Source organism: Megalops cyprinoides, chromosome 3 (assembly GCF_013368585.1).
Source record: "Megalops cyprinoides isolate fMegCyp1 chromosome 3, fMegCyp1.pri, whole genome shotgun sequence".
In the NCBI taxonomy this organism is placed as follows: domain Eukaryota; kingdom Metazoa; phylum Chordata; class Actinopteri; order Elopiformes; family Megalopidae; genus Megalops; species Megalops cyprinoides.
Window position 1 is genome coordinate 42,144,709 of NC_050585.1, and position 72,089 is coordinate 42,216,797.

General features: G+C 44.7%; 2 protein-coding genes across 2 annotated transcripts; both read left to right on the plus strand.

Annotated features, from left to right (window-relative positions):
• The first annotated feature begins 27,147 nt into the window (after positions 1 to 27,147).
• Positions 27,148 to 54,496, plus strand: LOC118775305 (ubiquitin domain-containing protein 2-like). Its single transcript, XM_036525164.1, has 3 exons — positions 27,148 to 27,370; positions 39,478 to 39,714; positions 54,075 to 54,496. Exons 1-3 carry the CDS (start codon positions 27,301 to 27,303, stop codon positions 54,494 to 54,496), a joined length of 729 nt encoding a protein of 242 aa, XP_036381057.1. The 5' UTR covers positions 27,148 to 27,300.
• A 10,233-nt stretch (positions 54,497 to 64,729) lies between these two features.
• On the plus strand, positions 64,730 to 70,129 carry LOC118774542 (interleukin-12 subunit beta-like). The gene is made up of 7 exons (XM_036523891.1): positions 64,730 to 64,807; positions 65,826 to 65,913; positions 66,122 to 66,391; positions 67,494 to 67,596; positions 67,976 to 68,154; positions 69,697 to 69,860; positions 70,010 to 70,129. Exons 2-7 carry the CDS (start codon positions 65,826 to 65,828, stop codon positions 70,127 to 70,129), a joined length of 924 nt encoding a protein of 307 aa, XP_036379784.1. The 5' UTR covers positions 64,730 to 64,807.
• Positions 70,130 to 72,089: the final 1,960 nt, after the last annotated feature.

The window sequence follows — 72,089 nt, forward strand, 5'->3', positions numbered from 1 at the left end:
CAGCCGACGTTTCCTCTTTACCCTGTGCATGAACTGCTCAAATCCACTTACCCTGGGAATACGCCGATCGATTAGGCCAGGTACTTAATACTCAAACGAGATTACATGCAGGGAGTCTGAAAGTTTTTTAATCAGCCTCATCAGGGCTGGGCGACGTGACTGCAGGCAAATACAGGGAGGCGAACTGGGGGTTTAGGATGGAAAGGTCTCTACTGACTCAGAGGAGGGGATGGGGTGGCTGACCTGGACTGGCACAAAACTCCACAAACATTTACAGTACAAAACAACAGGAGACCCCCACCCCCGCCCCCTTCCAATGAAGATAACATTAGGGGTAATGGTCCTGTTGAGAATTGACTTGTCACAAATGCAGCCACATGCAGCTGTTTCAGACGAGGACACAACGTCGCACAGGGAGAGTCTGAGGTGATGACAGCTACAGCCCAGCTTCTGGCTGTGGGAGCCTTTAAGCACGGAAAAATTGCTTGGAGCTGATGACGGCTGAAAAAAAAAAAAAAAAAAACAGATGATCCATACATTCAGACAAGGCCACTGGCTCATAACAAGGACCGGCCTTGAGGGAGGCGGAGAGCTTACGTGCTTATGCGCACGGGTGTTGATTTTGATGGACAGGTAGGCCCGGATCCAGGCCCTCCAGAGGGTAAAGCAAGTAACGCATTCTCTGGCGTGTTCTTGGCGTGACTGCAGTTGTCCATGTCACTCCTGCATTGAAGATCTAAGAGAGTCAAAAGTGCTACCTCCACTCTACAGCCCTTTGAAACTTTTGAAAGGCACTATATCATCATTATCATGACCATCACTGTCATCATCGTTATCATCATTGTCATCGCTATACGTCTGATCAGTAATTGTGTACATCATCTTCATGTACTTAATCACCATCATTTTTGTACATCATCATCATCATCATCATCGCCATCATCATCATCATCATCATCATCATCATCAGTAATAATGCACTACATGCAGGTACCTCGTAGAATGTTTTACCACATTTTCTTGCATGATGGATGCATTCCTTCTTGTGCTTCTGTCAGGATGTTTCAGCACGCTTGCATCCCTGATCCAGATACATATCTGGCATGACAGTGTACCCATCACAGAACCCGGTGGAACAGGGGAAGCGTTAGGTGAAAACTAATGAGTAGAGGTATCTGTCAAAACCACTCTGAGATTAGAAATCGTAAAGCCATGAATTGAAGTGCAATGAATTGTAATGAAACATGGCCACTGAATGATAATGAAATATTGGCATTGGTTCCAGTTTTATATGGTTTTTGTTAAAAGAATTATATATACTTTGAGTAATAATAAATTTCACTCCCAAGAGAGCAGATCATTACTTTTACCATCATGCTGTGATCAAATTATGCCTACAAGGTGATTGCACAACAGCACAATTTAAACTGTAAGAGGTATTCAGAGGTTTTCTGAGGCATAGTTAGAGTGGTGCTGTGGGCTCCACTTGGGCTTCTTGGGGATTGGGGAAGAACAGTACGTGTTTGTGTGTGTGTGCGTGTGTGTGTGTGTGTGGGGGGGGGGGGGGGGATTATTGATAATGCAGGTGATCTACGTTCACATTCCTCCGGTCTCCCCCCCTACTCCAGGGTTATGGAGAAGTTACAGTTGATACATCACCCCTACCTGTCATCTATCTCAACACTGACATTTGTAATGTCGTTCAGGAATCTGACCTCCGACCCCTGGGATGTGCTTTCATTATGGGAGCCTTACTAGCCAGGTGTCCTGTCCAAGGCTATACACCATAAACCATCAGGCAAAGAGCTCCAGAACATGATTTAATTATATGGTATCTTTGGATGGGAGGGAATTATACAGAGTAGGACACTTTGTGATGTTATGGAATGGATTTATTTAGTACTTAATGTCCCACGGTTCCTGTAGGAGACATTACATGAATGCCACCACTGGGCTGAATACAGCCTATAATTTGCAATGAGTCTTTCTATATTCGATGTTATGGCACTTCATTAAAATTTCAGCCGTGTAACAACTCATGAAGGAGGAAATAAGGAACTATGCATAAATGTCACCTTCTCTCATTGGACAGTATAGAGCTGACCCCAGCCAAAAGATCCATGATGATTTTAAAGATCCGTGGTAATTTATGAACCCTGTCTGAAGTTGCTTACCTATACACGATGCCTTATTATATATAAGGTGTTCTGCTGGGACATCTCTCTGCCTTAGATAAAGCGTGCTTTGATCACATCTCATTGCCTGTACTGGTATCACTGGATGTGCTTTCTTTTCTGTAGCCAAAACATAATTTTTCTTCATTTCAGCAATATCCCCTTTGGCTGACATTGTTTCCCCGGAATGAGCTACTGTTTAACGTTAGAAGGACTGGCAATGAAAGAAAAAAAAATCACTAGAGCAGAACTTCATTTGGAACCTTAAGACTCACTGAACACTGGCTTCTGCCCTGATCAAGGCAGCCGCCCAGATTCAGTCCAAAGGTCCTAAACCCGAGACTTGCCTGTTCAGTCAGCTGCAGTTTGGCTGAACACAGTTACACAGCTTTGCAGTCTCTGCCCACAGCAGACCAGGCCAGTTCTCACAACTCGGACAGGCTGCTGTAACACAGCAATGCAGTAAAGAACATGTAAAAACCCCTGGAATCTCATGTAAGTGAGCCAGCCTGGCTCCAGCTGTACAGTGGATAAAGATACCAACAGCACCATGTCTGCTGTGATCTTAGAGTGTTAATGGTCCACTAAAGCCCATTTAGCAAATTTTCTCAAAACTGTACAAATGTTCATCTAAACAAGAAAACTACAATCATGTAACACTTTGAACCGAGAACAAAAAAACTGAGAGTTTGCGTACCCATTATTTGGCTTTATCTTCAATTTATTTAATTAATTCTTTTTTTGGGCCATCAATCCAACCCAGAACACTTATCTGTCTTGATCATGTAAACTGATATCAAGATTTCTAACCCCATGGCTACTAGTATTTATTTTCTTTTATTTCTTATTTATTTTTTTGAGAAAATATTTTCTGGAAAGGTTTTAGCCCCTGACTGACTCGATCCCGTGAACTTCTGAGAAAGCAAACTTTGCTCTTTCTTTATGAGCAAATAAACCACCAGTACTGTTTCTTTCACGTACTATGATCAAATCATATTTACTTGCATCCCATGAGGCATTGCTGATGGGTAACCAGTCTCTTGACAGGGAATTAGGAAAATAACCAATGCCCTTTCTTGACTGTCATGCAAGAGTCAAGCTCATTTGCTTGTCCGGGTAATTTATGACCAATCTGGCTTATCTCAAACGTTCAAAGATTGATATTTCTAATAAAAATCATGGAAGGTTAATGTGGTCATTACTGTATGTGACAAAATAGCATGAAAGAACTGACCTCATATATTTCTTTCAAATTATAACTCTCAAAACAGCACATAATGCATTTAGCACATAATGCAGATATTTTTCATGTGTTGACGGGAATCGCAAATGGAGAACCAAAACAAAACATGCAGCTTTAATGCATGGAATCACTCAAACGTATAAAGCGTTTGGACGCATGTGCGCAATTTATTTCTTATTGGCGTGACAGGCCATGGTTTATTTATCTGTATATTTTCAAAAAGCAATTTTAAAGGTAACTGAAATATATCCATTTGTGGCTTATGTAAGGAATAAGGTCGCATGATTTCATGGGTATAGTTAGGGTCCCAGACAAACATGCAGTGGAAGAAATTGCAGTGCGGAACATTGGGACAAGGGCTTGGGGATGAAAAGAAAGTAACATAAATTGTTTGTCTCTCTCTTTCTCTCTCTCTCTCTCTCACACACACACACACACACATACACACGCACACACACAGGAAAAAAATATGAATAAGTAGTCTTCCATGCAATCTCAGAAGCAATTGTAAAAGTAAAATGAGTTGTGAAATTAAACATATTCTGCAGGACAATAACCACAATTTGAGAAATGATGGGAAAATTAATCTTAATCTTTTGCCTGATTACTGCAGAATAGGCGCCCTTTTTTGGAACTGACAAATCACCCTGAAACCTATTAAGCACTTTCCCTATGCAAAGACAAGCCAGCAATGACAGCAAGCCATTCCTTTTTGCACACAGTACGTGCAAGCTCTTTTGAGTCAGCTCCTTTGGAACAGAAGCTGGTCCCAACAAAGGAGTGGTCTTTAACTCTGAAATCACATAATGGATATGATTTGTAATATTTTACAATTGAATTGAGTTTTTTCTCTGTACTTTGGGGGCAATTTTATAACATTAAAATTCTTTATTTTTGCATATAGTGACATTGACATATGTTCCCATTTCATACTATTACATTCTATTATGTTAGCTTAGCAATCACTCCATAAGGAATCAAGCATCTTACAGTTTGTATGTTATCCATTAATAAATCTGGACATTTGCTCCCATACCCATCTGATTTGCTCTCATAAATAAATAGTTCACACAACTCTTCAAAAAGTGGGAAGGACACTGCTGTACCCTTGGACAAAGTACTTAACCCACAATTGGCTCAGTAAATGTCCAGCTTTGTAAATAGATAACGTAGAACTGTAACCCATGTAAGTTGCTCTGGATAAGATTGTATATTATATGCCAATAATGTAATCTGTTTGTAAAGCCCATTCATGGTGTAGCAAATCTTCCAGTTGTGTTTTGCTGGGGGAAAAAACACTCTCAAAAAGTAAATGCAGACTTTTTAACATTCCCGCAGTTTCTGATTAACCATAAACCATTTATTAAGCAGAAGTACTGAATGCTTAAAGTCTTTAATATTCCACAAATTTGACCATGCCGTCTATTCATTCAATTATAACTCTTTTTTTAAATAAAGCCATAGAGCACAACATGAGTGTCTCATTACAAACTTTGTCAGGAAGGCTTAACAGACACTAATGTTATGATGCATTTGTCTTTTATTTTTGATGAATCCATTGGCATGCAACAGTCCTTATTAGCCACACATTAATTATTCATGGAGTGCAAAAAATAAACCTGTATCTGTCTGCTTCCAGCTTTCTTCTGTATGACTTTGAGAAGGGAGTGTGTGAATCAGTGCCACATGGACACCATTGGGCCCTGAAACACTGATAAAATGGCCATATCTGTACCAGCACCACAGTCTACTGGGGTCTCAGATACTGTATATACCAAACAGAGAAGTTCACTCATATTTATAGTTAGCCAGACACTTTTGTCAGGCATTTAACTGCTGTTTCCCAGGATCTCTGCACTCTGCATTTGTCCTGCTCCTAGTTGCAATTTTGGGTATTCAATATTCAATGTCTGTAGTTGCAACTCATTCATGCGGGTTCAATGCAGAAGTGGCAAAATCCAGAGCAGCCATGCATCACCACCTCTGTACAACATAGGCATATCTACAGATCCATTCCAGACCAGCTCCAAGAAAGACAGTAGCTACATGACCTAGGGAGATCTGTCCTACACACTGGTTTGATAATGAATACCTACCATAGAGTAACCTGTCAGACCAAGGCCTTCAGACACTCCCGTAGAAACTGAATATATTTAGACCACCACAGTGCTTGGTGAGACGTCAATCCGTTCGGTCAGGAGAGGATTAGGAGTATACTGCAGGTGCAGGGAGAGAGGTATCATTCAGGTGACCCATCCTGGCTGCAATTTACATTACATTTTTGGCATTTAACAACATTCTTATCTACAGCAACTTACATAGGATACAATTTTTACATGTTATCCATTTATGCAACTGGATATTTACTGACGCAATTCTGAGTTAAGTACACTTCCCAAGGGTACAGCAGCAGTGCCCCAGCAAGGAATCAAACCATGGTTACAAGCCATGCTACTTACCCCTATGCAACATTTGATACACTTAATAATGCTAATATAGTATGGATGGATGGATGTCGCAGTAAGTGTTTATAGATGGCCCCTTGAATATGCAATACTACCAAGACATGTTTCACCTAAGTACAAAATTATACCTTCACTTTTACCCATGACCACACATTGCTCCAGGATCCTCGGGACTGGTGCATTCATACACCTCAATGTTTTACCTCCTTTAGTGCAGTAATGGCTTTCCGAGTGTGAGACGTGTCCTGGTATTAAGTGCAGTCCTTTCCTTTCTCTTCTGCCAAATAACTTTCTGATTTATGAAGGAGTGGAAAAGCCCATTACACAGTATGTTGTTTTCTAAAACTTGCTGCCACGCGCAGCAGTTGCATTTTGCCTTTCAGTAGCCAAAAAAGGTCACTTATCATCAAAACGAATCTGACAAACAAGTCCGTACTCGAATGGAGGAGAGATGGCTCTATCAATCAAGTGTTGATTTTTCTGAAAAAAAGTGAAAAGTTCTGAATTCTGAGTAAGTCTACTTTTATCTCTAGTGATAGTTCCTCTTTCTTATTAAAATTCATCATCTTATCTTGCAGCTGAGTTTGGAGGATGGGTTTTTTTTTTGGTGTCTGGAACGGGTTAGATAAGGTAACATGGCGATCCTAAAAAAAGATGAGTTTTGGGTGTCTGTCTGCACAGGTACTCCTCACATGAAGCAGTCTGGTTTTGACTTCATTCTGGGATTAGATATCCTGTTCCAAATACCATGGTTTGGCCAACAAACATCCAAACGATTTATCCTCCAAAAAACATTCCATGTCAATTTCATAGAAAAAAAAAAAGAAAAAAAGCAAACCAACAGCCTGGAAATCCAGTCAAAAGGGGCAGCAATGTGCTGTGTTTAGTAAAAACACTGTGTTTAGTAACTTGAAATGCTTGAAAATTCAGCTCCTGGATGGTGCATTGCTGTTGTACCCTTGGGCAAGATGCGTAATCTAAATTGCCCCTTTAAATATACAGCAGTAAAAGTGAATAATACATAAAAATTCTTAGCTATGCAATTTTCTCTGGATAAAAGAGTCTGCTAAGCAAATGAAAAGTTAAGAATGTCTATAATGACAGCAAATAGGATTCTCCTGTGGGCCTTAAATAAAGAGCTTTTTTGGTATAGACTATATTTCAAAGCATCCATTTTGGGTGTGATTTCTGGTCTCTTTATTTGGGAGGAAATAAATGAAAGTGGAAAAAGCTTTCAATGATGGCAGCGAGAGCAGATGCCCATTTTCCCCTTGATAAACTCCAAAGTTTTATGGGAGATTGTAAAAAAGCTTGGCTAATTAGACACACACGTTAAGGAGCTTCATCAATCTCATCTGAGAAACAACATGGGGGGAAAAAGGTAGCTGGAGTAGCCTCAGATGTGCTGGAGAACATCCAAGATAAAGACAAAGGTGGTGGTGAACCGTAATGTCGTGCTCGGAAAGGATCCAAGATTTAGCTCAAAGAAAGCGGAATCTTATAATTAGATTCAGTGTGCCCGACATGAGTATTCCAGTATGTAAATGTAATCTTGTAAAACGTAAGCCCTCCAGGTGTCAACCCTTTGCCAATGCCTCGTGGGTGCCAACCATGCAATCAACACCATGCAACACCAGCACCTCCGGGTAGATTTTAAAATTAATATCTCTGACTAAATAAGCAGCCCCATGTCCATCATTTACGGCTCTAATCAATCTAATGAGTGGAAAACATGCTCTACCCTGGAAGATTAATGGTTCCATGAATATTTTCTGAGGTCTGTCGTACACTTTGTTAAGCTGAGAACATTGCATCATTTTTGCTCTGCTGAGTTGTGGGGAAAGTCTGATTGCCCCAGCTAAGTGTTTTGTTAAAGACTTGCTTGGCAAACCTCTCGTTCCTTTGCTCCTCTGATGAAGGTAAACACACGGCTCAAGTGAAGACCAATCCCAAATAAAAATCAGCCTCAAAATGTTTTCTCAACATACGAACATCAGGCATAACATTAAAGGCTGACATTTTTCTTGACGTCCAGCTGGTGCAACCATATGTTTACCCGACTTAAGAAACGGGATTGCGTTCAAATCAGGCCGAGAAGCTGGGCAGTCTGTGCACCCGGGTACACTGTCGTACAACAGTCCAAATTTAGAAGCTTTTCACCTCTCTTATCAGCATCCGAGGCTTACAAACAAGCCAATAAACAAACCCCATCTGTCTGGATAGTGAAATGAAAGGGAACAAGCCCTTTGTCTGCCGTGGTTCTGAATGGCGCTGGGGGTATTTCTTTGATGTAGAATAATGGGAGTGTGAATTCAGTGCTGATTACCGCCGTTGATGTTTTTCTCACAGGTCACACACAGATGCGAGGCGCTCATTTCTACCCATCAGATGTCAGAATTCTCCCCTACACAACGTAACAAGACGGTGCTGTCTGCATTTTCAGAGACTCTCAGAGCGGTGACCTCCAGCTTTTCTCTTTTTCCAAAAAATGATGCTCACTGAAAAGCGCATTCTTGCAACAATAATGGTGAAGAGTGTAGATGCTGGTTGGCTGTATTTTTTTTTTCCTCTAGAGTCTCTCAGGCTTTTATGTGAACCAGTAAAATTTAAGATTTAAACGAGACATATTCAGTTTCCCCTGTTTTACGATAGTATGGGATCCTGCCCACAGGCGCATGAGATAATTTTAGTTTGTAATTTATTATGATTTTTATGTTTAATCTAGTGAAAGAAAAAATACCTTGGCAGGAAGCTGCTGCTCTGAAACATTAGGGAATTCCCTCCCCAGCTGTTCTTTGATATTGAGACAGTCTTCCCAATGGTATGAACAATTACGTTTGATAAGGACTCAATAAGGACAATAATGCATAACCATTTTTTTCCCTTTCCAGAGACATTACAGTAATGTAATAAAATGACAGAGAGGCACCTGTGGGAGAAGACCTGTGCATTAAAGATAGCTGTAACCTGCTCTAGAGCACAGGTCCAGGCAGTTCAGTCAAGGTTTAATCACTGGGACAGGGGGGTGACAGGCCAGTGTAGATGACAGACTGGGGGGCACTTGAGTACCCATGAGCAAAGTACTTAACCTGAATCACTTCAGTAACAACTGAGTTGTTTTAATAGTCACTGTGGACATCTATAAGTTTTGTAAGTTGCTGACAATGAGGGCATCAGCTCAGCAAATGAATAATAATATGAGAAGTTCATAAATAAAATTAATTCATGTATATTCTCCTGAGAAAACCACTGTCTAAGATAGCTGTTCGAGCTGACGCACACTATGTCTTCCTGGGGTATAACATAAAAGCGGCAAGCATGACTGGTCTGGGGGCCATGTTGTAGACCTCCTTTCAAAGGTGGCCAGAAATTTCTCAGGCTTTTGTGAAGGCAACTGATAGATCTCTGACCCCAAGGTGCAGCTCTGACGTGCTGCTGCCAGCCCTGGGCAATAGCAATTTCTGTCAGGTAACAAAGCGTTAAGAAACAAACAAACAAATTGATAAAGTGCTAGATGCCCTTTCGAAATTTTCCAGGCTCTCTGACTGCCTCCCACACATTCCCCAACCCCCTGGCTGCCATCAAACCCCCTCTGTTACAGCACACAGCGTTCGCAGTGAGGTCTCTCTCCTTCTGCTGCCCAGCACAGGCTGCAGCATTCTGCCCGGGAGCCCTTAAATACAGAGCTTAAATATTTAGTGTTCTCCTCGCGCGTCTCCCTCCCACGCGGCAGGAAGTGACTAAATGGGGAAGTGATCGGCCTGCACAGATATGTAGGTTTGGTTTATTGTCATGAGAACCGCAGATGAATACATCAACATGGTCTCTTAGGCTTCCTGGCTCAGCGGATACGCTCTTGTCCTTCAGATGTTTAGGGCTGGGCGCATTTTGTAGATTTCTGTCAACTGGCTGACCGTTTGAACACAGAGGCTCTGCATTGTCCTCTATAAAATCCTGAAGTTTCAATTCAAGCTCTCTGTTATACTGTAAAGAACAGAGGGTGTGGCATTAATGCACATGCTCTCATTGCGTACTTATTTTTGAATTATTACTTTGGCAGACAGGATTGCCCAGAGCAGGATACAAGGTTAATATGCAATCACAGCAACAAGAACAATGACACATTAAGTTCACAACGCCAACAATGACCGTATATAGGCATCGAGCCAAAAGGCAAAGTTGAAATGAAAACATGTAACGGTGAAGACAAAGTGCATGACAGCTTTTACATCGGGGATTCCTCAGCGGCTCAGTCAGCAAATGGTCAAGGGCAAGTTTGGTCAAGGGCAAGTTTGAGCCGTTGCACAGGGGAGGAGGCTTGTCATCAGTGACCCCCATTGGTCAGCGCCTGCAGTCAGCCTGCAAAAAGCTGTGCATGAAGTGTTCTCCCCCAGCTCATGTCTGTGCATGCTTGGCACGGATACTGCAGTGTGTAAAGAAGCGGTGGCTGACGTCACATGTTTTGGAGGAAGGTACGTGTTCGCCTCACCTCCACTGCTTGTCGGCGTGGGTTACACTGTCACAGCTGGCTACTCCAACATTGGGAGAAATTGGAGAAAAAAAGCATTGGACATTCCAACTTTTTTTTGGGAAAACAACAACATAGAGCATTCTAAAGGGAACGCAGAGCATAAAAATAATCTGTAAAAGCAGCACTCCCTGCATTACCCAAATCATATGGTGCCATACTGCCGGGCATGACCAATAATGATCTGAAAGTGCTGCGTTATTCTGAGTATCAGATACAGGCATAAGCCCAATAGGCAGTCGCCGGGGGCACTGCTCATCATAAGGGGTGCCACATGTCATTACATTACATTACACTACATTACATTACATTATTGTCATTTAGCAGACACTCTTATCTAGAGCGACTTAAAAAGTGCATTTAACAAAGTTGCACAAACAGGACACCACTAATAGCACATGAACAAGCATCAGTGCTAAACATAGAATGGAGACCACAAATGTGTCCCTAGATTAAAAGTGCAAAAGCGATATTATTTCTAATTATATCATTATTTCTATTTATGGCTTTTATTTCTTTTTGGCAAGGCAGCTGAGTAGTTGTGCAAGTGAGAAACAAAAAAAAATGACACACAGAGCCTTGGGCATTGCGAGCCTTGGGTGAAGTTACGCCTAACCACTGAACCAGGATAGTTTTTATTTTCATTTTATAATGATTCAGGTTATGATTGGGGTTGGGAAATCTTATTCTTGGAGGCTAAAAGGTGAGGGCACTTACCAGTAAAATCTTGCCTGAGTCACCAAAAATGCTCATCCTGCATCAGATTTCACTCAAGGAAGAAGTGATCAGATTCTGAAGAACTGGGGTGAAGCCTCAACAGGAGCATGTTTTGTGTGGGTCAGATAACGGTGAGACATTCCGCAGGCGATTTGCTCCACCGCTGCCATCTTCGGCTTTGGCAATAATGCATGCATGATTAGTTTGCACAGGGCCCAGCTCACTTTGATTACATTTCACAAATAGGAGGCTGAGTAAACAGTGACCGAGATTGTGAGTAAATACATCCTCTCCCTCTCTCTGCTGTCATTACTGTGCCCTTGTCAAATACACTGTAGTATCCCTGCATCTGGTAAATCACTGCAGTCCACAGTAAACTATGGGCCATTGAGTGCTGGTTATTCAAGTGAAATTGTAACATTTGCAACCTGCTCAGCTGATGTAATAAAGCAGGGCTCTTCCGTCACTTTTTCATGGATCCTGGTGGGCAGTATTTCCTACCTACTAATAAAATAATGCAGAAAAGACTGTATATGTATGTGTGTGTAAAGATTGCAGATGTCTTCTTAAAATGAGCATAGCTAGCATTGCCTACTGTTACTGTGAATATTTACCGTACAATTACCTCATCGTTACTGTACCTCCTGTTTGTTTCTCATGGTAGTGTATGATCAATTTGCAACAGATATAAAACTAATAAAACAATATTGATTAAAAAATCCAGATATTTCAGCCTCACAGTGATAAACAGCGAGAAAAAAACATCATAACAGGAACACTGTATCTTACAAGATACCTGGGCAAGTTACAAGGAATTACAAACAGACATAGCTTTGATGCATATTAATAACTTGTTTTTTTGTTCTCAGGGATCAGGATAAACAGGAAGTAAGGAAGGACTTCCTTGGTAAACAGGAAGTCCACGGTCAGCTGCATTTGGTTGTTGGGTGCCTGGTAGAGTAACCCTGCAGTGATGTGCTGGGTGAAGGTACGTGGTTGCAGGTTGGAGAAGCGACAGCTGAGGTTAAGAAAATTGTGGATGGTTTGAGGTGACTGGGCAAATATTCCAAGAAGCCCACTGAGGACAGGAAACCCCTCAGGGTGAACACCAGGGCTGAGTTACTTCTCTTCTTCAACTGAAAGGAAGATCAGGAAAACAGATTTGCCTTCATTCACTGCAGAGCCTTCCCATGTAGTGTAACCTGGGATGTTTACATAAAAACAACTATTGCATTACATTTTGGTATCAAATCAGTGTGGAATAAATCTGGAATCTAAATTCAATCAACCTCTGATTTCAATCCCCCAAATTCAATCAACATCCTAAGCATTGACTTGGCATTTAAATGAAAACAGAAATGTAAACAATGATAAAAATAATAACAATGATTCATTTGACACATTTTACATCTGTACATCTCCTGATGTGAAAAAGCTGAGCAGGGGAGCAGACAAAGAAACAAAAGAAAGAAAAGGAAGCCACAAATTGTAGATTGTATTGTATTAATAGCCAGACATGCGTGAATATGATTAATATGCACTACAGAGACAATGGTGAGCAGCACTCAGGCCTCGGAGTCTGTCACCTCCCTCTCTTTCATACTGTATAAAGCAGTCAAACGTGTACAATACATGTAGTTCAGAGGCAGACGAAGACACACAGAGAGCGCAGCTCGGCTCCCAAATCACAGCGGGTGCAAACGGTTCTGTTTGGTTTTAGAAAGCCTTTTGTGGGGCTGTCCATCATCACTGAAACCCTGCCATCTATTAAGATAGGGAGGACAACACAAGTGATGAATCTGCCACTATTTCCTTTGAATTACATTACATTACGTTCATTAAGCAGATGCTCTCATCCAGAGCAACTTCCAGCACAATAGAAAATAAGCGTCTCAGTGTGACTCATCCGGCATGTGTGTATTGGGGGGGGGGGGGGGGGGGTCACGCAGCTATTCCTGCTTTGATTGGTAATCATTCAGGTAATTGATCAATTAAAAATACATTAAAACAGAAACATTTCTGCAAGCTTGACTGCAATTAAGAATATGCACATATGTGTAATTGCTTGAACATATTACATACATTAAGATGAAGATACCAGTATGTATCTATGTATGAAGTTAATGAGGTGTAAACCGTGGTTTTCTGTGGGCAATTATGTTGATACATACTTGCATTGTTCATGTAGAGGAATTTCATGTAAATGTATCCCTTCTTGTCCTTTAATTTGTATTTCAGGACTGTTATAAATGCATTAAATACATACAAACACAAGTGCCCTTGTGAACTTTATTTAAAGAGAGTGTGTGTGTGTGTTTTAACAAAGAAGTTTGTTATTTGACAGATGTAGCAGAACTAAAGGCTATATAACCGAGTGAAGATATTACCCAATGCACGTCATGTCTTGGCATCGGCTCATGCATTATGGGTCAAACAGCCCATCCTGTGTTTGAATCATTGTCCCTTTCTCCACTTGGATGTACTCTATTAATTATATTTTAATTTTAGTGCAATTTATGAAATGGATGCTGAATCACTGAAGCAAAGCAACGTGAACTTTGAGGGGACTGGGTAAAAATATTTCACGTGGCTTTATCAAATATTTTTTTAATGGAAAATACAGACTTTCAGCTTATGTGTTTTGGCCTGAGCAGACACACACGGTTGCTATGATATAAAACCCGTCAGCGCTCCTAGCTGCAGACACTCAAAGCCATGCCGTCATTAGCATCCCAATCAGGAATGACTTGTTCTGTTTGTAGTATCAAAACATGAAAGTCATCATCATTAACATCTCATTGGGGCACAGACTGTCCCGTTCCCCAAATGGCAAGATGTTCCAATCCTCGGCATTGCCAGAAAAGGTCCGCATTTACATTGAGACGCACAAAAACTAAAAAAGGTGTTGTGCCAGCAGGTGCAGAGGAAAGGTGGGGGGGTTGAATGGGGGGGGGGGGGGGGCGCCGTAGCTTGGTACTGAATGTTTTTGTAAGTCGCATTGTTTCAGTTTAACACCGCTGTCACCCACCCACCACTGTGCTTCAGTTTATCTGTGATTCCTGTAATCTCTTTCCTCGGTAAGCCTCCAATCTTCCACACCTATGGCCGATTTTACATTATAGTCATTAGCAGATGCTCTTATGCAGAGTGACTTCCAGCACAAAAGAACAGAAGCATATCCATTCAAGTTGAGCAGCAGTGTCAGACCAGACTAACAATGCTCCCAGACCAGTGAGTGTGAGCATAAGTCTATTCAAGCCCTACCACAAGTTAACTTGTGCCAACCTGACTAGACAGCCTAGAAACTAAGGGAAGCCAAGTGCACACACTACCATACATCACAGTCACAGAATCCAAAACACATTGCGATACGACACATACAAATTAACAGCACGTAATGCAAGTAATAGAAGTATCAGGTGTGAGGGGGTGGGGATTAAGGTGGAACCGAGATGTCATCTGGAGAGGTGGGTGTTCGGTCTGCATTCAAAGATGGCCAGTGATTCTGCTGTCCTGACCCCCGTGGGAAGTTCTTTCCATCACTAAGGGACCAGTACATTCAGGCATATACAAGCACTCAACTGTCTGTTAGTAACTGGCAGTTAAGAGTCCATTAGCAAAATCACTTGCATGCAAGCATATCATACAGAATATTATGGAAATGCATGCAAGCACATTATACAGAACAAGTTTCATACAAGTCCCATGCATGTACTCCATAAGCAGATATTAAGCAGATATTTTGGTTTGGAAATTAATGTGTAATTCTAATACATTTTAGATGGGAAAAGTACTAAGTTCTAGAAGTTGAGCAAGAGCGACACAAATTACGCAGCAGTCTGGGAAACAGGAAAGATGTGCCCTTTGGTGCTGGTATGGGGTGGAGGGAGGCTGAGAAACTGGATTTGATTAACATAGAAAATTGCACCTCCCCAGCTGAAAAGAGGAGATCATTCTCAGAGAATGGAGACACACACAGGAAGAGGAGGCCCCGTCTGACAGCGTTGCAGGCATGGTGGGAAACCGCAAGCACATGTGTGCTGCGTGAGCCAAGCTGCGAGGGTGAAGCCTAGAGGTGAAGATGATGAGGCCGACCTGATCTAACGCCCCACACACGCAAAGACTTAAGAGACACATTCACAGAAAAACAGCCTGCCCTGCCCTGCTTTGGAGAAAAAAACAAGTCTGACCAAGCAGCAACGCTCCGAATCTGCATGTGGAGCCTCATGGCGCGAAAACACGCCCTACTCATTCCTGCTGCACCCCTCCTCAGAAGCCCGTGCTGCATCCCAGCAACCTTTGTACTGTTGTGACGCTGCTTAGTGTTTATGTCTGCTACTGTTTCCTTGTCATGTTTGTATTTCCTGCGTGCGTATTCTGTGCATATGGATGGTTTTGTGTTAGTCCTCCCATCACCCGTGTCCACTGTGCCAGAACAATAACGCTCTGACGTGTGTGCTGAGCACTCTGCTGTCTGATGCTGTCAGCCCTCCGATTGCTGTTCTCCTGCCACTGGTAGCCCTAAATGTCTGACCTTGCAGCGTGAGCAGCGCGACAGAAATTCTGCAAAGGGACTGACAGCAATGTATGCATTTTGCTTTTTATCTGTAAATTTATGTTACCTGCAATGAATGTACAGTATAGTCTCCAAAAAAGGAGAATGTGGGTGAATTTATTGAGTGCACAATGTCCACCAAAGAGCAAAGGTTTCCATTCTGCTTGACAGTCCACTGACCTGCTCAAGAAACCTCATGGCAAGAAATTTTTCAGTATCCATACATCAACATAATAGTGTTTCTGTTCAGTGCCGAGATTTGAGCAATGTAGCAGCATTTTGCTTAGTAAGAACACTCTTGTTGCAAACCACAATCTCAGATGTTTATTTCCTCTTGTATCATGTTGTTCCCACATTACTTTCCTCTGCATGAGGGCCAAGTCACATGATCTACAGTTTGGCGATACACTGATTTTCTTCATCCATTTTTGTCTTCCCCAGGCAAGAGCAGCTGTTAATTTGGCTGTGCAGCTCTGTCACAGTGAAACAGTAAGATCACAGCTCTGAGAGAGTGAGCTTGACACTTCCTCATATCGAGGGCTTTGGAAAATTTTATCCAAGTCAAACAAACAGGTTGAACAAAAACTTGTAACTAAAGGTGTGTACTTCCATTTTCAAATTACAAAAGACAGTTGATCCATGTAGTGCTAACCTATCTTTGCAATTGTCATACCATGTTTGTACAGTCAGGCATTTGACAAATGTACCTTAGGCACAATGATTACAGTGAAACGGTTTTGCACAGGGTAACTTTCTCTGTGACTGTCATTAATCGGGGCTCGAGAGGCTCTAATGGGTAAATTGATATGGTCTGGAAAGAAAGGAGAGGACAGCTGAGGTGTTAACTCACCAAATGAGGCGCTGAAGACATGCGTTGCGTTTCCACCTCTCAGGCTGGGGGCTTATACCGGGGGGTGTCTATGTGACGAATTCGCCAAAGACTAATGACACTCTTCTCTAGAGGCAATGCCATTATTTCTGATCTCTCCTCCCGCCGGTCACTAATCCTGGTGTAGAGTGTTGTCTCCTTGCGATTAAACCACAATAAAACCCCAATCAATGGGACTTGTGCATGTGCTACATTCGAACCAGTAAGTGACTGCTAATCGGTCACCAGTGCCTTTTCTCTCAATTAAACGGCTTGCGTTACACCGGCTATGAAATTACTCAAGCAGAGAACATATTCCATTGCTCCACTCCTCACGTCTGCCATGGCCGTGAGCAGGCTCACGTTTGTCAGTGTTTTTTGTTTTTTTTTTTTCTGAGCCAGCGGCCGCTTTGAAGATGCCGTTGCCTTCTAATCAGGGTGCTGTTCTTCACTTCCATTACGGTATGTGCACCTAAGCAGTGGCATTATTTTTAATGGTACCCAACGTTTTTCCATTAGCTTAGCATTAAGTGTTCCCTTCCTGCAATTAATTCACTATAAAAAGCAAGTGACAGAGACTTGCACATGTAGCGGCTGAATAAATAAATGAATACTAATAAGAATTAACATTGGGGTTGGCGGGGGGGAAAAAGTCTATGCATACGTGCATGTAATGTAAACAACAAAAAGTGATTTATAGGCATTTTGAATTTGTGGGCATGTATGCGTTTGCGCATAGGAACAATATCTTTGTTAGAAAATCATGAATACGCCTACGAGAAAAAAAGTGAGTCAATTCTTTGATTACACATACCTATGGTGATATTTTAGCATTTTCATCTTTCTTCATCTACATACAGAAGTGTTGAACAAATGTCATATCATGAATATAAAATTGTATATTTTGAAATAGTAAACGAGCACTGTGATGCACAGCAAAAAGATTTGCAGGATGTTTAACAGGAACCGTACTTAGTGAGATCAACCAGTGAGATCGTTTTGAAGACTTGTCCAAAATAAGGGCTCTTTCTGGAGAGGGCATTGTTCACAAAAGAAACCAACCTCTCCCTCTCTCACATCTTGGGGGGGTAAATTGTCTCTTTTTATAAAATGACTTTAGCTTTTATCTAGCAATTGTGCTGGTATGACTACACACGGGACAGACAGGACATTAATGGTCTGGTCATTGATCTGAGAGTCTAATGCCCATTGATTTGATCTGATTGGCTCTTTTTGTTCAATTGCTGCTCCTCCTGAGAGTACAGATGCTTCAGGCTGGTGTGTGCAAGAGTGGGCAGACCTTCCGTGACACACCGAGAGGATTAAGCTGGGAATACATTTGCTTAACTAATTGCGTTATCTGGAATTCTGCTCCAGAGAAAATCACATTTATACGGATGCATTTATGCAACAGATGTTCCACTCTTTTACACAATGTATATAGTCTGAACTGATTTGATCTCACAACTGAATCCCTTGTTTGTTAATTGCACAGCTTACATAACTCTGGCGTTCTATTGCTCTCTTGGGGTTGTGCGGTCATAAGTAGGGCAAGTGTTTTTTGGGGTTTGATGATAACTACTGAACTCCTTCCTTTTGACCAAGTTGGCAATGTGGCATAGTGGTAAGGAGAAGGGCTAGTAACCAAAATGTTGCTGGTTTATTTCTCTGCTGGGGCTCTACTGCTGTAATCTTGGGCAAGGTACTTGCAGTAGATATCCAGCTGTATAAATAGGCAACGTAAAATTGCAACCTATACACGTCGCTCAGATAAGAGTGTCTGCTAAGTAACAATGATGTCATTTAAAGCAACAAATGGACCAAAAGTCCCAGTTTCTGTGCTCTGTTGCTGTTTAAATGGACAAAGCATCAAGCAAGTTAACAGCATAACATTTACTTTTGAGCTCTCATTTGTAAGTGATGACCACGTTTCGCCCAAAGCCATCGTCATTCTGATATACACTCGTCCTTTCACAGAAAGAGCTGTTTAAGCTATTGGAAAATACCCAAGCCTTTTTCTCTTTGCTGTGTTTGTTGAAAATCTTGGGCCACTTGGGGAAGCAAAGCCCAAAACTCTCATAGGTTTGAGCTCTCTTTTTTCCACCCCCTGAAACCTCCCTGCTCGCCGTTCGATTTATCATGCCCCCAGCGGAGACCCGGCGCTGCTCATGGCCATCTCCTAACATTTACCGTACCGTCAGGGTTATATCAGGCATATCTCTGGACAGCTCCCCTTGTGGAGGTGCTAATCGTTTCCCTCAGAGGACCGCCCCTTTCCGTCTGAGGGATGAAATTCTGCGCTTGAAGGCTGGTCCCCCGTGCCTGGGTAAATGAGTCCCAGGGAGGCTTTGGCTCGATCAGACAGCTTGGCAGATTCAGATCACAGACCAGCAGCAGCAGCAGCACATACAGATGGCTCAAAGAGCTCCTACTCTGACAATGCTGACAGAACCTCCTACTGGGACAATGCTGACAGAACCCTCCTCTGCTTGAATGGCTCCAAAAGCTATTGATGGATCTTTTCAGCCAAGGTTAACTGTGTCATATCATATATCACATATTTGTTTTTTCTTTGCCAATTCTTAGGTAGCAGCTTATCAGCCATCGCTATTAATTCTAATCCATGTAATATAGTGGAGCCACTTTGTATATGGTGGGTTGTTGAAATTAAAGGCATCTCACCTCAAGAGGTTAATTGAACATTTTAAATGTTCCGATTAACACAATCTATAGCACTTGCAGGTGAATATGATTCATGATGCAAACTATAAAGGTGAAATGTTAAGGAAGCCACCTGGTTCCATCTTAAGTGGTATATCGATTTATTACAATTCTACAGTATTTCCCCTAAAAACATGCTGCTTGCCTGCTGGCTTTCTGTCAGTCTGTCCTTTTTTCTGCTTGGGGCATTAAAAAAAAATGATATCCTCTACTGTTCTCATCCAAAACCAGCGCTGACATCCAATGGTCTGTAATAATGTGTTTCATATCCTCTTTGCCCAGTGAAACACTGGATTGAATACATTCAGCAGCAGCAGCCAATCAGCAACCAAGGAGCAGGCATCACCCTGTCCTCCCCTTTTCTGAAATAGATCTGGCGCTAGCACTATTGATCCCTGCGTTAGTGTCTTGATGTAATCGCTACAATTGAATAAGAACTACGACTCTGATGTGGGCGATGAGAATTAGCCATGCAAGAGTCCAGTGGGAAACAATAATAAAGATTCAAGTCAACCTTGTTATGTACACAATTAATCAATAGTCTCCCATTGGATTAGGCCTGAACTGAAGATCAATAGTGGTTTTGTGTAATACACCTACCTCCGTCTCTCTTTCCTATCTTTCTCTCTCTCTGGAGATAGAATGAAGACGAGCAGATGGGTCTGTTGGACTGCTGCCAGCAGGAGTCTTTATTATACTTATGGATGAAGACATTTTGTCCTCAATTTTGTATCAATATGACAGTAAAACGCACAGACCATGATGCATGTGCAGTACGCTTCAATAAAAGCGTGTCAGTTGTTGGCTGTCAAACTGTGACAAATCGGACAGTCCTAGTCCTTCTAGTGACTGCTGAACGCTAACGACTGAAAGATAACAACAGTCTAAATTCACACCACTGACAGCAGCCTCCTCACAAACCACACGCCTGAAGGCGCAGACTCCAGATGCTCTGCAAAAGCTGTACCACCGCATATGACAAGGCACCTGCCCAAACAGCTGTGATGTAATGTAAAGAAAATGCTGATGTCACATCTGCACAAAAGGAGCCATTCACAGCCAGTTCCGCCCGGGATCAAAATGCAATAACCTCGTCCTGTACTCCACTGTCTTACACAAACAGTCCGGGGAAGCTCTGGGAAATCACGAGGAGAGTTATGTTTCGCCTCTCCGTTACACAGGGAACGGACAGCTGTACACGGCCCAATCTGATTGGATCTTTCTGGAACTTGGACGTTGCCCCGGCCAGCTCTTCTCCTCCTCCTTCCCTGGTCTGGTTTGGGACAGGAGACAGGTGCTGCAGATTGGAGTGCACTGAGTTCAGTCACTTAGAGGCTCTATCTCGCTATCCTTCTCTCTCTCTTACTCATGCACACACACACACACACACACACACTCACAAACACACAGTGCTGGGACCACTGTGCTTCTTTAATTGCACCCATTCCCTGGGGCGTCTCCAGCTGGGAAACCGTTCAGTGGGTCTAGATCTTCATCGTGGTGCTTTTCTCCTCTCTTAACATGTGAAACTCAAGTGGAAGGAATGCATTGGTGAGAGACCAAACTGGCTCAAACCAGATAAAGTGAAAATAAGTCATTCCACTGATATATGTGTTTCTGAAGCATGTTCTCTGTGATGTCCCGCTCAAATCAAGCCCTTGGCTCGCTTCAGAAAGTGAACTAAAAGTTGTGAATAAAGGGAAGATATTTCATATTGAATTATTTACTCTGGGAAAGGAAAAAAACACTTGTCTAAACCATGACACAAAAATAATTATAGATCGATGGTTTCACTACAGTCAGTGCAAACACTTCTAACTTGAACGGCTTCACTGGGAACAGCACGTATTTTTCTTAGGGCCAAGAACGTGCTTCTTTTACATCCGTCTGAGGCATTCAAAGCAAACTCTATAATAGCAGCACCCTCTTGTGACTATTTGCAGTAGTGCATGAGACGCGTGCGCGCACCTGAGCGTTTTCTTTTACGTCATACTTGATTCATTTGCATTTGTTCAGTTCCTTCCCCTGTTTTTGCCTGCATGTTATTTACCAGACAGACAGTCTTTTAAAGGATAACACCGCACTGACGAAGGCGTGTTTGCAGAAATACGTTTGCTTTAAAATTACAACATGAGCAACAGAAGGACACGAGCACGCATACCGAAATAAGCGTAAAGCATTGTCTTTTTGCTGAAGAGAAACAGCCTTATTTTGGATGTTTATGTTGTGTGTCCCGCTAATATTTCTAGAGTCGTGGGACTGTGATTGAGCATTTCCTTCCTTTTGAATTGTGCTGGAGCAGAGCGGTTTTGCCCAGCGCCTGAACTCTCGTCCCTCTCACGCTTAAAAACACTCGGTTTAATTAGCGCTGCAGGTCCCAGGGCCGGATGACTGCAGTGCCCATGGGAGGGGAACTATAATTAGCTGTCAAAGGGAGTAAGACAATGAGTTTTAGCGATTTAGTGAATAATTTTCCTAATTCTAAGCAGAATCACATGTTAAATCAGCTTTTGAGAATGAAAGTGTCATTATTATTTCACCTGCTGTTTGTTCCTCTTTGCGTGTGTGTGCGCGTGCATGTGTGCATGTTTGTGTGTGTGTGTGTGTGTGCACGTTTGTGTGTGTGTGGTGTTTTTGTGTCTGTGTACATGAATTTCTATCCTCAGTAGACCCACACATTAAAAGTGCCGAGAGCCCAGCATCAGCTCAGTCTCCATATGTCCTACACTGTGAGGGACACCCTGTGACCCCTGACCCCTTCACACCACACCTAACTTCCTCCACCTTGGCTCTACCCTAACCTGGTGGCCATTCTACAACCTAAGGCGCGCCCTTCAGCCATTGTGTTATTTTAACAACTGTTTACCACTACGAATGATCATGACTTATATTGGAGTTACCTTGTGGCATTTGTGTTTGCATTGGATAGGATCTTGCCTTGCTTGGGATTGTACTGTACCTTCTGATTTCTAGCATCTAGATCCTAGCATGTGAGGGTATCCACTTGCTATGGGAATCACGTATAATAAAAAGTAATGATCATAGCAAGTAAAAGGACCACTTACATCTCAACAGGACGACAATAAGTCTCCTCATCAATACACCAATACTGCCTGAGGACAAGATGTGACAGAACGCCAGAGCAGAGCATTTACAACTTCAAACTAGGCAGCAACAGTGAAGAGGCAATTACAAAATGTCACTCACTGCCAAGGACTTCGCACAATGTTTGCTGCCACGAGTAAGGCATTGTGAAAAATCAAATGATTGTTTGATGATTAATGCACACAAAGTTCTCCAGAATGTTCCACACAATACAAAGTACAAACAGTTTTAGAATCCTTTACCTTTCCCAAAAAAAGGGCATTGTGAAAATGCATGACTAATTGCGTGCTAAAGCATTTTTAAATGCCAGTGTGCGCCATGCGTAGCCAGGGTATGTGATTTACAAAATGTCACCTCACAGAAAACACTTCACACAACGGAAATGCATCACTGAAAGAGAGCGGAAGCATGGCATTGGTAAAATTGCAAAACGTTATTATTTTGACAGTATACTCACCCATCCAGTGGACAGAGCTATGCTGTCACCTGTAGAGATAATACTAACACTACACATAGCTTACCACCCTCATGTGAACATGGATGACACCATGGGAACGCAAGAAACTGATTAATACTAGATATTTATGTTTTCTGTTTTACGTTTTTTGGTGGCAAACCACACCGCCAACTTCACTACAGTCAGCCCAATGAACCTAATCATTCACTTGATGATTTATTAATGTGTTCCTTCGTTTTTCTCCTGTTCACGTTGTGCATTTATCTCCACAAGAGGGCGCTGCATACCACCAGTAAACAGCCTCAGTTCGTGGTTCATTCATCAGCTGGCTTTGCCGGGGGAGGCTGGCAGTCGGCTGGATTGGCAATGCAGATGGATGGAGATGGCTCCCCTGAGTAACTGCAGATATGGAGCTCTGAATCTACACGCTGTGAAGTGCACTTGTTTAATCCTGGAGAGGGTATCTTGCAAGCAACGGGGAAAATGCCAGTCCTATTCAGAGCAGAAGAAGGCCTCATTATACCCTGTTGAGGTTTTTTTTGTTGTTGTTGCCGCTGTTGCGATAGCAGAATAAATAATACGTACATAAGCGAACAACCATCAAAACACACACACGCACATACACATGCACATACAACACAAACACACACACTTCTCTCATGTACACCCACACATGCAATCAAACATACGTGCACATGCAAACATGTGCAAACACAAATACACTCACACACACATACTCACATAAAAATACATGTACCACATCTCACACATGTACCAAACACACACACACACACACAAATGAACTAAGAACCTCTCACTGTTGCATGGAGAATTTGCTCTGTGGAGCATCTTGCTACAAAAACACAACCACTAAACATGTGGATCAATGTGTTTGCATTTGGTCTGAGGGGACGCTGTTGGCTTTGTATCATAGTCTGGGTGTTTTCATTAGGACATGCTGTATTAAAATCACTCATACAGCCTGTGATCTTTGGGGTTTAGATGGGAAGGACATTCACACCTGTTGCATTGTGGCTCACCCTAAGCACGGCTGCAGCAGTGACCTATGGGACTTCCTGCTACACTTACAAACTCCTCAGGAACAGGATATTCTTTCATATTGGTGAGTGTGCAGTTTGAGGAGCCCGTCTAAACCGAGCCCAGGTTTGTAACGGCCTGACAGGCCATGTCAGTTCTGGAGCCTTTGCTGGATTCCGGATTCCAAATTCCAAAATCCGAATCCCCCGAGAGAGCTCCACAGAATCTATTGACTGAAGTTACCATGGTGAGGAATCAGGTGACCAGGGTCCTGAGGGTTGCCTGCATTCCTTTGTTGTGGCGACGTTCCTTGTGGAAGTTGTGAGGGACGGTATTTATATTCTCCATTTTCCCCCTCTCTCCTGGGCTCCTGCAGTCCTCTGGTATTGTGGAAGTCCGGTGGCATTTCTGTTAATAGCACTTTGTTCATCATTCACTGCAGTTTTTTTATTGCAATGAGAAAAAAAGCTTCTTAAATTTATTCCAGAATACTCCATATAAACTGTACGGAGAGTCGATAACAATATTAAAGTGACCTCTCTTTCATGCAAATCAAGATGGTTGAGAGCTGGTCCAAAAAAGAATCTATCAGAGAGGTGTCTGGCAATTTCTCTGATTAGATTGTATATACATTTACATATTTTCTCTTAAAAGGATCAGCTACAGAGGGAGATGGACCCTTGGTGTATCTGAAAATATATGTAGTGATAAAATCCAACAGACACATGGGTAGCAGTGTGGCATAATAGAGGTAGGGGTTGCCTGTTTAAATCCCGAGGGATATTGACACTGTACCATTTTAGCAAGGTACTGAGCCTGAACCGATTCAGTAAATATCCAATATTATTATAAAGGGATATTATAAAAATATAAGATACATAAATCATCATGCATACATAATGAACAATATGAAATACACCTTGAGGGGTGTTCTGACATTTCATCAGACTTGTCATTTCTTCCAAAACGTCTGCAAAGTCACTGCATGCTAAGCCAGGTTCACCCCAAAACTTGAGAATTGTGCTGTAAAGGCAGTTATGTTATTTTGGTATTTTCTGATCACTGGCTAGTTCTGAACATCTGCCACTACTATCTTTGAAACCACTCTAATCCCCTAACCCAAGAAAATCAATAGTCAAATCCACTTAAACCACTTGGTGTCATTTTTTTCCAACAGCAGTTTTAACACTCCAAACAGTACATACACAGGGTTGGGGAGGCATACTCACATCTATACATCACTGAGAGTTGAGCATTTTTTGAGATCTCCTCTGGATAAATATTTTATTGAAGTGGTTGCGCAGATCAGTCACCCCAGGGTCCAACATCTAAAGCTATGGATCAGAGCAATGGAGCAGGCCATCTACAACTTTTATAAACTCAAACAGTCAAAAAGTCAGTGTCCGTGACAAGCATTGTATTACGCTGTGGCGGGGATTGGGCTCTTTCCACCTGAAGATCTGTGTTCTTGTGGGCTGACCACAACTGCAGATCAAGGGGGCCACACTGAGGATATAAAACAAGGACCTACCTCATCACTGTAATGTTTTACAATTAATGCCCGAATTTGTCAGCAGCCACACCACCCTGTAACCTTCTCATGCCAACCAGCTGAAGATAGCTGAGATTAGGCTGGGTTAGCATCTGAATGGGAGGCCTCTGGGGAAGACCAGGTTTCTGCTGAAAGTGATATGGTGTAGGTGGCCATGGAAAATCCAACATCTCTGGGCAGCGATGGGGACACTGTACTGTAAAATGTGCTGTCCTTTGGACAAGACCTCGCTTTTGGCTTACTGGGGGTCATTGAAACATCCCATTGCACTGATTGAAGGAGTAGGGGTGTTAACCTCGATGCCCTAGTTCAGTTCCCCTAAACCGGCTCCATACATCTGGTCACCTAATCTTCCCCCTACAGCTGATTGGCAAAGACAAATCCCTAGCATTTCCCTACCCCCCTGAACTCCACAAGTCTTCACTGTGAATGAGAAATAACTTCTCGGCTAAATTTCCTGGAAAACAAAAGATACAATACATCAGGTATGTTTGTCACCATTCTCTGATACCTATCCCGTGATTAAGTATGGGCCCCACCATCTTGGAGTCGTCTCTCTGCCACTGGCGGTAGCAGCATCTTTCACTCAGAGGAGCTTGTGCCTTAAATTCAGTCCACTTCCGACAACAGCTTAAATTAAATAGACCTGTGGGGGACAGAAAGTTAGCATACCCTATAAACAAGGAGTGTGAGTCTGTGTTCTCTGAGGGCCAGCGTATGTGTGTGTGTGTGTGTGTGCTGGGTTTGTTTAAACATACTGATCATAGAACAAATTGGTTCAGAACGTAATCAGCATGATGACGCATTGATGTTATGAAGAAATTAAATAAGCTAATTAAGGAATTCAAGTCGGAGGCATAAAAAACGGCCGCACACCAGCACTCCAGGAACTGATTTTGACATTCCTGCTCCGGTCCCTGAACGCTGACATCTTGGATCAGGAGTGCAACATCGATTCATCTCACAGATCAGTCCCACAAGTGTGTCTGTCTGACTGGCTCCAGCCTTCGCGCGCTGAGATTGACGTGGCGGAAAACGAAGCTGTAAAACGAGCACTGTTTAATATCTGCGAATGTGTCAATTCGCGGACTAATTGTACATTTGAAATGAAGCAGCTAAGATCTGAACGACGGGCATTAAGCTGCCTGTTGGCGGTTGTCCCATTTAGGCACTTATGGGACAAGATGTTATTAACTGATACGAATAATGAGCAAATATATCCCTAAGATCGCATCAAATAGTATAATTCAATAGTTCAAAACACTGCACATCCAAAGCACATATAGACTTCCCATGCAGCGTATCAGTTTAATATGTTTGATGTGTTGATTACATATGTAACTCGTACGCTTGTTCAAAACACTTCTGAGGAAGTGTATGACTGATAGGCTAATGAAACCTACCGCCCATGTAAAACCGACATGTTCTCCCTTCAACCAATGTCTTGTTCCCTAAATTAACATCGGTTGTGTTTTAGTCGTTCTAAAACATCGCAAATACATGCTAAGTATTTACAGATGACAAAATGAACGATGGGGAAAACGGCCATTCCCAAGTTAACTACGAATTTCTTGCTTTCTAAATTGTTTTTGGCGTATGTGGCACAGTCACGACTCTTTCTTTCCGTCGTCCTCTCTTTCCTCCCATCCTTATGCCCGTTCCACACACACATTTTATCCGCGCGTTTATTTGGTCCCCGCTCTTCTCTCTGTCCCTCTTTTTGAGAAGCGGTCACCTTGTTGTGATGTGCGCGCACACCCCGCCTCTACCCAGCTGATGCTTGCGCTCTGTCAATTCCGATTCTGAGAGGACGAGTTGAAGGAAAAAAGGGGGAACGAGAATACCGGGGTCTGCGGAATAGCGCGGTTACAACATCCATGGGTGGCTGTGTAGGCAGTCACCATGATTCCTCGGGCAGTTTAAACGAAAATTCAGACGGAACCGGAGGTAGGAAGCCCGTTTCTCGCAGCATGTCAGGTTTTTAGATTTTCGGGGTGTGCTTTTTTTTCGGTTTATGCAGCTTTTTTTTATGTGTCTTGCCTCGTCTCCTGTCTTTGTGCCGGATGGAATTCCCTTATAACTGGGCGCCTGGGAACATCGCCGCTTCGGTCACCGGTTCCAGTATCGCTCCCTCGGGCCTCGTGCTCACTTAAACACGTTAATGAAAATGTCCATTCGGGAATGCGTTGCGACATTACGGTCGACTCTCTTTTGTCTGCGATAAAGATCCAGACGTTTTTGTGACTTGGTGTCGCAAAGCTGGCTCGTTCCGTTTGAATGTGGGTCACTGTTTTGGTTTTTGGATGTAGAATGTGTAACCTAAAGTAGACTATCTTACCTAGCTAGCTAGCTAATAGATTAAATATAGATAGATTAAATACAGATGTCTTGCAGTATAGAAATGTGGATATGAGTAGCTCTGGGATTCACAGAAACTTTATTGCAGCTCGCAGTAATTCAGTTTACATCGAGTTGTCTCCTGTGGTCGGCATAGCTGAAGGGTGTGTGGAGGGTTTGTACCTAATTGTATTCGTATTTGTGTAGTTAGCAACAATTAAACCTGTCGTGAGGTCTACTGGTAATGGATCTGTAAAATACCAGAGTCGTGTTTCCTTTAAAGTCGAGATTCGATTCCCTTTGTTATGGACGAGTCGCATCATAAGTGAAGTCCAGTGTAAACAAACCGAAGGAACCATGGAAATTTGACAAGTGCGACACATTCGGTGATACGTTAGGTTAGAGCTGGAGTTTTCATGAGACAACGCGTAGGAGTTCGGCTGCGTCGTAATTACTTCTCATTTAGGCTAATTGCGTCACTATCTATACCGCCCCTGCCCAGTCAAACAGCTTGTTTAAGTGACCCCGCTGTAGGTTTATTCATATAATGGAGCCGTGCTGTCTTTGAATGAAATACTTTATATTCCTTGGCAGCGGCGTGACGGCAAACCCTTGGGGTGTCACTTAACATTTGAAGGTGTTTCAAGATAACGGTTCCCTGGTGCCTGACACCGACGATGTTTTTGTTTTGTTTACACTACAGCTGCAATTGTTCCAATGTTTCTGGGGGAGGGGCTTGTCAACAAGCACAAAGCATTTCCGTGACCCTACCCGCGGCATAGAAGACGGCTGTAATTTTTTTGAGGAAGTGTCCTCGTCTTCCCGCTATACTAAAGCAGCTGTGAGTAGCAGCAGTAGCGGTAACTTTTATTTCAATGAGTAAGTGCCGTGTGTTACATTGATTGATAAAATGAAATAAGACGTTAGAGAAAAAAGATGCCTTTCTTCACTTGTAGACAGAAAATATTCACACGGCACGGCAGTGAAACGGGAGCTGCTTTTTCATCCCTGACCTTGGACACAACCAAGACACAGCAGGCAGCTCCCGTGGGCGGCTCCTTCTCAATTATTAAATTACAGCTAAGTGTGTCGGTCAGCCTGACCGACAGTCCTGTTGAAAGTTTGCCACTAAACGCTGAAGGCCAGCTACCAGTTCTCTCAGAGGTTCTGTCTGCAGCGTGGTCCCACGCAATATCCCAAAGATGAATATGTGTTTAATATGTGTAGAGAGAGAGATTGTCTAAAGAAAAGACAGATAGTGAGATGGTTGGAGAGGGTGAGACAGAGTGGGAGAGGCATGCCAAGTCATCCATAGCAGTGTGAAGAGGTTTGGGGGGTTGGTTAGAGGAGTGTAATTATTGGTGGTCAAAATAATATACAATGATGAAGCCTTGTAATGCCACACACACACACACCATGTGTCTGTGAGACTGCTTTATTGCATACAGGTTTCTCAGCCTGGGCAGCGTGGTTGTGCAGGACACCAACTGTGACTGAGATCAGATAGAGAGACTGTGACTTGTACAAGCCTTGTCTTTGAAACCAAATCAAGATCAGGATTATTTACAAATTCATGAAGAACAGAAAATAACCACAACACACAAAGAGGAAAAACAAACGACAAACAAAACAACCCACAAAAATGCTTTGAAACACAAACTGAAACAAAACACTAAACATGTTTTTGGAACATTTTAAAAAAACTTTGCCCTTTCACACTTAAATTTGATCTAGACAACAGTAATAAATACCCCATCCTCGTTCACAAAACAAATCGCACCACCTATCATCATCTTTTTTTTAAATTTTATTTTTAACAAGCATTGTAGTGTTTAACTTGTAAAAAGAGAGCAATAGTGAATGAGGAAGGTTCTAAAAGATGACTCACTGCTTATGGCTGTTTCATATGTCCAGCCAAATAGAACTTTTTATGATTATGATTTCTTCCTAGTCAGAAATGTTTCACATTTCTGTCAGCAGTGTTTGGACAAGTTCATGGATTAGCTAAATCTTGTGCTTTTAGGTTGCAAAGAGGAACCCTGGAAGTGGAGATGTGTTACTGTGACAAGGTATCATATTTGTATAAATATCTGAATTCACTAGATTTCAGGGAGGGAATTGAATAAACCTGCTGAATTATCTGTTATTTTGGCAGGGTTCTCACAGTCTCCCTTTTTTTGCATATGGATGAGAAAGAATGATAACTCTGGATTTTTACTCATTTTTTGAAAATAAATAAATTCAATAAATTAAATTTATTGAAAGTTAAATGTTCAGATACTGACCTAATACATACCTCCTGGTTTAATATTCGAAGGACCAAATATTTGGTCTCATCTTTAGTCTGTGCTAGGAAATAGGAACTTTCATTTTTTTACGTAAACTTTTTTTTCATGCACTGTCTGTTGTCAGGGTAACCAGACTCATGGCTGAGGGACGTTCTGTGGCATATCCCAGGTCGAGGTTACCCGCATGGCTGGGACGGTCTTTGCCAAGCCTCGAGAGAGGAGACAGTCAGGGTCTATATAGTTGTCGTGAGCTGTGATTGCAATTGTGCTGGCAATGTGGCATTGTTTAATTCTTTTTTTGCTGTGAGGCAAGTTTTGCTTTTGTGCGGCGGTTAATTAGCAGAGCTCCATACTTTTTGCCTGGCTGTTTGCGTTCATTCCTTTCTTGTTAGTTGGAACTCATCACCACACTGTCACGGGAAAAAAAAAAAAAAGGCCCCAGATCCAGATGTGCTAATCTGAACTCTGACGCCTTAACGATGGGAAGCTAAGAGTTCTCACAGGAAGCCACATGTATCCACTTTGCTCGACGCCCTGCTTCCTGTCTGCCCCAGGAGCGGTGGCACTGTATGCCTCTGGTTTTGATTGGGAGGAGATGGGCGCATTGGGAGGGAGGGAAGGAGGGATGGAGGGAAGGGTTCGTCCTGGGGGAGGCTTGAATTCCAGGCTGCAAAGTAAACCTTTTGTTTCTTTGGCTTTAGACCTCTCGTGGCAAAATCCCCTCAGAAAATTCCTTGAATACCTTGGCAAGTACCACTTTGAAGACCTCACAGCCCTTGTCCTTTTTTTTCTCCCACATCCTATTATTGATATGCTTTTCTTGCTTCCAGAGAACACTTGTGAAACATCTGGTGCAGCAGCAGTGAGCCCAGAGAAGGATCTCTTCCCAGTCCTCTGTGAGCTGTGGCTATGCAGACATTCCTTAAGACAAATCCCCCGTGGACAGGCTTTGCCAGTAATTCATAAGTCGCTTAGGTCTTATCAAGTCTACCTCTGTAATTCCTAATTCCAGTTCCAGTCGCTTCAGTTCTGTGGAAACCGGCACTAGTTCCACATAAATTCCAGTATGTGGAATTCTTTGACATGGTGGTTGAAATAACGACCTCAACATGGTTCAGCAGCTGTGTGCTGATTTTCTTTGTAATCTCTCTTGTACTTTTTGTCTTAGTAACTTGTTTTGTTTGTCATTTTAGTGGGAAAAAACTAGAATATTTTTGGTTGGGGTCCTAAGAGGAATGTTATAACTTCTGTTTATACTTTGATATTTTACTTGTTGTATTAAGCCTGTTGGCACTTTTTACAACATTACAGTGCAATTTCTCAGCCTGCAGGCTGAAGCTATTGCTGCTTTTATGGGCTAATATCTTTCTCTTGTCAGAGATATTAAATACATCCCCCGTGTCTTGCCCAACGCAGCACCTAACAGACATTTATATCAAGTAAATGACTGAGGGAGAGAGATTTCTGGCATTGAGGCTGTACAAAGCAAACGTTCAGCAGGCGGGAATTGAACGGAATTGATCATTCTGTTTTGTTCAGGGTGCTGAACGTGGCTGAGGATCCGCCATCTCTGAGCTCACAGTCGGTAGGCTCCGATCCCGCTTTTGATCGCCTAGTTTCGATTCAGTGCAGTGTTAGGCCCAAAGCCCTTCTGGGGAGGGCCGGTCTGGGGGAGGGGCGATTTTGGGGGGCCTGGCAGAGGAACAAAGGCTCTCGCCGCTGGCGGCCAGCGGGGGGGGGCGGGGCCACGTGGTGCATCGCGGCACATCTGCCTCCGCCGTCCTCCACGGCAGACGCGCCCTCAATTATTCAGGAAGATATGAAAGTTCATTAGCTCCCGCCTGCACCAATCACAGAGGCCGGTGTTCTCGGTTCAGAGGAGCGTTTAAGAATGCCGGTGGGGGGGGAGCCCGCTGTGTTTTCGGTGAATCTTTTATCTTTTTCTGCTTTTATGCCTCGCGCTTCACAGCCAGACAAACACACACACACACACGCACACAAACCGTCTGGATGCTAATGAGCAGAAGACGTGTATTTAAAGTAGGGAGACTGAGACAGGAGCAGACTGCCCTTTGTGTATTATGGTGTTATTAGTGCGCTGCAGTCGAATCATTGTCACGTGAGCTCTGATTTAGCTATGAAGTGTTATGGAGATGAGCAGGGTATGGCTATGTAGATGAGCAGGGTGTGGTTATGTAGATGAGTAGGGTGTGGTTATGGAGATGAGTAGGAGTGGTTAGGGAGGTTGTTAGGGAGTGTTTGTGGGGAAAAAATCAGGATGTATTTATGGAGATAATCAGAGTTTGTTCATGGAGACTGGGTGCATTCTGGGTGTGTATGGGGGCAAACAAGGCATGCTTAAGGGGATGAACAGGGGGTGCTTATGGAGAAAGAATGTAGTGTTGTGAATGGAATTAAACAAAGCTCGGGGATCACGTAGTAGGGGGAAAAATCACGTGATGAAGACAAGGCCTGTTTTGGGAAAACACCAATCATGTTAATGGCATGTGCCTTTTGTAAGCCAATGAAAATCACCAGTTGGAGTGGAAGCCCCAGCAAGGATGCGTGATTGGTTCGGCCCACACTGTGCTGATGCCTGCGTGGAAACAGCCAAGGCCTCATTGGCTCCTTGTCTTTGAGAAGATGAGATGCGTGGACCGGTGAATGGCTGGTCTTCGTAACCCCGAGAGGGGGTGCGACGAGATGTCCAGTCGGGTGCAGGGGGGACCATCAGGGTCAGAGGTCGTGGTTCTCGCTCTCGTCGCGTGACCTGACTGGCCACATGCTGGAGGAAACAGGTGGGACCTTGCCCTGGCAGCGCCAGGCGCGAAACCCTGGCGTTGGCACATCCTCGTCGGGCCCGGCGCTGTGTCTGTCTCAGCGCGTTACGCTCTCCGCCCGCCTCGGTGCGTCTGCGACAGTCTGTCTCCGTGGGAGTGCGTCTGTGACACGCGGTCTCTGTGTGACTGTCACTCTCTTTATCTCACCCACAGAGTCAAAGAGCTTTTTAATCTCAGCACGACGTGCTTCGTCCCTGACTCCTGACTGGAAGATTTAAGCCATGTTTTTGCATTTCTTGTACAATATTGCATTACATTACAATCTACTTTACATTACATTACATGCATTTAGCAGATGCTCTTATCCAGAGCGACTTCCATCACAATAGAAAATACGTGTATCCATTCACTTTAAACAAGCAACAGCGTCAGGCCAGGCTAACAACACTCCCAGCCCAGTGAGTGTGAGCTTAACACTATTCAAGCCCTACCACAAGTTAACTTGTGCAATCTGACAGAAGCCAAGTATACTGCAATATTGTGAGTTTTATTTGGAAATTAAGATTAGACAAAGTACAGGTTGAGCTGAGCCCACGGAGTCTTCTGTGTGAGAGCGCTTACTGTCTCTCTGGCTGTCCATCCGTGTCAGTCTGTTTCAGTGTTTCAGAGCTTCTGTCTCAATGTCTCTGCGCATCTGTCTCAGTGTGTATTAACCTCCGTCCCTGCCCATACAAAACATGTATCTTTCTAAATTTCTTTCACAGAATATATTTTTTGGCTCAGTCAATGTATTTAAAATGTGTAAAGTATTGCCATTTTGGTACATTGTAATACATTTCTGATCTATTTTAATTATGTTTGCAACATATTCTTGAGCGGCGTATTTCTCAGCATATTACAGTAAGCTTCCTTTCTGTGTGGGTGTGTTGCCCTGTCTCAGTGTCCCCGAGTGCCTCTGCCGCTCAGTCTTGATGGTGGCTCATATTTCCAGTCTGTGCGTCTCACACACAGGGTTCTGTGAGTGTTGCCTGGTGAGTCTAATGGAAAGCAAATGTGAACTCTCTGCTCTCAGATGAAACGCATTTCTGTGACTTTAATGAGGTTTATGTAAACTGGATTGCCCTCACAGTCTGGAAATGCTGGAGTGTTTGTTTGAGGGGGTAGGTGGGTGGTGGTGGGGGGGTTGGGGGTATGGTGAGCACAGTCACTGCCCAAATCGAGTTTACTACGATTACTTTCAGAGTGCAGAGGAGGTAACTGCCTGCTGCCTCGAACACAGTCACGTGCACATGGATTCGCACTTTTCAGGATGGAGCAAGTACACCAGAGCAGCCCCGAAATACAGCACGCAACACCTCTTCCCCCCACCATCCCCCTGTGGTCGCTGGAGTGAGCCACACCTCTAAGATCCTCACACAGATGGTGCTCGTCAGGGACCCTTGTTAAGATTAACTTTGCACGTTTTAATCTTGCAAAAAAACATGTCAAGCTTTGTTTTCTCATCCTCCCCGACCATGCATTAACTAGCCATGCCGTGGTGCTTTCTTTATCCGAGCGTTCACTGCAGAACAGATACCATTTGCCCGCAGATCACCCTGTAGTTAATACACAGTGTTTGCGTGCATAGACCTGTTCCCTCGAGCTGCTGGATACGCAGAAACCCGTCCGCAGTGATTTTTACCCTGAAAGTCTCGACAGCATCTCTCGGTATTTGTCGTGGGAGTCTGTTCAGGGGTCTGTTTATTTGAAGTGACACTGTGGTTTAATGAATCCTCGTGTGCTCTGACTTCTCTGGCACGCACACTGTCCCAGCAGCACCCCTTGCTCCCGTCTTTCTGTAACTGGGGAGTAGCTCCTCCGGCCCCGTGTTTTGTGAGTATCGGTTACCTCTCCTTAAGAGATGGCTCTAGTCAAACATTGTGATGATATAGTATTCTCATACACATGCAGCCGCAAAGCTAGACGACCGAAGTGAAATTAGAGAGGGGGCTTGCATATCTGTTTGATGGAGGAGGACTCGCAGACAGAACAAGGCTTACTTTCCATTCAGTTTCTGAACAATGAAATCATCGCTGCGCGCAAGCCACATACCGATAAGCAGATGAGAATTCTTCCGCGCGGTTCTTGGGGTCTTGGATGGATCAGTGAGTTTTTAATGGGGATTTGCATCTCTCCATTCTCTGTAATGAAAAGGACCGACTGGTAGTAAGGCCGGCTGGCGCCGTTGGCTGAGAGTGGGTGTGGGGGTAGGTTTCACTTCCCTGGGATGTGCTTTAGAATTCTCTGTCGTGCATGTCCGATTGTGATGCGTATCAGAGGATGTATCACATGGAAATATGTGACCGGAATCCCCTGCTTGTCACGGCAGCTTTGTGTCAGATCAACTCTTGTCATTCAGGGTCCCGTGCCACCTGATGTCAGTCCCTGTCACGATCACAGCCAGACTGTCACTTAAATGCCATCACCATGGTCACTCTTGCTGAGTGCAGTGCATGGTGGGATGGATTTCCCACAAGCCCCTGGGAAGCTTCAGGCCTGTTGATCTCTGAAATTGAGGCCAAGCATGAGAGGCAATGCGGAAGAGAAATTTAAGCACAGGCTTCTGTGAAATAAAGGAATTAAAGCATTGCATAGATCTACACAAATAAACTGGAATCCCCACCTTACAAGAAACACCATGATTTGTTTTAGTTCGCATGTGCTTGCTATGACTATTTCAGACCATATCATAAGGCTTTTCAGTGCCTTACTGTGCCACTTTTCTGTAGATACAGCTTATTAAGTACATGTCATCCTTCCTCACGGTTTGGTATATTTCAAACACTTCATTCCAGTATGTGCTCAATGAATAACACATGGCTGTACTCGTCAGTTTGACTGTGAAGCCAGTCAGCTCGTGAATTTTCCTCCACTGCGGAGTGAGGCATGCACAGCTCTAGACGAGATCACATATGAACTGTAATCTACTCTGGCTGATGTTTGGACTGTGCCTTATCAATCGCAGTGTGGCAGCGGTGGTTAGGTTAGAGACCAGGAACAGCAACAGAGAGGTTGCAGGTTAAAAACCCACCATGGGGTGGCACACTGATGGTGTTTGGGCAAAGTTCCCCTTCAGTTCTTACCTGCTATACTAGTATTACTTGATTCTTATTTAGTTGTAGTATCACTATGTGTTATGGATATTGTGATTTGGTGACATTGGGATAAATGGTAGTGTATGTACATAACGACTTCTCATAGTTTTCTAGGCTGTCTAGTTTCAGAATAACACCATTTACCTTGTGGTAGTGCTTGAATGGTGTTGCGTATGCGCTCGCTGGTCTGGGAGTGTTGTTAGCCTGGTCTGACACGGTTGCTCATTTAACTTGGACGGATACACTTCTGTTCTCTTGTGCTAGAAGTCACAGTGGATGTAATGTAATGTAAAGTAGATTACTGCTCACGGAAATATGACATATGTCAAATTGAATCAGCACTAGTCATCCTGGACAATGTAGCATAATGAAAGGAGCTGTTCTGGTGGATAGTCTTTACACTGTTTGCCTGCTCTTTCTCTGGAGGTGCTTAGTTATTGTGGCAGTGTTGTCCATATCATTCAACTCACTTTTCTGGGTTGCTGGTTTCTTAACTGAGGTCTAGCATAGAAATTCAGAGTTATGCAAGAGCACAGTAGATGTCTGGCTTGTTAATGTTGTTATTTTATGGAGAGGAGAGCCCGCTTGCTAAATAATGTGTTTTTAATCTTGTTGGAACTGCACATGTAGACCTGAAAACTGTTCTCAGGTCACTTTTCCAAGTTTGTGCCTGCCTTTGCTACATCATCTAGCTAGGTTTCTGAGCACAATGGGGACTACCATATGTAATATTAATTCAGTATTTGAACCCCAAACCAGAGGGTCATGGGTGTGAGTCCTGGATGGGTGTAACCTTGGGCAGGATGCACCATGCGGATTGGTGCAGGAAGAAACGGAGTGGTAAAACAACATCCCTCATAAACAAAATTCAGGGCTTTAGAAGTTAATCACAGATCAGAGCTGTGTAGAGACAGGACAAGTGGGGCACTTTGTTTAAACACCTGCCTGGGACTGGTGCTCTGAAGCTCGGGTTTTAGTGGAATTCTGGGAGAAATGGACCAGCATGGCCACAGTGTCTAAGCCATGATTCGGTCCCAAGTGTCTCCCCTACGGCAGGAGCACACGGGCACGCTGAACATGTCGCTACTGCATTTATTTACGTGGATCGCGTAGTGTTTTTTTTTTTTTTTTTTTTTAACGTGCGGCTCGTGCGTCACCGCTCTCGGTGTGTGACAGGAAATTAAAATTGTGGGCCATGATGTAAGGGGAGGAAGTGGAGAAATGGAATCTGGGCAGTGAACACAGGGGAACGCGTAACCCGGCCCCTGCTCACTAAGTGCTTCATTATCTTCCTTTTTTCCCTTGCTTGTGCGTCACTCTCAAATTGAATTATTTTTTTTTTCCCCCTCTGTGGCCATTTCTGGGTCACTGGCTGAAGGTGCGGCAAGGCATCAGATACAGAGGTGAATTATTGATGGGGACCTGGCGTGCGCCGGGCCTGACTCCGCCTGGAAGCAGCTGGCTGTGTCCACCGCAGCGTTTCCTGAGGCTTCTGTGCCGTTACCAAACGTTACTTTACTGTAATTTACGGTCTTATCCAGAGCGACTCGCAGCTTCATCCTTGTATACAGCTGGATATTTACTGAGGCAATTGTGGGTTATGTACCTTGCCCAACAGTACAACAGCAGTGCCCTGTCAGGGAATGGAACCAGCAACCTTTTGGTTATGAGTCCTGCAACTTACCAAAATGCTACACTGACGCCTTTATCAAATGCCTTTAACAAACGGCTTTACCATGCGGACTTCTGTGCCCCTTTGAATGGGCACGTATTGGGAGGGTACGTCTGTGTATTTCTTCTTAATGCGAGAACAGGCCCAATCTCTTGGGCCCAGGTGTCTTTGGTGTCTGTGGGGAAGGTTCTAGAAGGTGCGTGTGTCGTGAGGAGTAGTGACACGATGGCCGGACCCTACCAGGCTCAGGGGGGAGAGGCTCTCAGACTCCTGCTGTCGTCACACTGAAACCCAGAGGCTCAAAGGCTCCCCCTTCTGGCAGGCAGATGTTTTTCCCCGTAAGTCATCCCCCTCTGGACCCTTTGGAGCAGATCCAGACTGCCAGCTGGATCGAATGCCTGGAAGCAGGGATCCACACTTATTCACTGCAAGGGCTTTGAAGGTCTCAGATCAGCGTATCGGTCTGGTTAGAGTTCAGTGGCTGGGCTCTGTGTCTGCAGAGAGGCCTGCATTTAGCCCTCCTGGCTGCACTTTATGATCAGGTGATGTCATGTAATGGAATCGATCCTTTCCAAGTCCTTTCAGGACAGCTGTAGAAGTGAAGGGATCGAGGTAGATGGTGTGTGTATGTATATGTGTGTGTACAGTAAGTGTGAGTGCATTTTGTGCATCTGTGTGAGCATGTATGTGTTTGTGTGTGTGTGTGAGAGAGAGAGAGATAGAGTGTGTGTGGGTGAGCATGTGTGTCTGCATATGTATGTGTGGCAGCACTGTGAAGTAGTGGTAAGGAGCAGGGTTTGTAACCCTAAGGTTGTTAGTTTGATTCCCCAGTGGAGCACTGTTATTGTACCCTTGGACTAGGTACTTAACCCAAATTGCCTCAGTAAAAAAACACTCAGCTATGTGAGTGGCTGTGGATAAGCGCATCTGGTGAGCAAATGTAATGTAATGTGTGTGTTCCCCGTCTCTCCAGTGTGGGTGTGAAGGCGACAGTCTCCTGGCTCTAGCCTCAGCACTCAGACAGGCAGGCCCAGACGGGTGGGGGAGGGGGGGGGGTGAGGAGCCTCACCACGCTGTCTGTGGAAGGGAGGGCCTGTCTCTCTCACACTCCTTCTGTCCCACACACACACACACAAAGGCAAGCACGCCTATAGAAAGATGCATGAACACACACATGCACAAACATGTACACACACGCAAAGACACACATTCAAATGCATACTTATATAAACACACACTCATAATGCACTCATAAATGCATTTACGTGCACACACACACACACTGCGCTGCCCTGATCCCTCCCCTCTACAGGAAACAGGAAATAATAAATTCACCGCTCCCTCTACCACAGCTGCTCAGCTTGGCACTGTTTCCAGGTTCATGCAGATGCATATTAATACAGATAATGAAAAGACACAACAATGATTATCTTCTTTTTAAGTGGATTATTTGCTTGTGTTTCAAAAATGTCTTTTTTTGTTAGATAAAGGGGTGGAAGTACTGAATCTGTCGTAACACATCTGTTGTGTGAATGTGTCTATGACTCTCTTCTAACAAGTATGTGACTGCAACTATGACTCTAACACACATGTGAATGTGACTATGACTTTCTTCTAACGTGTGTGAATGTGGCTATGACTCTGTTCTAACACGTGTGTGAATGTGACGATGACTCTGTTCTAACAGGTATATGAATGTGACTATGACTCTCTTCTAACAGTTGTATCAATGTGGCCGTGACCCTGCCGTAAGAATGTGACAGTATAACTCTGTTCTAACACACATATGAAGGCGTGATTTGGATGTGGCTCTGACGGTCTCCCCTCTGTCTCCGCGCCTCAGTGGCTCTGGGGCGCAATCACTCTCTGAAGAGGGAGAAGCCCAAGTGGAAGAGCGACTACCCCATGACGGACGGGCAGCTGCGGAGCAAGCGCGATGAGTTCTGGGACACCGCCCCCGCCTTCGAGGGCCGCAAGGAGATCTGGGATGCCCTCAGGGCCGCCGCCCACGCCTTCGAGAGCAACGACCACGAACTGGCACAGGCCATCATCGACGGGGCCAGCATAACCCTCCCGCACGGTGCGTGACTTCCGCGTGTCTCAATCCTGTTTGTCTGAACCCCCCTTATTCTCTCTTCTAACCTCCTAACATCACCCTGCCCTCCATCCTCTGTATCATCACCCCATTGGCCCGTCCGTGTTAGTCTCCCTCCATGTCTTCCTGTGTACTTTCTGTTCCCCATCTCCCCATCTGACTTCTTCTCGACAGCTCTCCATATTCTCTTTCTCTTGCCAAAGCAGGCAAGGGAAAGATAAGGACGTACACCCACACGCCCTTTGCTTAAGGAGAAGTAACCTGTGTGTTGGGCTTTTTCGGCCGAGCCCGTCTCCGGGGGAGACTTTGGGAATTTGGCACGTTCAGAATGTGCTGTGTTCGCTGTGTGTCATGCGGGAAAAATGCGCAGTCCTGCCTGGTTTCTGTTTTCCTGCGCCTTTGTGTCGGGAGTGCTCTGCAACATGAAGGAACTCGGTGGTTTTACCAAATAAAGTGAATTTGAAAATTCCAAACTTTCCCTCATATATCTCTCTCTTTTCTCTGGCCATCTTCCCTCCTTTATTTTATCTCCTCATCTCTTACTTTCTCATCCCCAGGCGCTTGTCTCCCTACATCTGTTTCTGTCTACCTCCAGTGTTCCTTTGCCATTGTGCCCATCTCACTTGTTCTCCACACCTCCCTCCATATTCTTCCTCTCTTTGTTTTCTCATCTCTTTCTCTCTACCTCTTTGTCTCGTCTACCTCAGCTCGGTCATCTCTCTGTTCACCTCAGCCGTTCTTTATCGTCCTCTACAGTACCAGTCAGAAGTTTGGACACACCTACTCATAGAAGGGTTTATCTTTATTTTAAGTATATTTTCCACATTTTAGAATAATAGTAAAGACATCGAAACTATGAAATAGCACAAATGGAATTATGCAGTGATGAAAAAAGTGTTAAACAAATCAAAACTATCATATTTTGATTCTTCAGAGTAGCAAAAAATATATATATATTTTTTTTTCGGACAGAAATGTATACATAGGCTTTAACTTCAATATTTTTATTTGTCTAAGAAATTTCAAGCATTTAAGAATAAGTCTTTAGATCAAAATGTCTTTGAATGCATGTTTCCCATTATCTTAATCAGGTGTGTTGTGGACTTTTGACTGGTGCTGTAACTGTCTGCCCCCTCACTCTCTTTCTCTCTTTCTCTCTCTTTCTCTCTCTCTCTCTCTCTCTCTCTCTCTCTCTCTCTCAGCTCCCCATCCATCCTTAGTCATCCACTCCTCTGCTCATTGCTATCAGCTATTTTTACCTCTCCTCCCAGCCTCCCTCTCCCGTCTCCTCCTCTCCCTGCATCTCTTCCTCCCTGTCTCTCTCTCTCTCTCTCTCTCTCTCTCTCTCTCTCTCTCTCTCTCTCTCTCTCTCCGCTGGCCTGCATCTGAATATGTTTGCTGAAGGCTGGAGAAGCTGTAGGAGCCCGAAGCCTAAGCAGGAGGATCCCTGGAGCAGCGGCTCCCTCAGCAGAGCCTGGGGCGTTGCAGGCAGACGCGTACACACCGCAAACTGATCAAATGGGCAAATTGGCTTTATCTGTCCTGGTGGAGACAGAGGCCTTCGGGCGGAGTGAGCGTGGCAGGGGGCAGGCGGGAGGGGAGGGGAGGTAAATAGATAAATAAATCAATAGGCTTTCAGAACATGGCAGAGCCGAGCCGAGCAGCGCTGGAAGTTAAAGAGGGAGACAGGAAGGGGGGGTAAAGAGGGGGGAGACAGAAAGAGAACGGAGAGAGGGGGAGAGAGACTGAGAGGAAGAGAGAGAAGAGCTGAGGGTGAAAAAGAGAGAAGAGGGAGTGAGAAACGGGGGGGAAGAGAAAGAGAAAGGAGAGGAAAGCAAAGACGGGAGAAATGAGGTGGAGATGGAGAGAGGGAGAGAGGAGAAGAAAGCAAAGGGAAGAGGAACGAGGGAAAGAGGGGGGAGAGAAACACAAGGAAGAGAGAGGAGAGCTGAGAGTGAGGAAAGGATGGGGAGAAAAGGGAGGGGGAGAAACAGGGGGAAGACAAAGAGAGAGAAGAGAGGAAAGCAGAGAGCAGGGGAATAAGCTACAGAGTGAGAGACAGCACAGCAGCAGAGAGGGCCCGTCTGAGCCTGCTCTGTGTTAGCAGGGAGCGTGACTGCTTCTGACAGCGCTAATTAAAACCGCATTGAGACCGGGGAGCCTCGGTCGTGTCCCCCTCCCCTCCCCCTTAACCCCCCCACCAACCCCTCCCCGGGCGGGATCACGGCCTGGCCACTGCTCCCTGTCAACGCCCCGTCGCTCGGTGCGCCGGCTGTGAAATGCTGATTTATCAGGGCTGTTGAGGACCCAATTGTTTAGGTGACGCGCAGCCCCTGCGGCGGCTTAGCCTCGGCTGACACTGCTACAATAGCTGCTCTGAGCCTCGGCCTGTTACGAGCTCCTGCCCCGCACTTCTGATAAATCAGGACAGGATGGGGGGTTGGGGGATGGGGGGAGCGGGCGATGTTGCGATGGCAGAGGGAGTCCTCATCGATCCAAAAGTGGGTGGAGCTACCATGACTCGTATAAGCCAATCATACGACTTTGTTCTCTCCATAGGAAAGCACTGATTTGGTCGTAGCAGTGAGCCACTGGGTGTGTGTGTCAATTAGAGGTGCCAGGGTTGACGACTGAGAGCCTATGTGAAAAGACGGAGTGAAAAACTCAGCTGAAACTGGCGTAGCGCTTGTTTGTTTCTGTGGGCATCGACTTCGGAAATTCGAGTCAGCAAGAGAAGTCGGAGATGACATACTGAAAGCAGGTGCATTTTGGTGCCTTCGTGTGCAGCGTGCCGTCAGTGCAATGGAGACATAACCACTGACAGCACGTGGTGGCATCATTCATTGCAGGGTTTCATGAAGCCTCATCGCCACGTCGCTAGGAAACTGTGTAGCCGCTTGCATGCCCTGTAACACCACACAGCCGCCACCCTCCTCTGGAGTCAGGTGCTCGTAGAGGCGGAAACGAGGAGCTCCGGCAGTCTGCACAGAGCAGCCTCTGGAACAGCGTGTTAGATTAGCGGAGCTCTCCGCCGCCTGGGTAGAGACTCCAAGCGGGGGTCGTGTCGGGAGAGAGAGACGTGAGCCTCCAAGAGTGCCCCCTCCCCTGAACGCCGCACCTCCCGCACCCCCCCACCCCCCCCGACCCCATGGCGCAGGGCGCTGGCTGCCTATGCTGGTGTGAGAGGGGGGCGGAGATCAGGCGCAGTGTGAAAAACCGAAGGAATTATGGGGCCGTGTCCGCCACCTCGCACACAGGCCGTGCTGATAGTGCTGCGCGAGAGGGCCGTTTCTCTCAGGTGAGCACCTGGGTCTCGGAGGATGGGGTCCCGGTGCCGTTATTGGGCACAGTCTTGAGCTACAGGCCAAAAGTGGTGTAGGTGTGCTTACCAAGTGCACTCTCAGACCTCCGGCTTCCTGCTCTAGCCCCTATGCCGGTCAATGTGTCCTTCCCTAAGTCCCGAGTGGTCCGATTGAGAGAGCAATGGAATGGAAGCAAGAGCTTTGCCTTGAGAATCTCCTTGCACTGTGGATTTTCCTCCAGTAACACAACCAGCATTCCCCATTTCCTCTACCCCTACACCCTACCCCTCCACCTCATTCATTCCACTTGGTGGCAAAATTACTTTACATTACATTATTGGCATTTAGCAGACACTCTTATCCAGAGTGGCTTACATAGGTTACTATCTTTGCATATTATCCAATTATGCAGCTGGATATTTAATGAGGCAATTCTGGGTTAAGTACCTTGCCCAGGGGTACAGTAGCAGTATCAATCAAACCAGCAACCTTTTGGTTAAAAGCCCTGCTCCTTACCACTGTGGAACACTGTGGTCCCTGGTAATGACCAGACATATTGGCTCTGAGAGTGTGATGTGCAATTGGCGCAGCCAATCCTAACACCTTCTCTTGCAGCTAGCATCCCAGTGCCATTGTGAGGCGTACTATAGACATCACCATCTCTCTGTTGCCTAGCGCCAGTGATGTGTGATGCACGCACCCCATCAGGGACAGGTGATTATGACGTTCATTGTAGTATGACATCACAAAGCACCACATCATAAAGCACCAGTCACAAATTATCAGCAATTCACAGAATCACAAGGCCTCTCAGCTGCAGTGCTTACCCAAAGAACAGGATACATGCTGCACACCCACCGTTAATATAACTATGTGATAATATTGTTAAATGAGTTTCTGTCCAGTCATCTGGTTCAAAAGTCACTCCTTTCACTTTCAGCTAGTTTTCTCCAGACCTCTTTGTTTCATCTGCGGTGAATTTAATCTGACTGGGGGAAGAAGAAAAAAAATCCCTTACGAAGCGCAGATTTGATGTAACTTCAGGCATCATTACAGGCAAATGCCTTTTACCCCTTCCTTCCACTTTAATCTGAAACACAGCGTCCGGAACGGTTATCTGAAGTGTGTCCGTGACCCACAGCTAACAGCAGCACTTTTAAAATTTCGTCTTCAACACCCCAAGCGGTCTCATGTAATAGGCTTTGGTGAATGAACCGGCAGGTCCATTTATTTTGTTAAGGCTCAGTGCTGTAAAATTTAGAGTTTAGGCATTCAGATTATTAAATTTAAACTATTGCATTAAGGTGCTACTGGGGAGATTTTTATAGACATGGAATGACATTTTTTTGCATTTTTATTCCTTTATGTGCTGTCATAATGTACTGCTTCTAACTGTCAACATCCTCTCTGCATCAACTGGAGAGGAGAGAGTGTTCTGATTGGTCTATTGGGGCAGAGGTGGGTAGAGTCAGTCTGTGGACTTTAGGATTGCTCCATTGTGCTTTTTCTTAGTTTTCACACCTCTGCTGGCAGCCTGGCATTAGGGAAACGAGTCAGAAGAGGGGTTTTCTCCCGGCGTCAGGGAGCTTGTTTGAAACCAGGGGAGAAAGTGGATCACGGAAGCGGAGGGCAGTGGGAGTGCATGTCAGCTGAAAAAAAGAAACACTCACCGCTCTTTAAGCAGTGGACGTGGAGATTCCAGTCGCCGGTGGGTATTTCACTGTTTCAAAGAAACCAAGGCCTTCATAGCTGTTTCCGACAACTCTCAAGTCACTGTGATTCCCATGCTGTTTATAACATAACATTTTACAGGTAGAGTTTCCACGTATAGAGGACGGCGGGGGGTCCAAGTGTGAGGAAACCCCCTCCCCCCCCCCTGCCCCCCCTTTTTCTGCCCTCGGGGTGCTGCACTCTACGTAGAACGAAGAAGCGAGAGTGTGACCACAGAGGCCACGCTCTCTCTGTACTTCTGAAAGCCCCGCAGCTTTGAGTGGGGGGGGGGCATGTAAAAATAGTGACATAACGCACTTGGTGACACACGACACCCAAAAGGTCAAGCCCCAGCACCCCTCCCCCAAACCCCCCGCCCTGGTGAGCGCAGCCTCGGGTGCGCTTTGGAACCTGCTTAGTGCTTGTACAGTCGCCACGATGCTGTTTTTTTTTTTTCCAGGATAGGATACCCTCCACTTCCAGCAACGGGATGACATTCGGCTGGTGCCTGTAATTTTCAGGGAGCTCTTCTGATAAAGAGAGGAGGAGAGGCTCTGCTCTCCCACACGGCCATAAGAGTGACAGAGGGGGGAAGAAAAAACCCTCACTGAAAAGAAAAAGTATGACTGTAGCTTTCCTTACCAGCGATGAGTGGCTTGCAGAATGAGTCTATCTTTCAGTACAACAATTACATTGAAAGAATTTTTCTTTTGGATTGACCTCAGATAAATCAGATATGTGAATTTGCCGGTTCCTAGGGCAGATATTACAAGGGGCTTTGTGAGCACTCACTTTAACAATGTGTACAGATTCACGTCAAATTCACCTCTTCACTCATTTTTGCTCCGTAATACACCTTGAACATAAGAGATGGAGAACTGCAGAGAGATGTGACTTCAGTGTAATATCTCCCATCACGCCTCGTGGCCTTACACAGGAGGGAGAGAGAAGACATTTTGAAAATGGTTTCACTGAGACTGGGAGTGTAATCAGTCCTGTAAACACGTTGTTATGAACCAGCATAGAGGCGTGGCAAGCGCACTTAGTCAAACTGGTGTTCATTTCTAAAGGTGTATGTTTATGCAGACCACAAGGAACTGATTAATTGGGTATTTGAGACGCCATGCATGCTACTCTTAGAAAACTCCTGCTGGACTCGAGAAGTACCAGATTTATAATTAACCTTATACTCTTGGACATTAGCCTTGTCTGTGGTGTATTTTTAAAGGGAAATTCATGTTGCTGGAGGCTGTTTGTGCCAGAAATATGAATCAGACATTAAAATCCTGTCCCTGCTCACGTTTGATATATAGGCAGTTGACTTGACTCGTCAGCAATTTGGTGAGCCTTTTATCTGACAATTGTTGAAGTCCATGGGGGATAACTCTTGTACCGCTGTGCTGAGAATAATAGGTTCAAAGAGAAGCCAGCATTAGTCATTTCTTAGTGATTTGGGTTGCTCTGACGCCTTTCCCTTTTTTTTCCCCTGTTATTTACGTCAAGGCATTATCGGGACTAGAGCCTTCTCATTTAAAGGAGATTGTGGTCCTGTCTGTGATTAACTGACAAGGATTGACCGATCTGTAACTTTCCAGTAGGTTACAGTGAATTAATGCAGCACATCTCTACTGGCACTTTTTACGGTAATGGTGGAATGATAAGAGAAAATGGTGGCATGCTGGGTAATGTAGTCCCATTGTTCAGTGAGAAACCATTACTCTAATAATAATAGATAATAATAAGTAAGGCTTATTTGTCACTAAGGTAGACTCTACCTTATCTACTAATGTAGATTTTGAACAGATAAGACTCACCTCTATCTCTGCAGTCTGTTTTCCATTAAATTCATAGATAATTTTTCATTTCCATACCGAACATCTTCTCCCCTCGCTTACTGAGTGAGAGTTCTTCCCTTTTTTCGCTGTCATAAGGTGCTTTTAAATTCTGCTTACTGTGACAGGAATTAAACAGTCACCATGTAAGCAAGTGTCACTCAGCAAATGCCAGAACGGAAGACGGAGACAGGTCTTTATGAATGTGTGTCGAAGCTGCGATAGCCGAGGCAGCTAATTTTTTACAACGACAGCCTCCGCCAGTTCCCCCCATGGGGGCAGGTGTCTGGCGCATTTCCTTCCTCTCCCTTAGCGAAGCGTGCTTCCCTGTATTCTAACAGATTGAAATGCAGCACTGTTTGGATGGCCATCTGCGCTGAAGCAAATCTCAGTGGCCACATCAGGCGGCTGAAGCAGCCATCTTCAGAGGAGGTGCCAGGAGGGCCGGAGGGGGATCGGTCCTCAGCCCTGCGTGTGGATCGTATCTCCACAGCCCTCTGGAAACATCTATACACACTTTGGACTTATCTTCATGATTTATTTTCCTTTTGGGAGTCAAATCGCTCCCGCTTTGTCGAAGGCACTTAACTTTTGAGCTGACCTCACACCCCTGATCATTTTTCCTGAAGTGTGTCCACTCCGTGCTCCAACTCACAGCTTACCAAATGAACATTTTGGCTTGCCGGTCCGAGCGCAGCTGAAAAAAAATCATTTTGGTTCAGCGCTGGCTTCCTTCTCATTCGTTATCATGGCGACGCCGGTTGCTTGCTTTTTGAGATATCATCTTTCCAGAACGGTCCACTGCCAGAGTGAATCATGGTTCTCCTACTGTGCGGGAGATATGGAGGGAGGCCCATGTTGAAATATCTCACACCAGCATGGGCTAGCCTGCTTTTTTTATGTGCGTTATTATTTTTATCCATTTTATTTTCAGCAAGTCATTTTCTTTTCAGTTCTCTCCTTTGGTTCAATATTTTTACTTCAAGAAAATATACAGTATTACTGCATGTATGGATATACTGTTTGTGTGTGTGCATGTGTGTATGAGTATGTGTGTGTTTGTTTGTATGTTATGAGTACGTGTGTCTGTTTAAATGATTGCGTGTGTGTGTGTCTGTCTGTCTGTCTGGTTGTATAAGTGAGTGTGCGAGTGTGCGGGGCCTTGTTTATGTGAATGTTAGCAGGCAGCCGCCCATGCGGTCAGTGACTGACAGGGAGCGCAGCCCGCTGTGCCTCCAGCCTGAGGAGGCCGCTCCAAGGCCCTGCAGGTTATCACAGTAATTTCACCCTCTGACAGGCAGCCCGAGTGACTGACAGCCACCTGACCCTGCCCCTCACCTGCCTGTCACATGCCACACAGCTAACGCATCACTGACAGCGCACACAGCCGTCGCCGGCTCTTCCTGTCCCCGCAAACACCACAGCCAGTCAGGATCCGGGTCTCTGCAGATCAGACACCCCCAAACAAACACATCAGTTAGTTCCATTTAAGCTGGCCTGCCTGCACCGGTGGTTCCTGACAGTTTATCTTGACTCACCACTGATTAAACAGCTGGGATAAGCACAGGTCCTGTCATAGATTTTATTTCAGATTGGGAAAACTGAAACGTTTTCATAGATTTGCATGCCGTTTTTTCCCCTCTGTTGAAAGTCAGAGCAGGTCTGTCTGGTTAATAAAGCCGGGGTGATAAAAGGAGTGGGAAAGAGAGCTCCCATCTCCTGCTGAGCGCTTGTTGTTGCTGAGGACAAAACCGCGCGTCACTCACACGCTCACCCGTCTCCCGGCTGACTGACAGAACTGGGGCGCCAGCCCTCCCTTCGATCGGGGCGGAACACCCGCTCCCAGGTGATGCTCTCTGAAGCTCTCCTTTCCACACTCCCTCTCTCTCTCTCGCTCCCTCTCTCTCTCTCTCTCTCTCTCTCTCCTTCTCTCTCTCTCTCTCTCTCCCTCTCTCTCTCTCTCTCCCTCTCTCTCTCCTTCTCCCTCTCTCTCTCTCCCTCTCTCTCTCTCTCTCTCTGTCTGTCTGTCCCTTTCTCTTTCTCTCCCCCTCTCTGTCTCCCTGTCTCTGTATCTCTCCCCCTCTCTGTCTCCCTGTCTCTCTCTCTCTCTTCTCTGTTTCTCTCCTTTTGGCTCCGTCCCCTGTTTGCTCGCTCTCTCTCCCCCCCTCCATCACAGCAGACAAGGATGAGAAAGTGCAGGTAAAGACTCCCCGTCCAAACTCTTAACAAACAACTTTCTACCGTGTACCTAGAATGGCTCTGTGAAAGCATAAACCCAGGGAAAGAGTTTGACCAGACAGAATGTTTATCGAACATCCTTGCAAAGGTCATCTCCTTGATATGTTCTTGGTCAAATCTCAACAACACAACTTCATTCATTTTAGATGATTAAAAGTGTTTTAAAACACTGGCTTGATAAAGTTTAATGATAACTGTGAGGTCATTCACAGGTGTTCAGAGAGTGAATCTTTGTGCCCTTTAATTTGCTGAGAGCCCATCTTCTAAATCTCAAAGGAGGGAGTCTCCTCTCCTCCCACACTAAGCACCACTGCTCTTGAAGGAGAAAATATAATAGCGTAAAAAAATGATCCTGTTATGATTGACCTGCTCGCCATCTTAGTAAGAGCCAAATGCTGCTCTCCATTAATTCTTGTACTATTAAAAGAGACAAAGGTTTACTGCGCAGGAACAATACAAGGGTTAATGGGCCGTGACGATCTCACTTCCTGCCTATTGCTCCGTGTGTCCCTCCTTCTCTCTCCCCCTCGCAGTTCACTTCAGCGGCTCTTTTATAGATCTTGTTAAAATCACGGTCACCTCTGTATCTTAGCGCTCAGCTTGGCTGCGTATCAGCCCTCTAAATCAAACACTGGGAGAGATTAACCTGAGCCACTTCTTGTTTGAGGCTAGTGGTGCGTATATCTCTGTACATGTTCTGTGTGCTCACACCGGATGTCGGCTTTGGTTCTCACACGGATCTTGGCACCATGCCTCTGGCTGAGTGGCTGCATTGTCAGGGTTAATAACAGGCTATAATGATTCCTGTGTTTGGAAGAAGGGGAATGATTGCATGAGTAGTGTTATTAACGGGCTATAATAACTCCTGTGTTTGGAGGAGGAGGAAAAAGAGCTTAGTCCTGATCCCTAGCTGGCAGGAAGGCGGCTTCGCGCATCTTAGGGTCGTATGCATGTAGGCACAGATATGCGCGCACGTGTGTGTGTGTGTGTGTGTGTGTGTGTTTGTCTATCTACATGTGTAACCTGTAGTCAAGCATTGCAAGCCTGCTTTTAACAAAAACTCCTAGCCCCCTCCCCCACCCCCCAACACTTATTGGTGAATCACAAAAGCTATTTATAGCAAGGATTATTCTGTACACACCCGCGGACACCGTGAAATGACTTAAATCGATTCCCAAACCCCAGCAAGGGAGAGAGGGAGGGACAGGGAGGGGGTCCGGAGGTTTTTTGTGTGTTCCCCATCAGCCGGGGCGACGTCTCATTACAGGAACGGAACGGGCAAGGCCCTGACAGCCTCAGATACCCAGGCCTCTCCTCCAGAGCCTTTGGCATTTAATAGGGGGAAAAAATGATCTCCTCAATATTAAACTCCACTCAGCATCTAAAATGGATTTTGATTTTATGCTTGAGAGAGCCTCAAGCCTAGCTAAAAATGTGCAGCGACTCTGCGCATGCAGTTGGGTGCGGACTTTCATCCGGGTGAGGACTCCATAGCGCTCCATTCCCTCTCTGTATTGCCTTAAAATTGTATTACGCAGTGCAAAAATGAGCGATGGAGAGACTTCCAGGTGAACAGCATTGACGTGAAAAGCGAGAAGGGTGCTGTGCTGTTAATCAGCTCTCTTTGGAGCCGTGGCATTTCTCTCCTCTCTCTCTCTCTCTCTCTCTCTCTCTCTCTCTCTCCTCCGAAACGGAGCGGACGGCACAGCTCGTGATTTAATCGCTCCGACGCCCTGGCAACGTACGCCTGCCATTTTTCAAAGCACCATTTCAGGACAGGACAGATGCCTGGCGGAGCGAGCCATTCGCAGGCGCCGATAAATACCCCCGTGGCAGTTGCGTCCAGGTTTCGGGGAGTGATTTACGTGCCAGGCAGTGGCGGTATCGCCTCCCCTTCTTTATCAGCGCGTTCTCCTCGGGCTTGGGGGGGGGGGGTCAGGGGAGTGGGGCGTCGACCCAATTGCGTCCGGCGACAGAAGGTTGAGACAAAACCTCTCGGGGGCGTAATTTGTGTTGATCGAGTGTTATTTTTAGCGACAGGCGTCCGCGGCCAACAGGTGATCGGGTGGGCGGAGGACTTGGCCCAATTCAGAAGGATTGTTTAAGCAAAATGCTTTCAAAGTGTTTGACGCAGCATGCTTTTTAGCTTGTAATCTGTAGGGACATTATAGGCTTTATGGAAAGGTCATTCCACCACTTTTCATGTGATTTCGCTTTTTGATATTTCGCTAGAATTCATAGCTAATAATTTAGCCTGATGTGTGCTCCTGATGCGTAGACCAACTTCCAAAAGCCATGAAATTTTATTGGCTTAGCGGTCATGGTGCGATGCGAAGCAGGCCTCTATTTTTAACAATTTTCAAAATGTGCTTTGTTTTCCACATTTTTCATCAGCCCAGTCGACACTAGCATAAGCAATTTCTTTCTCTTCCCTTCCCTCCCCACGCTATGTCTATGTTGTTGAATTTTCAAGGTATCCAGTGTATCTCTTAAATCTGTATGATCTCTGTCAAAATGGTGACCAGTGGAAAAGGCCATATAATAGCAATCCTCACGGATCAGCCAGGTTGTATGGCATCTCCCTCTCTGCAGTTCTCCGCCAGTTGTTCTGATCTCCCTCCCTGGCTGAGAGAGGAGTTGTTTAGTCTGTTTATCCTTTATTTACCCTGACTGGTGTGCTGAAAACGTAATCTCATTTGGGAATGATGGCCTGGCGTGGATCTTGCAAAGCAGCTTGTGCAGAGAATAAAAGCAATCAAACTAACAGCCAAACACAGTGTAGCACGACACAGACAGCAATGTTAGCAAAGACTGCAGCCTTCACATAAAGGGCAGCGTACAGCAAAATGGGTGCTCAACAGAACCCTGTCAGAGGGGCGTGTTTCAAATCTACAGTTACATCCAATGATTAGAAAAGACTGTAGTGTGAGCAGCCACACAGACAAATTCACCCAGGAGGCTATGCAGTAAAGAATTACTCTCATTGGCTGTTGGAACACAGGGTGACCCAGATTAGTGTGGACTCTGAGATTATGGTGATTTGGAAGAGATATGAAGGAGATTGGAGTAGCACATCAAAGGGGGAGGGGGGTTTCCAGTAAACCAGAGGGAACCAGTGAGGCAGTCATCTCTCTTATAAAGGGACTGCCAGCCAATAAGAGTATAAAGGTCATGGTCTGGGATGTGGTTGAGAGCTCCAGTGGTCTGAGTAGGGCAAAGTGTGGCTTTGTCATATGACTGAAACGTGAATGGGTGTCTGATATAGATTCAAACCTGTAATCTGTGTCACCACAGATGGGGGAGTGACCATCAGAGGAGCAGCATGTGTTTGGGCCCTGAAAGACTGTGATGTCAGGGTACAGATGTATGTGTTAGGCATACTATCAATGTGGCCACACTGAAAACAGAATAGGACCCAAGAAGGAGCCTTGAGGGACTCCCTGGATGATAACACAGGTTTAGGAGTTCTGGTTATTAGAAATTCCAGGCTGAGTGTGGTTGAGGAAAAAATTCTGCCTTCCAAGATATGAAGATACTGCAGTGCGTATATAAGTGCTAATAAGCCATATCTATGTAACTCAGACCATTACCAATCTCCCAGTCTAAAATTATACTACGGGTCGGTTCTGGTACAATGTGATTGGCATCCGTCAGCCAGGTCAGTTTAGGGGTCATGGCATGACCTTAGGACAGTGGTGGTGTAGCAATGAGACTATAGTGAATGGTCTGGAAAGCAAGCCAGACTTTGACTAGCATGCTGCCAGTGATACCAGAATATTGCGTTCCAAGGGGTTAGGTGGAAGGGAGGAGATTTTGAGGAGGTCAGTGGAGACCTCCCGGTTTCCGCAGAGTTTAGATCATTGTTGTGAAAAAAGGCTTTTGATTGTGGAGCCAGCATGGGCCACCCATGAGCCTCCACACCATGGTCAGTCGGCGCTTATCAGATCAGTCAAGGAGGAAATGCCTTGAAGTAGGACAGCAGATCTGATCAGGATTTCATATTGAAAACAACACAGACACACAGAGATACAGAGACATACACACATACATACACACAGATTAGCAGACACTGAAACAATATACTTATTGTGTTCCTGTCTCCAAGGTTACTGTCCCGTTGTGTTTGTGTATTGAATCCTGTACGAGCCATTCGGTGCATAGATGTCTTTCACCTCCAGACTAGCAGAAATTAGCTCCTGAACACTCTTTCAGTCTAGAGAACTGTTTTCATAATGGTGTCGTGTTCAAGGGTAGTTTATTCGTGTAATGTGGATGTATTGGGGTGTATTGTCGGTTAAGTATGGCTAGATAATTAGTGGTTAGAGCACTGATTGAGATTCTGGCTATGCCAGAACTGATACAACCTTGAGTGAGGCACATAAGATAAATTTTTAAGAAATAAAATGGGTAATATCTGAAATAGTAATATCTGCATTAGTAGGAATGTTGTGTACAGCTTATGCCACACTGAATAATATACTGCATAGCATGTGTTAAATGAATAGGGCACTCTATAGAACAGAATGAAAAGAGGGAGGGGGGTATTTTATTGGGAACAGTTTACAGCCCTGAAAGACGGGGTTGTCATCACACAGTGGTATGTCATGCAGTGAAACTCCAAGGCCAAATAGTTCAGCCGAAATGCACCGATGACAGCATGAAAATGATGTGGAAATCTCTCCTGAATGCCTTGGTGATTCATCCTTGGCTTAAGCAGAAGGGCTACGTGTTCCTTATTTTCTCTCTGCAGCGGCAGGAAAGAGCTAACGTCAGACGGAGCTGTTTCCCAGCGCGCCGAAATGAAATTTTGGCTGAAATGTCACGGTGCGGCGCCCGTCCGTCGGTGAGCGAAACCACGGTGTGGTCCCTCGCCTCGGTCCCCCGCGTGGCCTGCTTCTTCCCCTCCCTGCCTCGCTGGCTTCTGCTCTCAGTTCCTGGATGAGCACGGGGGTGGGGGGGTGGGGGGGGGGGGGGGGAAAGGCACAGATTGCAAACACCACGCTACCACACAGCTGCAGTCAGAACAGCGTATTTGTTCTACCGCCCATTGCCTGTTTTGTTCCTCTCTGGTCACGTTGTGCAGCAGGTGCCCTGGTTCTGCATCGGTCATTCCAAACTTCTGGTCAGGACAGTGCTTGTGCGTCATTGCGTGGTCTCCGTGCTCATTCGCGGTTCCTGTGGTTGTGGTTAGCCGGTAAAAACTGCGGGCGGCACCATAACCCTCTGTTCCCTCCACCTCCTTCCCCACTTCCTCCTCCTCCAGGTGCCCTGACGGAGTGCTACGACGAGCTGGGCAACCGCTACCAGCTCCCCGTCTACTGCCTGGCCCCGCCCATCAACATGATCGAGGAGCGGAGCGACCCGGAGGTCCCGGAGGCACCGGAGCCGCCGCCCCCGCCGCCCGGCTCGGGCCAGGAGTGCCAACTGCGGCTGCGCCTCTCCACGGGCAAGGACCTGCGGCTGCCCGTGCGCACCACCGACTCGGTGCAGCACATGAAGCGCCGCCTGCAGGCCGAGGAGGGCGTGGCGCCTGCCAGCCAGCGCTGGTTCTTCTCCGGGCGGCCGCTGACGGACAAGATGAAGCTGGAGGAGCTGAAGATCTCCAGGGACTACGTGGTGCAGGTGATCGTCAGCCAGCCGCCCGCGCTGCCCCCCGCAGAGAACCCCACGCCTGTGGAGAGCTAAGAACCGGCGTGGAAACCCTCGGGGCTGATGGGAAGGATGGGGGGTGGTGGGAGGGGGAGGGGGGGTGAACTGAGCAGTACAAACTCACCAGAAGACTCTAATGACATTTTTATGGCTGTCAGGATGAGGGGGGTTTGCACTGTCTCTTTCTCTGCCTTTCTTTGCTCTCCTCTTTCCTGTGACATCATGAGACGGCCTGCACTGCGCAGTCAGGCTGCGCAGTCAGGGAGATCTGCGCAGCGGGACTGCAGAAACACCAGGGACGGGAGCCAATGGACCTTCAGCATGGCCCGCCTGGTTTTTAATTCACTTCTGAGAAACTTTTTTTTGGTTTTTGTTTTTAAAGAAAGATGAAAAATGAACTACCAAAAAACTACAATAGAATAAATAAGGAAGGAAGGGTTGGAGGAGTGAGGCTTGCGTCTTTTGGAAAAAAAAAGAAACAGAATAAACGTTTTCAATCCTCTGATGTTTTCTGATGGCTCTGGGGAAGGCTTTTTGTCCCTTTGGGGTTTCCGTTGGCTTTTCAGGAGCTTTGTGGGTTTTATTTACACTGTCAGTTGTCACGCCGGGGTTCCTGGTGACGACAAACATTTATCACGCACTTCAAACAATCACCACCCAGGAACTTTGAAAAAAAGAGCCATTTCCTCTTTGCGGTGAATCCTTTAGAATCTAATTTGATGAATAACCCTAATGGATTCTTGCCAGAAAGTGGCTTGTGAAATTTGAGGAAGAAAATGGTGACAGTGTATTTAAACTGACTAAACTGTCTTAAGTAGATGTCCAGCCATGTAAAATCAGCCATCACTGTCATTGTGTCTGTACCTGGATGTAGGAACCAACGAACAGGTTCTAGATGGACTTACTGAAGCCTGATGTAGGCCTTCTGACCTTAATGGACTTGCTGTCCAGAGGTGGAAAAGTGCTCAGATAGGTTGTGTGTGAAAGCGCATAGCTAAGACAGAGAGCTCCATTTTGATTCCTTTTGATTACACCCAGGCAGTGCATTCCGGGTGGTGTAATCCACTCTTTCTAGAGGGTGTGTGTGTGTGTGTGTGTGTGTGTGTGTGTGTGTGTGTGTGTGTGTGTCTGTGTGTGTCTGTGTGTGTGTGTGTGTGTGTGTGAGTGTGTGTGTGTGTGTGTGCGTGTGCACATGTGTGTGTGTGCGCGCATGTGCGTGTGTGTGGCGCATGTGTTTGAACGTTCAGGAGAGAGAATAAGACCGCCGGTGAGTGTGTGTCCGTGTGTCCGCACAACTGACAGTGCGCACAGATATGGTCGAGAGGGACGGAGAGTATTTATGCAAGGGGGACCAGCCCGAAGCAGGTCCCTGAAGGGTATTTATGCAATGGGGACGGGCCTGAAGCAGGCCCCTGCAGTGCACAGATCAGCAGAGCTCCGCGTGTGGGAAATGCAGCCACACAGGTCTCTGCTGCGAATGTAACCGTTGATGTGGAATGACCCATTTTTACTCATCTCTCCCTGTGTTTTTTAATCTTATTTCAAAATCATTTTGAAGTGTCACCAGGACACCATGTTTGTTTGATGAAATGAAACAGCTCCACACCTGCATAATAAAAAAAAAAACATATATGTTTTCAAATAAATTGACCCACGTCTGTACTCCACATTTAGTTTCTGTTGTTTCTCTCTGTTTTAATGCAGTCCACTGTTTGCTTTTATTGGGTGTAGAGCAGAAGTGGACACCCCGGCTTCAGAAAGTAAAAGTCCTGCCAAGTATTTGTTCCACCCATGCACTACACCAGCTGAATTTAATTAGCACAACTCTTTAGCGAGGTAGAGGAGCTAATTAGTGAAATCACCTTGTTTGGTGAATGGCTAGAACAAATACATGGTAGGACTTTTACTTTCTTATTTTCCGGGGTGTCCACCTCTGGTGTAGAGTGCTTTGAGTGTGTCTGGCTTAAACACAGGCAGTATGAACTGTGAACGTAGCTGTGTTGCTTTTCATCCTGGTATTTTTTAAATGATAAGTGTAGAACCTGTGCGTGTACCTTGACCAAAGCAGATTTAGTGCAGGGGACAGCTGCAGTGGATCAGAACTCAGAATGTCAAGTGAGCCTTTTTGTGGTTATAGTTAATTTGTCGCCATGGTTATCAGTACCAAGCATTCCTTTTCCATTTAAATTGAATAAACACAAAGCATTGTGGGACTCCTGAGGTTACATCTATGTGTGTTATTGGGCAAATGTGGAATGCTGTCCAGGTTCAAACAGCTGAACTTGATTGGGGAGCGAGGCCTTGGAGGAAATCGAAGCTTTGTCCGCCACAACTCATCTCCTCTGGAGTACATAATTGGTCTTGATGGGCTGCTGTCTGCCCAATACACCACAAATATCCAGCCTTGAAGACTGTTGGGCTTTTCAGTACAGCTGCATTCAGAAGGACAGCTCAGTGGAACATCATATGAAAACCTACACTGGAAAGCAGGAGAGGTTGTATGGAGATCCTGCCACTTTGCCGCTTACTGCAAGCGTGCGTCTTCTGCGACACAGTCTCATCTCATCGTAGACTTTTTGGCAGGAATATAACAGTTAAGTGAAATGCCAGTGTGTCTGATTTAGGTTTGTCTAGAGTGTACCTAGCGCTGCGTCAAAGCTGCTCTCGAACACCCCGGGAGTCCCAGAAAGCTGTTCCAGGCACTAATGACTGTGTGTGAGAGGGGGAGTTGGAGAACGGGATGACACCTTCTAACACAGAGTGGAAACTGAGCCGCAGGCCCTCAAAACTCAGGGATTAGTTGAAAAAGTTAGAGGGCGTGGGGCAGCTTCACCTTCATTAACATCATGCCACACCACAGTAAGTGAAATATGGGTTTGTCAGAGTAGTTTCGGTTACGCGAATATGAGTAAGTGTTTAAGCATGATTCTTAATGACAGAGTGATCGATGTTCAGACCCCCGCAAGGGAGTAACCAGAGCATTCATCATCATGACGAAGAGCTTTCTTACCAACGGCCAGTGTTAAAAAGTTAAAACCGCGGAGCAGAGGTGAGTTCTGCATTAATTGACATTGCTTTAACAAGAACATCCCCCGGTCTAGACTGAAGATAACAGGAAAGGGCTTTGCCTTTAATGATCATTTCTACATAAGTTACTACCCACAACACCGAGAGTTTGGATCCACTGTTCACACTGCAGAAGTCCTGAATCACTTAATTTATACAGAGAGATGACAACATCAGTTTAATACAGAGAACAGGACATTCAGCTCAACTTTGCATTTAGAATAGAGCGTACCTATCACCACATCAGGTCTTGAACACTAAGGGTCTCTGTTTCCATTATGCATACTGAAAATGTATAATAATTCTCTGAGTGGAAGAATGCTTTTGTATTTTGCTATATTTCATTATACAATATGGTGCTGCCCAGATGCTAACCTTATCTGTAGTTCTGCCTGGGGAATTTAGAGAGGAACACCAGGGGGAGGTCAGATCTCTGACCTCTAGTTCACGAAAGTCCACATTACAAATGTTCTATATATGGAACATATAATCAGCTTGGTGTGTTCTGCGTTGAGAATTCTTTCTGCCATTATTGAAGCTACAAGTGTTCTGATTTGCTGGCTCATTATGAGCAGGCCTTGAAGGGGGTGTGGTCTAAAATCTTCCAGCATCCAGAGTATTGGAACCTCCTGTTTCCAGCTAGAATCGTCTAGATAGAGGATGGAAGGAGCACTGATGCTGAATATCTGATCATAAGTGAACATCTGTGATATCACTTGAACCTGAACCTGTTGCTACAGCTGACCTTTTTGTTCCAGTATTAGTGGGTGGTCAGTATGGTTCTCTGAAAAAGAGACTGTTGGATTAGCGCTCTGTCTGTAATCATGGAAAGAGGAGGATGAGCGCTACTCGATAGAGCAAGGAGGGCACTCATCCAGAGCAATAATCATAAAACCAGATGCTTTTTTTGAACTTCAGTTGAGAAAAATACACACGTCCAATGACTTCCAACAACAATGAAACACTGAAGTGTGCCCTGATGAATTGCTAAGCATGAATTCCACAGAATTCAAAGTTTAGCAGATGTGTATTTTCAAAAAAAAAACTAAATACCCAAGCAGGCTCAAGCAAGGGAGAAGCACTCCACACTAAAGTGACATCAGAGAAAGCCTCAGTGAAGAGAAAACTGGTTGTGCCTCCGGGAAGGTGGCGTGAGTATTTTAAGTAGCGGGTTCTCTCCTTCCTGTCAATTAGACTGTACAGCAGAGGAGGTGTGAACCCACACCTGAGAGCGGTGTTAGCGCTGGGTTAGCACTTTCAGCTGGCAGCGCAGTGAAAGAACTGAGCAAGGCTGGCCAACCTGCAGCACTTCAGAGCTTCACACATGGCCCCTGAAGTGCATACAAAGCAGGAGAAACCCCACACCCAGTAAGAGCTGGATTAATGCTCTAATTATTATAAAGTATTTCTCGGGTCCTATTAAATATGTAAAGCGCCATTACATTACATTATATTACCTTCATTTATCAGATGCTCTTATCCAGAGCGACTGTCAGCACAAGAGAACAGAACTGTACCCATCCGAGTTAAAGGAGCAATGGTGTCCGACCAAGCTAACAACGCTCCCATACGAGTGAGAGTGAGCACAACACCATTCAAGAACTACTACAAGTTTGTGTGTGCTAATCTGGAATAAGACAACCTAGAAAAAGGGAAGTCAAATACAGAGCCTACCACAAATCTTTCTGTCACTACATCACAATGTCCATAATACATAGCGATACTACAAATAAATAAGTGACAAGTTATACAAGTAACAGGTGGTAAGCGGTGGGGACAGAAGTGGAACTGAGATGCGGTCAGAAGAGGTGGGTCTGCAGTCTATTACAGCATAGAGCCTGCTCTGTTGACAAAGAGATGAATGGTAAAAACATTTGGCAGTTCTCAGTGTAATAAATGATTCTGGTATTTAAATTTTAAAACAGTCTTATTGTGGCCCGTTGACAATGACACTGACAAATTTAGGGCCCTGCTCTGGGTTACACACTGACCACCCCTGGAATAGAAACTCATGGTGACCTCCCCTCCTTCCTCTTGTTCAATGCTCTCCATTGTGCCAGAAATGTCACGCTCAGCTCTTGACCTTTGACACTGTGGTTTGACCCCTTCACCCATGTCCTTCTCTCAGACAGCGCCTGACACACATGACATGATTAGCCTCAAGGAAAGCTCGCCACATTCACGCAAACACAGTAAGACCAACAAAGACTCATTGAATAAACACCAATTCCTCTGTTACCTAAACTATATAAATGATACTTCATACTGTCGTTTGCAATTGTGTCCCTCTGTATTACTTTATTGATGTTTTTTTGTCACCATCATTTTTCAGTTTTCTCTCAGTGGGCTGTTCTGTTTTTACTTCCTTTTGCTTGTTGAGTTTGAAACAGCTCCCGGTTTGACTCTGACAGCATCAAAAGTCACCAGAAAAATGATACAATTTTCCCCCACCTTGAAAAAAGTATGAATTATTTGTTTAAATCGAATCGAGCGTAAACATATCAAATCACAAAGCAGGTGGAAATTTTTTCACTTTCTTTTTTTTTTATTCTGTGTTTCTTTTGGGATTGTAGGAATTTTTCTGTTATTTCACCTCTGCTATGTACTGACAGTTTCATTATCAATATCCTCACAGAACCATATTTTACATCAAGGGTAACATACAGTACAGGTGCATTAGAGCAATATTTAGGATTATTATTATTTTTATTTTTTTCAGTTGGCAAATGCCCTTATCAAGTGCTGCAAAGACTGACTTGGCCTTTTCTTTGAAAATGGCGCTAGAATTTCAGCATGCAACAGTGATTGTTTCAGCATGGACACAGTGCAGGACTGTCCAAACACCATGCCCTCATCATACACACACAGAGCCAAATAATCATACGACCATTATATAAGAGTAACAATATAAATATTATAATAATAATTCTAATTATTATTAACATCATCAGTATCATTATTATCAAATGGAAATCATGGTCAAATATCATCTTGCAATATTTCATTCCAAAATCCCATTTTGAGTCATAGTGCATTGGTTTAAGTTTTAGGGTGAGCTGTCTGTCTGGCCGATTCTGTGGTGGATGTGGAAGAGCTGACCTTGAGACCCGGAGGCAGCTGGGAAGGAACAAACAGCCCCAGAACCGGATCATTTCATCCAGGAAAGGACAGGGGAAAACAATGGTGAGCACCTGTGGAACGCTCGTTCGGCCTTTCATTCTCAAACGAGCATCCTCGGAGGCTGTTACATCATACGCATCCTGAGCGCTCTTGCACCCAAAACAAGAGGGTTTCATCACTGCTTTCCTATTTAGGGGGAGTGCTGCCAGTGCGGTCTACAGTTTATCCAGCCAGGGCATCAAATGACGAGAGTCAGGACTGCTCACCACAGATACCCCAGTACAAACACTGTACTTGATCTGCCCGTGGCAAAAGACCCAGGTCCTCCAAGGAACTGTGCTGTCCAACAGAATCCCCATCGTGGGATTTTTTCTTTTGGATCTGGATTCACTACCCATGGCTCACTGTCAGTTTCTAGTGAGTGTGGGAGTGGATGAGATTCATATAAAGACGGGCTGGCCAGTTTCTCTGACCTTCTCTTTGCCCTCTGGGGCTGTTTTTCCTCATCTATTTTGGTCTTTGTAGTTTCAGAGGGAAATATCCATTCTAGCACGTTTGATTTACAAAAATGGCATACAAAAACCTCTTTGGAATGGCGAGCCACCACAATTGGAGCACATTAAAGCACAGCAATTTTAGACGCTTAGGTTGGGGGGTATTGGACAGAACGTTGCCCATATGGTGAAATGAAGACATTTTGGAGTGAGGCTGGTCGCCTGGCTGATGCAGCCATTAGCATGTGTGATATCAGAGGAGCCTCATTTAGCACATGTGAGAAAAAACACAGGGGCTTTGCTGGCAGACACACCCAGGTCCTGACAGCACCTTAATGTATCAAATATTCTGTATGGTATTGCCTCGTTTCCACTGTAGTTGTACATTGATGCTAAACTGGAAAAAAAAACATTTGGCACCACTTTACCTGCCATTAGAGCTGCTTCTCTGTGCGCTGTTACTTTGTTGATGCTGAGCAGACTTGTGCGTACAGGGATCCAGTAAGCAATACTGGTGGGGCTTCAGTCCTGATAGGTTTAAGCATGTCAAGCAGGTCTCAGGTGAGAGGCCATTCAAAATTCCACACCTCGCCTTCCAGGTTGAGTGTTGGGTATGGGGCTAATAACCCCACCCCGGAAACGCAAATCATGGTATGGAAACTGCAAGCAGCTTTATCTCCCACTCAAGACAAAGAGGATTGAGGAAGTAGGTTTAGCTGGCATGGATGTGCAGTTGAGACAAGACACGAGTGAATTTGACACCAGACACCAGGCAGTGGTGAGGCATAGTGGTAAGAGGCGGGACCTGCACTTGCTGGCTGCATTTCCCACTGGGGCACTGCTGCTGTGCTCTTGGGCAAGGGACTTAACCCACAATTGCTTCAGTAAATGTCCAGCTATATAAACTGATAAAATTGTAACTTGTGTAAATCGCTCTGGATAAGAGCATCTGCTAAGTGACAATAATGTAATATGTAATATAATGAGTTTCTCACAGATCTATCCAGCTGAATGTTTGCAGTGGATGACATACCTCAATATGGCAATGCTTGTCTACAGATGGTTTAACCAGGAGATGAGGATAAAGGTACTGGAGTCTATAATTAGAAAGAGGAAAAAAAAAAGATGTAGGAAAAGGAAGTATCTATTTTCTCTACAGGTCAGTTTCTGGAGAAACAATAGGCGTGTAGTAAATTGAAATGGAACCTTTCAGAAATGGTTCAGCAACCACTTTACCTTAAGAGGAAATGAGATTATGTGATACACAGCATGTACTTTCACAGAAAAATGGACACATAACCCTGGGCACATGAGCATCCTTAGTGGAGAAAGTAAATATTGGATCCCATTTCATGACCAAATGACCAAATTATCCAGAGCAGCAACAAGTCAGCAGCAATCAGGGTGACATGAAGTCATAGTTCCACAGGAAGGGAAAATGGTATTATAAGGGTTTCTACATCTAGCCCCTTATATACACTGCTGGATCAACTGCAGTTTTATTTTTTCACATTCACCTAGTATTACACTGCTTTATTATATGGACATCTTTCCTGGTATATCTGTCCAATGCAGAAGGGGTCCAAATAAGCAGGGCGATCCTGGCCGACATTAGTGGGGCAACCAGAGGGGTCACGGGTTTGAATCCTGGCTAATACATTGCTGATATGCTCCAACACACAAGACAGAAGATAAAAAAGAGGTAAAAAAAGGTAAAAATGATTTGTGCTGGAAATTGCTCTGGAGAGGAGTGTCTGCTAAATGAAGGTAATGTAATTTAATGTAATGTAATGATTGATATGATAAAATACTGTGATAAAAATGGGATGATCTGTAGAGAGGAGGTTACAGAAGCTCTTGAGGGTAAATAAACCTGGGGAAAAAATCCCTCTAATTTGTGCGGGGGAAAGGACTCTGATGCCACATGTCAACACCATCACCTCAGGGAATGAGTTCTGACAGATCCCGTGCTGGTCTGGCACTGCTAATGCACCTGACTGCACCCTCATTTAGAGTGGAACCCGTCACTCTGTTCTGGAAATTAATCTGATGGAGAGATACCCTCATTCCGGGCTTGATACCCAATCAACACGGCAGCCTGACAGTAATTAGTATGCCGATTTATCTGACGGCTGCCGGAGCATAACGCGAACTGTGAATTTTAATATTTCTCTGCAAAAAGCGCAGGATGACACATTGATAAGGGAGATGAGAGGACTCTGCCTGAGATGCCTGCCCAGACTAGTCTTTAGCCACTACAAAGAGCAGTGCGAAAAAATAATTCAGGCTGAGCAGATACAGCGGTCCATGTTTGAAATTTGTTGGAGGCAAAGTTCCTCTGACATCTCTCAAAAAATGCATTGGCTGGAGCCTTTATGTCCCGTTAAACCAGACCATCTCAGATTCTGTTCCCGGTTGAAACACTTTGGCAATCTGTACAAGAGGAACGTCACATCTGTGGGGGGGGGTTCATACAATAAACTTCCATCAGAGAAACAGAAGTCAACACCTCACCCTACCCCCCCCCCCCCCCCCCCCCTCCCTGCCAGGGATGACATGGAAAAAAACGGTGCTGAAAGCTCAACAGAAACAAGTGTAGGCCACCTTTAACTCTGGGAGAGTCAAATTTTAAAATTGAACTCATTCTATTGACTCACTCAAGTTAGACAGCCAACCTGGCACACGTTCTTCAAACCTTTATGCACAGCGAGTACTGTACAAAGTTTACTGGTGATGGCAAAATATACACTGAGCAGGAGGTGAGTGGTCGGCAGTGAGTGCATTACATAAATGACTCTTTTTTTAAAGAAATTAGCCCACTATTGTCTCATTGATCTTGGGAACTTATCAGAAACCATGAGGTGATCTCTGATATGACAGAAACTCAAAGCAGGACTTCCACTGACCTTTTCTTTCTGACTTTGCAATAAAAAGAGCTTGGATGGATGTACCAGGTGGTCAAATTTATAGATGCATTTGGAAATCCCCTGTGGAAACGGACACCTGTATGTCTGTCATCTATTATGAGCTTGTGAAACCACAAAAAACACACGGCAAAAAACTGATGCTCTGCTCTATAAATATTACAGCAGTGATTCAGCAGGAGAATAAAATATCGACTGAGCTGTGTCACGCTGACTTTCGCTCTCACTGTACTGTACCAGACACACACACACATACACGTGCGCGCACACACACACACACACACACACACACACACACACACACAAACACACACACACACACACACACCACCACCACCACTACCAACACCTACTCAAAGTTTTTTATATGCTTACAATACATCAATAGCAGAAGGACACAAAGACCACTTCCTCCCCATGAGTTCCACGTTAGCTTCCAGTCTGAAGTTCCTGTTTCCACGTCAACAGGACTAGTCCAGTGCAGCACCTAATGATAGTTCCACTTCCTCCCCGTTTGAAATCCCTTGTCCCGGCTCTGTGCCGTGACCTATATGCATTGAGGATGACACAATGTTGAAAAGGCTGCGTCCTGTAACCACACCAATTGGCTTTCTGAATGGCGAGAATTTCTTTGGAATTTTTCATGCTTTGCTGTCGGTCATATATAAATGCACACATCATGTTAGGCACACGATTGCAAAACTCAACAGCAGACAAGCACCTGGTCTTCTCTCTCACTCAAGGTAGGAAGTATTCTGATGTTTTACTTTGCTGTTGTATTACAATATAATGATGAAACCAACCTTTGACTTAGAGATTAATGCTGACAGTCTGAAAGCAAGACAGAGCATTTATGCACTAATATGTTAGTATAAATTAATATACACAAATTGACACCTCACATTTAATTTGAGAAGAAAGCTGGCTGTGTTGATTATTGTTTCAAAGTTGTAAGTTTAGTAACTATTGGTTAGCCAGTAGCTTTTCTAATGAAACTGTAACAGAAATACAAGGATTTGCTTTCAAGTATATCAGTGGCTAAGGCTTTTGCCTTGATTGAAAGCTGAGCTCTGTGGCTTGGGTTCGATCCCAGCCGTATCATTTTCTGACAATGACCAGGAGCCCACAGCTGCAAATTAACTAGCTTTGTTCCTCTGAGGGTAAGGGTGGGTAGGTCAGCCAGCGTCTCCCCGTCCCACCGCTCTCAGGCACACTGCAATTCATCAGGCGTCTGTGAGTTGCTCGGGTGACGTTAGCAGGGTAGCGTCTATCCTCCAGTGAGCCCCTGCTCCACTGTAGCGCGCCATGTGAGTGTGTGACCACTGACTGCATGCGAGTGTGTTCACGGATTGCGTTTTTCCAGCTTCAGTGCTCCTGCAGTGGTCATTGCAGTGACACGAGCCTAGTGTGCAACTGGTGATACCAAAACAGTGTTGCATAAAGCGGGAAAATCATGAAGAAAGAAATATGGGAATTTGTGGCAAGGACAACAAATAAAAGATCCTCAGATAAACAACATTGTATGTACGCAGTCATTTGATGCATTTGTGCTTAGGGTAGTGATGTGCCATAGCAACCAAAGTTGTCATTGCAGTTTGTGACAGAAAAAATACAATTGTCATGGTAATTCTCATCTTTGAAGCAACAATGCTGCTACACTGTAACACTGTGCCAGCTAATCAACATGTCCTTGTGAATCCTGGAAAATTCATTCTAGAAGTTTCCTGAAATTCTTCCATTGTCTCCCTCTCTTTCCTCCAGATGAACCTTGTTTTACTCAGCGTCCTCCTTATCGCCCTGCAACAGGCACAGGGCAGCAGCAGCCAGCCCTGGCTTCTGAAACCAAACGGTGCATAATTCTCTCTCTTCCCTATGACATCACACCCACTCACTTGTTTGAATCTATTATTTACTCCTTTGTTTGTTCCCATGTATGGATTTTGGTCACATGATCTCAGATGTGAATGATGACCGTGTACACAGTGCGTGCCTTTATCTGTGATACTCCTCCACCGCTGAGAGTGACCGTGTTCCCACCTCTGCTCTGTGGGCTGCAGTGCTGGTCGTGGAGAAGGAGATGCAGAGCACCGTGGAGGTCCCGCTGATCTGTGGGGAGTCCTTCGAGGGAGCAGAGATCTCCTGGCGGAACGAGGGCGAGGAGCTGGGCCAGCGTGGGAACCGGATCACCGTCACCGTGGAGGAGATGATGGCGGGGAACTACACCTGCCATGACAGTGCCGGCGCCCTCCTCGGACACCAGCTGGTGCTGGTGCAGGTGCAGGGCGGCCAGAGGCAGAGGAAAATCCTGAAGGGGTCTGACAACGCAGGTACCCTGAACTGGGGTAGCGCAGAGTGTGTGTGTGTGTGTGTGTGTGTGTGTGTGTGTGTGTAGTGGTGAGAAAGAAAGGGTTGGGGATAGAGTGTGTATATGTGCGTGAATTAAAGGTCGGAGAGAGTGTGTGTGCATGTGTGTGTGTGTGTGTGTGTGTGAGAAAGGGAGAGGGTGAGGGGGTAGAGTGTGTTTAAATGTGTGAGCAAAAAAAAAAAGAGACAGCAGGAGAAGGTAAATGCATTAAAAGCAAAAGCTTGTGGGGCACTTTGCACAAATAAAAATAGGCTCCACAATATAAATATACCAATTACAGTGTGGCCCAAACTGTTTCAGAGAGTAACTGCTTTACAGGAGCCAGGACTGAGCCACCTAGTCAGCTCTCAGCACTAAATGGAACACACATCCATTTAGAGAAGCACAATTTAGCAGACGTATCTTACAAACGCAAAGTAATGCTACAAATAATGCATGTATGGTTTGATTAGGCCTCTTCCCATTGATAACAAGCATGTACAAAAGCACTCCTGCATTGTGAAGAACACCACAGATTACACAAATGTTTCAGTACATTTCAGTCATCCATACTCCCAACTCAGATATATGAATGAGCAAGCAAAATTGTCAGCATTACAGCAGGAGGGACACAGAACACCACTTACTGCCAGCATGCCATTGCCTGAGGGGAAAAGAGTGAGCAGCTAGCATGAAGGGAGATGGTGTGTGTGTGTGTGTGTGTGTGCGTGTGTGTGTGTGTGTGTGTGTGTGTGTGTGTGTATGTGTGTGTGTGTGTGTGTGTGTGTGTGTGTGTGTGTGTGTGTGTGCGTGTGTGTGTGCGTGTGTGTGTGGCAGGCTGTTTAGGGGACTGGATGGCTGAGAGATCAATTTATCTAAATCGCTCTGGTATGAAAAAAAAATGAATACAGAATACAAGTCATGTAGTATGTCCCCAGGCACAAGAAGGTTCTTGATGCAAGCAAATCGTCATTTTCAGACACAGGATCCTCAGACCTGTTCTTATATATGCAGGAACAGGCAATATTGAATAACAGTAATAATTACTGTGGTGCTTATGCTTATTTCATTTTGTACTTACTCAGACTACATAAAGTGCTCATCTAAAAACTATGGCGGAATTTTCCGCTGCTCGTGGCAGTGGAGCAACGAGAGGAAGGGATCTGTTGTGCTCATCAGTGCAACTCGGTACGTCAAATCCTCCAGCTTTCGCTCGCTGTGCACCTGCTGTTACTGTGCACCTCTTACTGAACACCTGGTCCCACATGGTGAAAACTTGTTAAATTGCAACTGCAACACTAAAACCTATTTGTCTGGAGATTTGTTGTCTGTGTGTAAACCAGTGTATGGCTCAGAGAGCATTTAAAGCACATTTTGCAGTTAGGGTACAACTGAACATACTACAGACTGCTGTGAGTAAGAGAAGTAAGAAAAGTCATTGGGATTTAATACTAGATTCAAATGGGACCAGCTGCATCCTTTTCTGCTATCATTTCTGTGTGCATATATGAGATGGCCATGTTGAAGGGTAGACCCAGTGCCTGACACAGCGGTTTCCCTCTGACAGTTCCTCAGATGGGAGAGACATCACCTGCACTCTGGACAGTGATGAGGCAGGAATCACCTGCACAGACCAGTTCCAATGCGCTTATTCAGAGGAACAGGACCACATTGAGCTCGAGGTGTACGTCAGATCCCTGTACCGCTTGGAGAAGTACTTCAGCAGCTTTTCCATCTCTGAAATAGGTGAGAAACCTAAAGTCCATCCCTTCCTTGAGCTCTGCTTAGTCCCCTGAGTCTTCAGAGTGTTCAGGCAAATGTGAATTCATGCATATGCATGTTTGCACTTGTGGTGTGCGGTCCTTTTTTACAATATGCGAGCATTGGTTGAAACATGCCTATGTTTTGAGGGTATTTCAACTTCTTGTTCCCTTCTGAAATGTTCGTGTTATGGCTTCTTTGATAGTGTAATGACTTCCAAATGTGTGCAAGCACTTCTGTGATCTCACCTCACATAGCACCTTCTGTAGTTGGTTACTGCTGAGATGCAAACGTTTTTAACAATTTATCTTTTGCTAAACGTTGCCCCCTTGAGGCAGTACAGGTACATGTTGAATTCTGAGGTTCACGCGTGCTCATCAGTACCGGACTTTTTCAGTAAACACCATAAGCAGAATACAGGCAGTAAACCCAGGAAATATGCAGTACCAGTCAAAATTATGGACCAAAATGTTATTCTTTATTATTACTTACTTACTATTTTCCAGATTTTTGAATAATAGCAAAGACATCTGTGACACACAGACTGTGAAATAACACAAATGGAATTGTGCAGTGACCAAAAAAAACAAAAAATTGTTGTTAAACAATTTTACATCTCTGATGTAATAAGACACAAACACATAAACATTTAATGCAATTCTTATACAGAAATGCAGTTTCTATGTTGCCTTTTTAATGTCCTGTCTTCAGAACGTCCTGTTCTACCACAGACATAATTATTTGTGTTTTGTACCCATCTTTACAACTGTAATAGCTTTTCCCCTTTCTGAAATAGCATGCTGCTCCATCATCTCTGACAACCTGGCAATGTACTTTTGTTGTACGTCATCAAAGACGTCCCCTTGGCAAAAAATAACCCCTCACAGTCTTTACAGGCACTGATAAATGCGTCAGTGTGTCAGCAGCCAGATTGTTTTCAAAGACACAGCAGAGCAACTGTAGTGGTTTTAGGCTTTCAAATGAATTTGCCACAGATTGTTAGAAATCATGGATTTTCAGTTGTGCAAATGAAAGACTTTGCTCTGATCAACTAGTGAGTTCATTTATGCAATGCTCTTTCAAGGTGTTTGATGCAGGCCTTGACAACATGTCAAACCAATGCTTTCATCAAACAATTTCCTGTTTAGCTAGAAGTCATTTTTGCTCATTAGTGTTTGCCACTTTGCTGCAAGTTAGTGACTATTTTTATTCACTCCATCCACACCACCAATTGTAACAAGACATCTTCCTGACTTTGTAGTCTAACACAAGCCAAAAGGGCAAAGCATCACCATACAAACCCATTCTTTGCAATCTTTCACCGGCCATTTGAAGTGCTTTTCCTCTATTCCTGCTCGCATTTTATGACTGGGTTGTGTGTGACGTTGGGAAGATCCATGACCTCTGCAACCTGTGTGAGGTCACAGTAGCCTAACCATTCAATGTGCCGCTTTGTGATGTCATGTGGATGTGATGCGAGTGGCGCGGACTCGGTTCTCATCATCCCTCTCCCCTTTGCTGCAACAGTGAAACCCGACAGTGTCCACATTGCGAAGCTCCAGGGAAGCACGTTCGAGCTGCAGTACCCGGAGACGTGGAGCGTGCCGGCATCCTTCTTCCCCCTCAGGTTTCACATAAAAGTCGTGCCCCATAAGAAAGACTGCGACTATGAGGCCCAAAGTCGAACCCAGGTAAGGCTGCCTGCAGACACGTCCTCCCACGTTCTTACCCCCGATTGGCTGTGTGCCCCCGGTATACCAATACAGTGCAGTAGGGCTCTCTCTCTGGGCAGGTGTTTGATATTAATGTGAGTATTCCCCTTGTTTCGCTGCTTGCCCAGGTGATCTTCACGCAGAACCAGACATTCTCAGTCAACAACAGAAGAGAGTTTCTCCTTTGTGTCAGGGCACAGGATCCCTTGTGCAACTCTGCCTGGAGCGAGTGGAGCAAATACGAGTAAGCAGACAGTTTCTGGTCATGTCGCCCTTTTTGTGTTCCATTTTTGCACATTCTGCACTTATGTATGTAGACACGAGCTAATGTTACACTGTGTAAGGGACTGACACATGTTTGAACATCATCAGCTTCGTCCTGTTAGTTTGGCTTTTCGTGTCAGACTGTTAGATGAGCTTTTTGAAAGTTACTCTGGACACAAGTGTCTGCCAAATGACAGCGTGTAATGCAAAGCCATTAGCAATGTGAGGTAAAAACATTAAGACACATGCTAAGCATGCCAGCATGAAATTCCTCCCTTCACATTATGAGTTTCGCTGTTATTATTATTACTATAAAGTTCCTCTAACCATTCCATAATTTTATCGTTTGTGAATCTGCTGTTTTTAGCCAGTATCTGATGTCAGTGCAAATAAGAATGATGTGGCTCTTCAATGTTCAGTGCAACCATGGAATTCTGGGTAAATAATACTAACATTCCAATTGTGTGGCAGGGAGAAAACAGACTAATGTACACAGACTGGTAAGAGGTGCAAAGTATTTTAGCCTTATTATGGCTGATGATTTTCATTGCCGTATTCCTAATCACATATAGTACAAAGTTATATTCAAAGGCTTATTCCAGGAACAGAACGTGATTTTCTTTTTAACTTTGCATTACAGGGAGAAGAAAGGGAAGACCCAGAGAGAGAAAAGGAAGTAGACCCATGTGACTGGTCCAACAAGGTCATGAGTGGCCCGTGATCGTCCAGAGCTGCTTTGCTATTTATTCATTATTTATTATTGCTATATTTTAATTTTTTTGTTAATTTATTCCATTACCCTGCACCAAGCAGAGGTAAAATAAATGAAAATAAAGTTATAGGATAAAAAAAGTTTATTCAAGACGTGTGTCATTTTTCAGAACATCATATATTCTCTGTGAGAATGTAAGGAGTTCACTTCTCAGTTGGACTCAATTCTGAATTTCGACCTGGTGAAATGGTTGAAGTTTTCAGCAAATACACGCACATTTTTTTACACTTCGATCTTAACTGCGATGCAGTTCAACTCAAGTGGTTGTGACCAAAATCAATAGAAAATGAAATTGTACAATCAGCAGTATCTGTACCCATATTAGAAAATAAAGACAAAATCCAGCAATCTTTCAGCCCAGCTACACACCATTTTGCCAAAGTGCTCTTAGCACTGTGTCAAGCCTGGTCTTGAATTTCAACAAATACAGCACTATGATATCTACACATAATCCCAAATTTAGCAGTGACTGACATTAAAGAAAAAATATTGTGCAAGAAAGAAAAAAATCCTGAATATTAATCCTGAATATATTCTTCAACTCAGGGTTAAGGACAAAGTGCCATTGTGGTTTGATTAAATCATATCAGCACATACTGGCAGGCTAAACCCTGTAAACTAGAGAACCTAACTGTTTCTCCACACCTCCATTCCTAATAGCAGCAGCTAGGGGTGACAGGAGTGTGGTCTCATGTAAACACCCAGCCACATAAATGGATGAAATACGAAATGTTATTTGGTCTGGACAAGGGAGACAGCTAAGCAAATAAAGAATGCTGTGTCGCTGAACTTTTCACCATCTGGTCCCAGAGACCTGAGAGAATGAAAAGGCAAACAAGTGGAATGGGGTTTTAGCTTTCCGAGGGGGTCCACTGGCACTTGTGTTCCAACACGACCGACGCTCCAACTTTCACACTTCGAACGGTCATCAAAATCCCTGAGAGTGCTTAACTCTAGTTACAGAACAACTGCAACTACCTTACCATGGCTTTACATGTGGAGTTTAGACCCCCACAACATCAAACTCCCCTCACAACTGGAATGACTGTTACCGGGTTTAATCCTTGACAACAGCCAATGCACTTGCAATGGGAATTCAGCAGTCTGAACCTCGGTAATTGCAACTGGCTCAAAAAATTTCAGTATTAAAAACGTTATCTGTGTCTATATTA

What these genes read in the sequence shown, in the direction of transcription:
- LOC118775305 (XM_036525164.1), top strand. Translation starts at nt 27,301, where the DNA reads ATGGGTGGCTGTGTAGGCAGTCACCATGATTCCTCGGGCAGTTTAAAC. An exon ending in AAATTCAGACGGAACCGGAG is followed by an intron (nt 27,371 to 39,477) that starts GTAGGAAGCCCG and finishes TCCGCGCCTCAG; the next exon opens with TGGCTCTGGGGCGCAATCAC. An exon ending in CAGCATAACCCTCCCGCACG is followed by an intron (nt 39,715 to 54,074) that starts GTGCGTGACTTC and finishes CTCCTCCTCCAG; the next exon opens with GTGCCCTGACGGAGTGCTAC.
- LOC118774542 (XM_036523891.1), top strand. Translation starts at nt 65,826, where the DNA reads ATGAACCTTGTTTTACTCAGCGTCCTCCTTATCGCCCTGCAACAGGCA. An exon ending in GTGCTCATCAGTGCAACTCG is followed by an intron (nt 67,597 to 67,975) that starts GTACGTCAAATC and finishes TCCCTCTGACAG; the next exon opens with TTCCTCAGATGGGAGAGACA. An exon ending in AGGCCCAAAGTCGAACCCAG is followed by an intron (nt 69,861 to 70,009) that starts GTAAGGCTGCCT and finishes CTGCTTGCCCAG; the next exon opens with GTGATCTTCACGCAGAACCA.